This window comes from Tenrec ecaudatus, chromosome 14 (assembly GCF_050624435.1).
Source record: "Tenrec ecaudatus isolate mTenEca1 chromosome 14, mTenEca1.hap1, whole genome shotgun sequence".
NCBI lineage: Eukaryota > Metazoa > Chordata > Mammalia > Afrosoricida > Tenrecidae > Tenrec > Tenrec ecaudatus.
This window is the reverse complement of record NC_134543.1, coordinates 103,418,931-103,489,839: the sequence shown is the minus strand read 5'-3', so window position 1 is coordinate 103,489,839 and position 70,909 is coordinate 103,418,931. Positions and strand designations below refer to the sequence as shown.

The 70,909-nt window shown below is 50.5% G+C and overlaps 1 protein-coding gene and 1 pseudogene across 1 annotated transcript; one reads left to right on the top strand and one right to left on the bottom strand.

Annotated features, from left to right (window-relative positions):
* Nucleotides 1–11,467: 11,467 nt before the first annotated feature.
* On the bottom strand, nucleotides 11,468–13,067 carry LOC142425869 (copine-1 pseudogene; annotated as a pseudogene).
* A 7,723-nt stretch (nucleotides 13,068–20,790) lies between these two features.
* On the top strand, nucleotides 20,791–68,727 carry PLA2G4E (phospholipase A2 group IVE). Its single transcript, XM_075532293.1, has 20 exons — nucleotides 20,791–20,886; nucleotides 28,043–28,115; nucleotides 40,930–41,066; nucleotides 43,224–43,355; nucleotides 45,514–45,554; nucleotides 47,181–47,223; nucleotides 48,869–48,932; nucleotides 49,846–50,006; nucleotides 50,081–50,167; nucleotides 50,596–50,633; nucleotides 54,986–55,121; nucleotides 56,148–56,284; nucleotides 58,998–59,220; nucleotides 60,899–61,013; nucleotides 61,547–61,684; nucleotides 64,560–64,667; nucleotides 65,219–65,422; nucleotides 66,107–66,273; nucleotides 67,435–67,618; nucleotides 68,486–68,727. Exons 1-20 carry the CDS (start codon nucleotides 20,791–20,793, stop codon nucleotides 68,725–68,727), a joined length of 2,526 nt encoding a protein of 841 aa, XP_075388408.1.
* Nucleotides 68,728–70,909: the final 2,182 nt, after the last annotated feature.

Here is a 70,909-nt window from a genome sequence, read left to right as displayed (position 1 = left end):
ATGCCAATTCAGGTCATTTTTACCAGTGCTGGTTACACCCATCATATGGCTGTTATTTTTTTCCCAATCATTTTATTGGGGGCTCGTACAACTCATCACAATCTATATATGCTTCCATGTATCAAGCACATTTGTACATTTGTTGCCATTATCATTCTCAAAACATTTGCTCTCCACCCAAGCCCCTGGTATCAGGTCCTCATTTTGCCCCTCCTTCCCCACTCCCTGCTCCCTCATGAACCCTTGATAATTTATAAATTATCATTTTGTTATATCTTGCTCTCTACCACGTCTCCCTTCACCCACTTTTCTGTTGTCTGTCCCCCAGGGAGGAGGTCACATGTATATCCTTGAAATAGGTTCCCCTTTCCAATGCACCCTCCCTATTCCCTCCCAGTATCGCCACTCACACCACTGATCCTGAGGGGATCATCCGCCCTGGTTTCCCTATGTTTCCAGTTCCCATCTGTACCAGTGTACATCAGCTGGTCTAGTCAGACTTGCAAGGTAGGATTCAGATCATGACAGTGGGAGGGGGGCGAGGAAGCATTTAGGAACTAGAGGAAAGGTGTATTTTTCATTGTTGCTACATCGCACCCTGACTGTCTCATTTCCTCCCCAAGACCCTTCTGTAAGGAGATGTCCAATGGCCTACAAATGGGCTATGGGTCTCCACTCTGCACTCCCCTGCTCATTCACTATGGTAAGATTTTTTGTTCTTTGATGCCTGATTACATCTCTTTAGCACCTCATGGTCACACAGGCTGGTGTGCTTCTTCCACAAGGGCATTATTGCTTCTGAGCCAGATGGTTGCTTGTTTACCTTCAAGCCTTTAAGACCCCAGACGCTATATCTTTTGATAGCCGGGCACCATCAGCTTTCATTTGATATACTCGTGGCTGAGTGAGGGCTCAGTGTTCCAACCACATGCAAGGTGTCACGGTCTAACTATTGGCAGGTGAGTGGTAGCTACGCATACACGAGGTCTATGAGTTCCCCCTTCTCCCTCCAAGTTTTCATCATCAATTTTCATTGCTATTGTATATGAGATCTCATTTTCCCTTGTGGCTATTACTTCCATAGAAATTTTTCAGACTTTTGCTTATTCATTGTGGTAATCAGCTTGTCCTTCTTACATTGTAGGCTCATATACACATTTGGGTCTGTTTGGGCACATTTATTCTGTTCTGCTGGTCGGCCTGATAATTTTTCATCATATAGTTAGCAAAAGGATTTTTCCAAGTTGATGCATTTCTCTCTCCACTCACTGCTCTCAGGTCGAGTCTGATTCAGACCGAGGCTGCCACGCTGTTTGGTTGCATGAAGTCGTAGATTTCTCCTGCAGAGCGGCAGGTGGCTTTGGACTGCTGACTTGGCAGTTAGCAAGGGTAGCAGCCTCACTCATCACCCAGTATGCTACATTCTTTTTATAGTTTTCTTTTTCAAAGACTGGATAGAATTTAGTCCCATGGTCGGGTCGACTCCTAGCTTACTTGGATGAAACAGAAGGTCGCAAATGAATTTAGGTTGATCAGGTGGCAACAGGGAAACAGGCATAAAAACAAGCTGCTCAGAGAACACAGTCATCCAGGGGTGGGAAAGTCAGGAAGGGATGTGTGCTTGAGGTAGGTGGTCGCTATTATGCACTGTTGAGTCAATGCAGACTCATAGCCACATAAGAGGACAAGGTGGAACTTCGTCTTGTTGGGTTTCAAGGCTGTAAGTCTTTGTGTTTTTGCTTTTTAAAATCATGTTATTGGGGCTCTTACAGCTCTTATCACAATCCATCCAGCCATCCATGGTGTCAAGCACATTTGTACATATGTTGCTGTCATCATTTTCAAAACATTTTCTTTCTACTTGAGTCCTTGGTATCAGCTTATCCTTCCTGTCCCCTACCCCCTGCCCACCATCCTCCCTCACTCATGAACCCTTGATAATTTTTAAAATCATTTTATTGGGGGCTCATACAACTATTATCACAATCCATACACACATACACTGTATAAAGCACTTTTGTACATTCATTACCATCATCATTCTCAAAACATTTGGTCTCCATATAAGCCCCTTGCATCAGCTCCTCATTTCCCCCCTCCCTTCCTGCTCCCCCTACTTCATGAGCCCTTGATAATTTATAAATCATTATTTTGTCATATCTTACACTGTCCAACGTCTTTCCTCACCCACTTTTCTGTTGTAGCATCTGGGGTCTTAAAGGCTTGAAGGTAAACAAGTGGCCATCTAGCTCAGAAGCATCAAAGCCCACATGGAAGAAGTACACCAGCCTGTGTGATCACAACGTGTTGAAGGGATGAGGTATCAGGCATCAAAAAACAAAAATTCATACCATTGTGAATGAGGGGGCATGCAGGGTGGGGAACCAAAGCCCATCTGTAGGCAACTGGACATCCCCTTATGGAAGAGTCTGGGGTGGGGGTGGGGGAGACGAGCCAGTCAGGGTGCAGTGTATCAACAATGAAATATACAACTTTCCTCCAGTTCCTAAATGCCTCCTCCCTATCCACTATTATGATCCCAATTCTACCTTATAAATCTGGCTAGACCAGAGGATTTACACTAGTACAGATAGGAACTGGAAACACAGGGAATCCAGGACAGATGATTCCTTTGGGATCAGTGGTGAGAGTGGCGATACCGGGAAGGTGGAGGGAGGGTGGGGTAGAGAGGGGAAACTGATTGTAAGGACAACAGAACCCTTGATAATTTATACTTGTGTGTGTGTGTGTGTGTGTGTGTGTGACTTACACAGACCAGTGTCTCCCTTCACCCACTTTCCTGTTGTTCGTCCCCCTGGGAGGGGGTTATATGTCAATCATTGTGATCATTTTTCCCTTTCCTTCCCCACCTTCCTCTTCCCCTGCTGGTATGGCTACTCTCATTATTGGTCCTGAGGGGGGCTGTCAATTTTGATGAAAACAGACTGCCACAGCTTTCTCCCACAGAAGAGCTGGTACATTCGAACCATGACTGTTTGGATCGCAGATGAATGCTTTACCCATTGTATCACCAGGGCTCCTTTGTGGCAAGTGAAGTGACTCAATCATGAGCAAAGGAGATTCTAGAAGGTCATGCATCATGACCCTTCTTTTGTTGGTAGTGGTGACGTGTGAAAGGTTTCTGAGCAGTGTGGGTATAAGAAAGAGAAGAAGTCTTACCAGTAGGGCAGGTCTATAGTTTCAGTGAGCTAGGAGCAGGTGTGTCTCCTTGGTCAAGCCACCCTACCCCACCCACGGACCACTGTGACACTGGCAATGTCCCTTATCAGGGCCACTTCTTTGGGCAAATCATGGTCTGTAGAGGTCAACCTAAATGCACTACCATCTAGTGGGTTCACCGTGACCCTATTCAGGGTTTCTGAGCCTATGAATTGTTACAGAAACAGCGAGCCTCATCTTTCTCCACGGGGGCAGCTGGTGGCTTGGCAGTTAGCAATGGTTAGTAGCCCCACTTGTAACCCATCATGCAAATTCTCTTTCTAGTTTTCCTTTTAATGAATGCATAAAATTTCGCCCACAGGACCATGCCAAAAGTGATTCATATTTCTACCAAGATCGAGCACTTAGTTGAACTGCCAACACTTACTTGACAGCGCCATCAGGGATTCAGAAGGCCCCCGGGAAAGGCCCTTCCTTTCTCAGCTCAGAGGCATGGCCCATGCGTGTGGCTAGTCCTCTCTGGCACACAGTCTCTCTGGGTACCAAGGCCTTTGCTCACACTCTCGAGCTCTCACTTTGGGGTCTGCAGTCTGTGATCTGTGGGGCTGGAGTGTGGCAGAGGAATCTGGAGTAGGGAGGGCCTGGGTCAGAGAGAGAGGGTGGGAGGCCAGAGTCTCAGGCTTCATTCACTTCTTCCCTTTGTCTCCCGCCAGCTCAGACCAGTCTGATTTATCTGTGTGTAGGTTAGACTGGGCAGGGTTTCCTACTGTTGTACATTGAATCCAGAGGAGCTGGAACCAACTTGGTGCCACTTAACCACACGCCACCAACATAGCCTTTCGGTTCATTGTGGAAGGGCCTCTGGCTTGATCAAGGTGGGGTTTGCGAGAGGCTGGGCCAGGCAGAAGGTACCTGGCCACAAACCCCCCACAGCACCAGGTGCCAGTTGCAGAGGGCCTTGCTAAATGACATCTGCCGACAGAAACATGCCTGGAGAACCTTTGCTAAGCACTCCCTGTGGGCCGGCGCCAGGCTCTGATGTCATCAGGGATTTGCTGTCACATGACAGGACTCTTCAGTTAGCACACACTTGCCATGGGGTGACAAAAAGGATGAAACATGAACACGTTGGCCTGGGCAGTTTGGGGGTTCTGTGCTTGCATTTCCTCCTGCAATCCCTCTGGGCCTTGCGTCCCTCACATGAGCCCTGGGCCTCTCTCCTGTTCCACGGGAGTTAGCCATCTTTCAAACACAAAGAGTTGGTACAATTGATGTATGGATTGTTATAAGAGCTGTAAGAGCCCCCAATAAAATGACTTATAAAAAATCATAAAATGTACAGAGAAGCCGAAGTTAATCTTGCCTTCTGAGCCCCTCTGGACCCCATTGTTGCTGTACACGATGAATTGGGAAATGCATGAGACTAGCCAGAACACTCACACTCCCCTCTCCATCTCACGACAGGAGGCGGATGCTGCCTCACACAGGTGCACACAGAGAGGGAGGATTGCTGGGCAGGTTCACAGGAGCATGCCAGGCCAAGGTTGTCCTGGAACACACCTGGACCTCTCCTGGGCGGCCTGGAGGCGTGATGAAGGCAAGGGAACAGTGGGCTGCAGGGATGCTGCCTGGGTGAGCAGCAGAAATGGCTGTCCTGCTGGAGATGCTGCAGGGAAGGTTCCCACCCCGGAGCACCGGGCAAAGGACATTACTGACAACCCCGCTCGAATGATTGTGCTCTGGGCACACTGATCATTTGGCAAACAGATCTTTTTTCAACTTGTAAAATAAGTTTCATTGATAAATAATTTAAGACAGTGCAATGCACCCATTTGATGCGTCGTGGAAAATCTATACAACTGTGTAACCACCACCCCAAACAGACATAGATATTTTTATCATCTCAAAAATTTCCTCAGTCAATCCCCCTCAGTCCTTGGCCCCTGGTAACCACCAATGGATGGGCTTCCTGCTGCTATAGACTAGCTGTGCTTTTCTCTAGAACCCTACAAGATTGATCTTCTCTGTGTGGCTTCTTTCACTTAGCCCAAGGTTTTTGAGATTCATCCATGTCGTTCCTTATATCACTGGAGAGGTTATGAAGAGGTTGCTTTTGGAGAGGCCATTGTTTGTCATTGCTTTGTAGCGTTCCATAGCACAAGTACTATATAACACGTTGCTGCTTTTCCTGTTGACGGACACTTTGTTGTATCCAGGTCAGGGCCAGGCAAAATGGACACATGTTTTCATTTCTCTTGGGCTGATGCCCAGGTGTGGGAGGATTCGTCTCATGGGTCGGTGAGGAAGTGACCCAGCGCCAGATGTGTTGCCATCTTGGGGCTCATCTAGCAAGCCTAGCCCCTGTCCTGGCCACTTCCCCACTCTGCCTCTTCTCTCGCATTCCCTTTCTTCCTCTCTCCTCATCCTCCTTGTTCTGCCTACCCTACCCCACAGACAACTTCTGCCAAGCTTGAGGGAACCCTACGTGAAAATGGGGGTGGGGTGCAGCTTCCTGGGTTCCCCCACAAGCCCTCGTGTCTACCTGGTAAGAACCTCTTACCAAGCATGATGACCCGCCACCCAACTCCAGCTCGTGGCCAGGGTGCGGGCGGAAAGCTCCCAGTCACCCAGAGAGAGGGTTGAGGGGTCCCTAGAAAGTACAACTCTGATTTGGCAAGGCTGGGTCCATCTTGGCTTCTGTGTTTTAGGAATGATGTCTAGATGGTTCTAATCTGCCCCGTTCACTGGTGCTTTTACCTGAATTTTATTCTGATCATGGTTTTAGCAGAAATACGTAATTCCCCACTGGTTCCATTTGGTCCAGACCCCTGAGCCTGGGCCCGGAGGTTACTTCCTGACAATCTCTCCCTACTATCTTACAGGGTTGGGGACATAGGACAGGGTGACAGCAGGCTTTGGAAGGTCTAGCACAGGGGATGTTGTTGGTTCAACAGAGACCAGTAGAGCCAAGGAATGTCTTGGCTTCCTATAGATTTTAAGGTCAACAATCCATTCATGTTCCAAAGCAGTGTGGCTGGGTGGGCAGAGCACTGACCTGGGAGTCAGGGGTTGGGGGCTGCAGTGTCGGCTCTGCTTTGTGGTATAAAACAAATAACCTCTTTCCCTGGGCCTCACTTCCTTCTGTAAAGTGAGAAGCTGAACTAGGTCAGTCAGGGTTCCGGGAGCAGGTCTTGGCATCTGGATCTTCAGGTGCGTCGCAGACACAGTCCTAGTAGAGAGTACGGAACTAGGTGGTCTCAGAGTTCCTTCCTGCGGCTGACTCCCTGCGGTCTGGCCTGCCCCTGTTGCCGGTGAGGGCTCTCCTCAAGATAGGCATAAGCAGGGCCTTCTGAGTAAGAAACGGCAGACACCTCACCTTAGATCAAGGTCCAAGGGACCCCAAGAGGAATGAGATGGATGCAAAGGTGTTGGATTTTGAGCCCTTCCTGCCCGGGCCGCAGACCGTGGCCAGGAACAAGGGCCGGAACACCCATGACAATTACAGGGAAAGCCTTGGGGTGTTTGACCAGGAAGGGACAGCAGTGTCACAGGGGCTGAAATCCAGTATGTCCTTGTCACATTGAGCGAGACGATGTCAGGAGGAGAAGTAGAGATGCAGGTGGTGGGGCATGAAAACAGCAACAGCGTCATCAACTACGACAAGCTCGTCCAGATGGTAGCGAATGGCAGAGGGCAGCCCTTCCCATGTGCTCAGAGCCCCGTGCCTTTTCCCGAGTGAGACTGTCCACGGCCCCACGGTCACAGCCTCTTCCCCTCTGGTCTCTCTTGGGTGCTGCTTGCCAGCAACAGTCACCAAATCTAATGTGCTCTTGGTCTCCCGCACTCTCTCCCCTCCCCCTCACTACATTAGAGTGGGATGATATTCTCGGGAAAGGGAGACCTCATGAAGAAATATTTGGGGATGGCAAGAGAAGAACATATCGCCTGTCCTCTGCAGCGTTCAGAACTGGTGGACACTCCGGGTGTCCCCCGCCCGCCCCGAGCCACACTCTCACACAAAGTGGACGTGTGAGCAAGTGTACGAGTCACCGTATGCAGGTGTGTGAGCCTGTGTGTGAGGGAGCGTCTGTGTGAGTGTGACAGTGCCTGTGTTGGTTTGTGTGTGCACGCACGTGTGTCCATGTGTCTTTGTGAGTCTATGTAAGGGTGTGTCTATGAGTTTGCGTGAGTGTTAATGTCTATTTGTTCGTGTGTGTGTCGGTGGGTGTACTTATAAGGGTGGAGCGGGAGTTGGTGTGTGTATTTGTGATTACGTGTACATGTGTGAGAGTGTGTATGTGAGTGAGCGTGTGTGTGTGTTTCTGTGTGAGCATGAATGTGTACAGGTGAGAGGCTGCCGTGTGCTCTTTACTGTGGGGTGGAGCTGCGGGGTGGGGTGGGGGGTGGGATAAGAACCCTGGACTCTCACTAGAGACTACACTGCTGCTTCAAACTGGATGAGACTCACCAGTCTTGGGGGGAGGGAGGGCTGCTGAAGGTGACCCTACGGACCCATTTCTGTCTCCGCAAGTCCCTGCCCACTTGCCAGCTGGACTCCGGGTGCATGCAAGCCTTGTGCTTGGCTCAGGCAGGATGCTCTGAGAACATTTTGGAGTGATGTTTCATTGGCTTTAGGGGGATGACCAGGCTTTGGGGGCAGACCTCTGGAATGAGGAAAGGGAGCAGTCACTGGGTGGGCAAGGAGCACAAAACTTTGTCTTCTGGGAGGAAACTGTCCCAATTTGCCCTCCTTCCACCGCCCAGCCAGCCCCCTAGGCGGCTGGGGGTCTCCGGGCCAGGCAGCAGTTGGAACCTGAGCCACCCAGGCCTGGGGACTGAGCTGGCAGGGAGGATGCTCTGGGGCAAAAGGCATCCTGGGCGGAGTGGGCGGGGCCGGCCCTGCTGACTGCCCTGCTGGTTGCTGCTGACTGCAGTGCTGGTTGCTGCCGTCTGGGCGGGGCTGCGTGAAACTGGAGCGGCTGTGAGCCAATCACAATGCGCCTCAGGGGGCGGGGCTGCGGTCCGAGGGAGTCCAGGGAGGAAGCAACACACAACCATTAACCCTCCTGATGTCTCACTTTTCCTGAAAGTAGATTTTTGGATTCCCTGTGCCTCCAGAGAATCCAGGGTAGATGATGCCTTCAGGACCAGGGGTGTGAGGGGTGATACTGGGAGAGTAGAGGGAAAGGGGAAACCGATTACAAGGATCTACCTGTGACCTCCTCCCTGGGGGATGGACAACAGAAAAGGGGGTGAAGGGAGATGCTGGATAGGGCAAGATATGACAAAATAATAATTTATAAATTATCAAGGGCTAATGAGGGAGGGGGAGCGGGGAGGGAGGGGAAAAAAGAGGACCTGATGCAAAGGGCTTAAGTGGAGAGCAGCAAATGCTTTGAAAATGATTAGGGCAAAGAATGTACAGATGTGCTTTATACAATTGATGTATGGATTGTGATAAGAGTTGTATGAGCCCCTAATAAAATGTTAAAGAGAGCAATAAAAAAATTTAAAAAGAAAAAGTAAATTTTTGGAAGCAGAGAGCCATTTGGTGCGTCGGCCCTGTAATTATGTGAGGCAGAATGCTGTGAGGGCTTCCTGGGCTTTATTTCTGTGTGACCAGGAAAGGCCTCTGCCAGATGATTCCAAGTATTTAGGCGTGCTGGCGCTAAGGGGTGCTTGAGGCTATTTCCAGACCTCCCAGAGACTCCTTCCTCGGGAAATAGCTTTTTCCTCCAGTGTCTTATGGGGCTGTCCTCCAGGGGAGGCTTTTCTCTGCTACTAAGAAAGCCCTGATCCACCTGGCCCATCACCCCACCTGGCCAACCCATCCGCATTCCTGCCCTCTTAGACACAGAGACTGCTTCCCGACAGAGACTTCTGCTTTTCTTCTTCTTCCTCGTTCTCCTCTTTCTTCCTCTTTTCCTTCTCCTCCTACGCCTCCTCCTGCTGTTGCTGCTGCTCTCTATGGGAGAGTGGGGGTGGAGAGGAGAGGATTCCTCCTTGCTCTGGAGCATCGGTTCTCAACCTGTGGGTCGAGACCCCTTTGGGGGTCGAACGACCCTTTCACAGGGGCCACCTGATTCATTACAGTAGCAAAACGACAGTGATGAAACAGCAACAAAAGTAACGAACTGTATGAAAGGGTCCGCGTTAGGAAGGTTGCGAAGCACCGCTCTAGATGGAAGAGCTGGGTTGTTGTCAGTTACCACGGGGGAGAACCTCCGCTTCAGAAAGGAAGTCAACTTGGGGGGACTGATGGCCCAAAGAGGAGACGTCCTGAGGATGCGGTCTGGCCAGCCGCATCCCGCTCAGATCCTGCTGGCTGTCCACATAGCCCCTAGCACTTCCCCATCCCAGAAGGTGATGGAGAAGCTTTATATGTTTCTGAGCGGATCTGAGTTGTGTGCTTGTTATCTTGTCACTTGTGGCTGAAGGAGTTTCACCCAATACTGACTACCTGACTACCACATCTGTGACTAAGCCCCCTCTGGCAAGGGGAGGGTGTGACGGGAAGTGGTGCCCGATCCTGTCCCCCTGGACTGAGCCTCTCCAGGGCACATCTAGAAAGAGAGGTACATGCCTCTCCTGGGGTCCTCAGGAGGCCTCTTTGGGAGGAGCTAGGGCCAAGGGAGCTCTCCCAAGTCCTTTCTCTCCCAAGCCCCAAGCCCTCCTTTTGTTTCAAAGATTTGCTCAGACCTCTCCTTTGTCCTTGACTCTGGAAGTTCACACAAATACATGCCCTGTCAATACACATAACGTATTGCGACTTCCCCAGAATGGATAAGCCATCTCCCAGGCATGGGAGGACTAGCCAGCCCTTGAGTCAGTCCATTTCAACACCTGGTAAACTGGGTGGAGAAAACATTGACTACCATATCTCTGCCTGAAACTTAGAGAGAGGAAGTAGACACCTGCCTGCCTGCGTGGGGATAGTCAGCCTTCCTCCCCCGGTGAGGAACGACTGATGAGCAGAACAGAATGAATCTGCCCAGCGGAGGGAGGGAAATGAAGACAGGATGGGACAAGCCTAGAAGCAGGTGACAAAACTGACCTCAAGGAATGGGAATCATGTCTTGCGCAAGTGCAGAAAAAGAAACAAGATCTACGCTCCAGTGTTGTAACCCAAAGGTAACCAGCTTGTAACCCAAAGGTAACCCCAAAGTGCTTGTAACCCAAAGGTAACCAGCACAGCACCTCATGGAAGGGCGGTGGTGTGGGATAAGCTTGGGGAGCAAAGAGATTGCTTTTTTTGTCTAAAGAGATAAAGCAGCCTTCCAGAAAAGCCCATCATCCCTGGTTCCAGGCTGGATGGCTCCTTTTACACAAGCAGTAAGCAATGCATGTGACCTGGTGCTGGAGAAGACTGCTGAAAGTGCCATGGAGTGCTACAAGGGCAAAGCACTCTGTGCTGGAAGAAGCAAGGCCAGGGTGCTCCTTAGAGGCAAGGATGGCGAGACTTCGCCTTACCTACTTTGTTCTCAGGAGAGAACAGTGCCCTGGAGAAGGTCTTCATACTTGGTAAAGTGAACCCTCAATGAGAGGGATTGACAAAGCGGCTGCATCAATGGGCTCACGCACAGGAACGATTGTGAGGATGGCACAGGACCATGCAGTGTGTAAGGTCCCTATGGGTCGGAGTGTACTGCTGTGTGTAAGGTCCCTATGGGTCGGAGCTGTCTCAGTGGCACCTAACAACAACAAAGGATATGGAGGATAATGTGAATAACCACAAATCCACCCTCCCCCTTAAAACGTTAGACCCCAGTAACAGAGCTGGTGCCCCTTGTGTACCTCTTACCCAATCAGATCCCCTTCTCATCTTCTCTGGGGACCCAGCACCACCACCTCCACTTGCCGCCTGTGGCCTCTGACTCGTGGTGACTCCATAGGTGTCGGAACAGAGCGGCGCTCCATAGAGCTTCCAATAACTTATTTTTCAGAGCAGATCAACCAGACCTTTCTTCTGAGGGGTCTCTGAGTCGACTAGACCCTCCAACCTTTCAGGGAGCAGAAGAGCACCTTGACCAACTATTGCACCTTCCGGGGAGGTCGCCCAGGGAGTAACGACCTCCAAACCTTCCTAATATTCCCTTACATTCTTTTTTGGCTCTTCAATGATCATTATTAAGGAAAGACACCATTACAGGGACAAAAAGTTGGGATCAACAGCAGCAATAGCTGAAACAAGTATAAAATATACATAATGTATACAGGCATGGATTAGGATCCAGAGGGCCTTTGGGGGATGCAAGATGAGGATTGTCCACTATTTACCCTCCAGAAATTAGGCTGTGGAGGCCTGTGCAGGGTTCTTAGCTGGGGCTGGAGGCGGCTTGAATGGAGCCCAGCCTTGGGCCTTAAAGTAGGAGACCAGTTGCACAGGCACTTCTGCAAGGACTGTCTGTGCCAATGCCTCTCAGGGGGCATTCTGGAAGCAGCAGTAGGGCACAAACAGCACTATGTCACAGACAGCTGCATCCCCAGAGCGTGTACGCAAGGACTCACCATCAGCATCCAGCTGCTCCATGGCCTCAAAGTCAGCACCGCCCACACCGACCATGATCACTGACATGGGCAGGCTGGAGGCAGGCTCCACAGCTGCGCGTGTGGCTTCCACATCAGTCACAACACCATCAGTCAGCAGCAACAGCACGAAGTATTGCGAGGCAGTCCTTTGATGTGCAGCCTGGGCTGCAAACCTGGCCACGTGATTGATACTGTTATCACAAAGTTGGTAGGGCCTTAGAGGCGAACCTGGGGTAGGGCTTGGCGGTAGGCATCCACAATGCCCTGAATGTCTGCACAATAGAGGTTACTGGGGTTGAAGTTCAAAGCAAATTCATGGGAGACCTGCCAGTCAGGGGGTACCTGGGCCCCAGATCCAAATGCTGGGAATAGCTTGTTGGAGTCAGAGTCCTGAACCACACTGCCCACCCTCCACAGTGCTGTAAGGTACTCCTTGACACCCAATGGGCTCAGGGAGTGCAGGGAGTCTGGGGAGGAGGGGTCTGCATTTGAGCCAATGAAATCCACACCTACCGTAGAGTTGACAGCCTCCCAATCACATAATCCAAGAAGGAATACTCTGCTTCTACCAGACAAATCTTAACACAGACAGTTCCAGAGTTCTTGTAGCTTTTCTTTTTCTGTTGCTTCTCAGGGTGGATGCATTCAAAGTTGGCCAGAGCTGACTGGGATTGGGCCAGGCTAGTCTGGAAAGTGCCAATGAGGTCATGTGAGCAATCACTGCCATAGTGCGAGCATCACACCTGGATGGGCGTCCTAGGGTCTCGCCCACAGAAGTGCTGCAGGGAAACTGAGAAACGCTTCCAAGTAGGGTTCAGGTTGTTCTTGATTACCTCAGATCTGCATGTCAGGTGCCATTTCCGTCACCTTGGCTGAGGAATTCCAGGAATGGATCTGATTTTCCTAGGAAGTCCTTCTTATCTAAGTTTCTTGCCTCCACTTCCAAGGTTACTACATGATTGTCCTTCAACGGGTGAGCTGAGACCGTGATGGTCCCCTGCCCAGCAGATTTTCCAGTCTTCAGCATCAAGGGTAGAGTCAGCATCTGACTGGATACAATCTGACCCAAGGAACTCTCAGCTCCCCTAGAAAGCCATCATCGCCCAGGTCAGGTGTCTTGTTGTCTATGTCATAGATGCCCAAACGAGCTTTTGGACCGTTTCAAAGTGGGACGCAAGCTGCAGTCTTAGAGAACAATTCCGGACTGGCTTGGTCTGGTCAAGCTCAGCCCAGCTGCCCCCTCCCACATCCTGTAGGAGGACGCAGAGTGGGTCTGACTTGGAGCCGATGTCTTTGTCAATGCGGTGGTCACAGGAAATGGACAGCTGGAGCAAGGTCACACAGTGAGCCATTACGGTTATCTCCTCGCTTGGGGCAGAGAGGGGTACTTAGCGCCTCTTCCACATTAGGGCCACTGAAAATGGTGCCCGCTTCGGGATACAGGTGTTCTCAAGGCAGTTCGTCAGTTCGCAGGCTGCTGGACCTCCCAGCGCGGGCTTCCTCCCCCCGCCCCCTGCCACAGTCCCACTTCGGGATGCCTCCGTGCCATCCTGACTCCTGCGAGTTCCTTTCAGCCTTCAGGTCTCAAAGGTGTGAGGTGCATCACCCACGCCCCAGATCCCAGCCCAGACCGTCTGTGTGGGGCTCTCACTGAGGCAGGCCAGAGGCCTCCGAAGGTTCCCCCCCCCCCCCCCACTCCCAGGCCGCCAAGGGCCGGATCGAGCCCCGCACAGCCCCGCCCGTTCTGGGGCTGTGGGAGTCTTACCCGGGAGAGCTGCGCAGTGCGGAACCGCGTTACGCCACGCGCTAGTGCCTGCGCCCTGCGGCCGACAGCCTCAGCCCGGTTTCCCGGAGCTCACCGCAGTGACCACCGCCTTCTCCGCTCCACATTCTTTATTCTTTTACGACACGCTATGCATTCCTAAATTGCATTTGGTATTATTGTGCATATTTTAAAAAACCTACATAATTGATATCATGTAAATGGTATGTATACTCCATTTAAAATTTGCCTTTCACTCGACATCCCTTACAGATGTGTCGTGGGGAGGAGACGAGCCAGTCAGGGTGCGATGAAGCAACGATGAAACATGTAACTTTCCTCTAATTCCTAAATGCTAACCCCTTCACCCCCGACTATCATGATCCCAATTCTACTTTACAAATCTGGCTAGACCAGAGGATGTATGCACACCGGTACACACAGGAACTGGTAACACAGGGAATCCAGGAGGATGGTCCCTTCAGGACCAGTGGTGAGAATGGCAATACCGGGAGGGTAGAGGGAGGGTGGGGTGGAAAGGGGTAACTGATTATAGGGATCTACATATAACCTCCTCCCTGGGGGATGGACAACAGAAAAGTGGGTGGAGACGTCAGACAGTGTAAGATATGACAAAATAATAATAATTTATAAATTTTCAAGGGTTCATGTGGGAGGGGGCAGAGGGGAGGGAGGGGAAAGATGAGGAGCTGATGCCAAGGGCTTAAATGGAGAGCAAATGTTTTGAGAATGATGAGGGCAACAAATGCACAAATGTGCTTTATACAATTGATGTATGTATGGATTGTGATAAGAGTTGTATGAGCCCCCTATAAAATGATTTTTAAAATTTTGCCCTTCCTCTCAATATTATGCTACTGAGCGTCCTTTGGATTAGCAAGCATGGTGTTGGTGACCCCTTCCAGAAGGTCCTCATCCATCCTTAGGTAATGCCACAGTGACATGCTTTGCACATTCACCAATTACTTTCTTTCACCAATTCTAAGATGGGCAATGTCCAGATTTAAAAAGCTGTGACATCAAAAATGGCTTTTTTATTTTAAAAAAGGGATGAGGCATAATATTATAATTAACAGGGTTTTTTCTTAGCCAATGACGTCCTGTAGATTCAATAAAGAATGGAGCCAACGATGGTCCTGGGCCTTCCTTGCACACCTCATTTCTCTATATATCTGGAAGTACAAAGTGCTGAGCTCTGACAAGATATTAACCAATTGTTTACTCAAAATAATGTTTAGCAACTTACAATCCCACCCACATGGACGCTATACCCTTCGGGATATATCTGACTTCCAATTGGACAAGTATCGAATGGCATCGAGTGGTAGATTTCAGGTAGATTTTCTCTGGTGAATTTGCCATCTTTCCCAAAACCTCGACAGCCTCTAACTCATATCCTTGAACGTCTTCATCGGCACCTCCACTCAACATGAAACCCAATTACCATAAATAATATCGGAAGTATTTTAAATATGTATCTGTCCACATGCATCAGATGGGTACATTGTACTGTCTTAAATTATTTATCAATGAAATTTATTTTACAAGTTGAAAAAAGATCCATTCGCCAAATGATCAGTGTGCCCAGAGCACAATCATTCGAGCGGGGTTGTCAGTAATGTCCTTTGTCCGGCGCTCCGGGGTGGGAACCTTCCCTGCAGCATCTCCAGCAGGACAGCCATTTCTGCTGCTCACCCAGGCAGCATCCCTGCAGCCCACTGTTCCCTTGCCTTCATCACGCCTCCAGGCCGCCCAGGAGAGGTCCAGGTGTGTTCCAGGACAACCTTGGCCTGGCATGCTCCTGTGAACCTGCCCAGCAATCCTCCCTCTCTGTGTGCACCTGTGTGAGGCAGCATCCGCCTCCTGTCGTGAGATGGAGAGGGGAGTGTTCTGGCTAGTCTCATGCATTTCCCAATTCATCGTGTACAGCAACAATGGGGTCTAGAGGGGCTCAGAAGGCAAGATTAACTTCGGCTTCTCTGTGTTTGAAAGATGGCTTCCTCCCGTGGAACAGGAGAGAGGCCCAGGGCTCATGTGAGGGAAGCAAGGCCCAGAGGGATTGCAGGAGGAAATGCAAGCACAGAACCCCCAAACTGCCCAGGCCAATGTGTTCACGTTTCATCCTTTTTGTCACTCCTAGGCCAACATGTGCTTTGATGGATCAGGAGGGCCTTCAAAGCAGCCAGACAAAGACACAGAGAGGCAGTGACTGTAGTGCGTAGACTTGCTGTTGGGTGCCCTCCAGTGGGTTCCAATTCACAGTCACCCTAAGCAGAGCAGAACACAGCAGCACCCGATCCTGGGCCATCCTCAGGCCCTGGTTATGTTTGAGCCCGTTGTTGCTGCCGTTGTGCCAACCGAGCTCCTTGGCAGTCTTGCTGATCTTCTTCATGACCCAGGGTGAGGTCCTTTCCCAGGGACTGCCCTCTCTGATCACGTGCCCAAAGTACTTGAGACGAAGCTTCTCCATTTTTGCTTTTAAGGAGCATTCTGTCTGTCCTTCTGGCAAGACAGATGTGTTTGCTCTTCTGGCAGGCTGTCGTACTCTCCCTGTTCTCCAGCAGCACCATCAGTGAAAGGCTTTGCTTCGCTTTTCAGTCTTGGCAACTGGGTTTTCCAGCTTTTGCATGCATATGAACTGGCCGACAAAGCCACAGATTACGTCAGGCACACGTTCTTCCTCAAGGTGACATCTTAGCTTTTGAAGAGTTTAAAGAGGTCTTGTACCGTGACTGAAGCACAGAACGATACATGATATGTATTAAATCCCAACCAGTAAAAAAATAATAATTAAAAAATAAACTAAGACGGTCTTGTGTAGCAGATTTGTCAACAGCATATGTTGTCTGGTTTCTTGACTAATGCGTCTGTGAATGGATCCGAGTTATTGACAACTTTCATTTTTCATCTGTTTATCATGATATTGTGTATGGGTTTGGTTGTGAGGATTTTGGCTGTCTTTACGTGAACTTGGAATCTTTGATGAGTTGTAATCATAATACTAACATTTGCAGCGTATGATCTTCATCAGTAGGGCTTTCAAGGCCCCCTCATAGACAGTAACTAACGTTGTGTTATCCGCATATTGAAGGTTGCTAATACACCTTCTTCCAGGTCTGGTGCCACATTCCTCTTTATGTAGTCCAGTCTCTCAGATGATTTGCTCAGCACACAGATTACGTAAGTACGGCAAAATGATACAACCCCAACACATACCTTTCCTAATTCGAATCCACGTAATACTTTGTTTGGTTTGAACCACGGTCTCTGACCTTGTACAGGTTCTCCATGAGCACAATGAAGTGCTCTGGAATTCTTCTCAGTGTTATCCATGTGTGTTGTGATCCACACAGTTGACTGCTTTTGCTGAGTCAATAAAATACAAATAAACATCTTTCAGGTGTTCTCTGCTTTCAGCTGAGGTCCATCTGACATCAGCAATGACAACCCTTTGGCCATGTCCTCTTCTGAGTGAAGTTGGAGTTTCTGGCAGCTCCCTGTGGCTGTCCTACTGCAGCTGTTGTTGAATTAGCTGTAGCTCAATTTTACTTGCATGTGATATTAATGATATTGTTGGATAATTCTTGCATTCTGTTGGGGAATGGACACAAATATGGTTCTCTTCTAGTTAGTTGGTTGACCAAGTGGCTGTCTCCCATATTTCTTGGCATAGACAAATGAGTACACCCAGGGCTTCACCAGATTGCTGAAACATTTCGATAACTATTTCAACAATTCCTGGGGCCTTGTTTTTCATTAATGCATTCAGAGCATCATGGAATCCTTCTTTCAGTATCAATAGTTCTTGATCACATGCCATCTCTTGAAATGCTTGAATATCAATCAGTTCTTTTTTGATACAATGACTCTTTGTATCCCTTCTGGGGACTTCTGCTGCTTCTTGCATCATTCAATACTTGGCCCATAGAATCTCTCAATCCTGTGTCTCGAGGCTTGAATTTTTTCTTTAGTTCTTTCAGCTTGAGATAAACTGAGTGTGTTCTTCCTGAGTCCCATCACAATAGGGCCCAGTGCCCAGAAAGGACTAGGCCCGATCTGTCGTTCCTCTGAACTTGGAAAGAAAAGACCTTTTAAGGCACCTACTGCAGGCCATGGCTCACTCAAAGGAGTAGCCTTGATAAAGAACATCTCCAGAGTCACAGTGGTCCGTGGGGTGATCCAGGAGGCACACCTGTCCCCAGGGCACTCAAATCACAAGTCGACTGTCCTTCTAGGGAGAGGCGGCTATCTTCTCTTTCTTAAACACTCACAGCTCACATGGCCAGCAAAAGAAAGATCGTGATTCGAGAGAGCCTTTGCGATTCCCATCGTTCTTGCTGTCCCTCCTGCCAACAATGTCCTTTGTTTGGTTCGCTGGTACTCCATTGTCGGGTCTTAACTTTGCTTCAAAGGAGCCCTGGTGACACAGTGGTGAAGGCATTCCGCGGCCACCAAAATGTCGAGGTCCAAATCCACCAGTGGTTCTGTGGGAGAAAGTGGTGACAGTCTGCTTCTGTAAAGATTTCCAGCTTTGGAAACTCTGGCGGGGAGGTGGGTTTCTGCTTGGATCCATTGGGCTGCTAAAAGGAAGACTGGACTCAGGGGCAGTGGGTTTCAGGTTACCTTTTCTTCAAGACGCCCTGGTTCAATGGCCAAGTGCACTTGGCTGCTAACCAAGAGGTCAGTGGTTGAACACATCAGTCACTCTGAAGGAGAAAAGAGGCCACTCTGCTCTGGGAACAAGTCTACAAGAGGAAACCTTATGGAACAAGTTCTACCTAATCCCCATGTTGCTCTCAGTCTGCACTGACTCAACAACACACCTTCTTTCAAAGGCCATCTGTTCGGACTTCCTTACCTCTGGGTCATGATGTTCTGGGAGCAGCTGGTTTCTGTACTGATTTCCTCACAGGAGTTATCTAAAACCATTTGTGTGCCCTTCCTGTGTCACCCAAGTAGGTTGTGAGTCTTCGGGCAGGAATTGTGTGTTTGTGTCCCTTGTGCTGTGGTCCCGTGGCTCACATGTCTTATAGTGAGTGGGTCTACAATGAACAAGGTTAAGGGCATGACTCCTAGAAAACAGGCTGGTGAATGGGACCCACTCAGACGTGTGTAGGCAGACGGACCTGGTGATTTTCTTCTGCGAGGTCACAGTCTTGAAAATCCTAGGGAGCAGTTCTACACTGAGGCCAGGGGATTGCCCCGAGGTGGAACTCTGTTGATGGGCCTTCACCATGACAACCCAATTGGCCACCCTTCACCCGGCCCTGTACCAAACGCTTTATCCCATTGAGTCTTCACAGCCCCTCTCGGTGATGGGCACGATTACGCATCCCGTGTAACAGATGGAGAAACTCCTCTGTAGAGAGGCTCACTTGCCCGACTGCTTGCAGCTAGTGGTGTAATCGAGCCAGGGTTTGAATCAGGTCATTCACCTGGCCCTGCACCTCTTGTTATCAGGAAGAACTCCTGATCAGGAAGTGGGTTGAATGTGAGGAGGTAGACCAAGGAGAACTTCCTGAGCGACATGAAGCTACAGAGAAGGGTTTGTGTCATCGAGCTTGTTTGCGGGACAGCACACTTGTTCTTCGCCAGAGGCATGTGCAGGGAGGCAAAAGTGGAAGCAGGGAGAGCAGTCGGGTTAACGGGGGTGGGGGGGTGGGGGGGGAGTAACATAAGATGATGGTTTGGACGGGAGCGGCACCTGTGAAATGGAGGCAAAGCTGGCGGGAGAACTCCCACCTCAGGGATAGAGGGTTGAATTCATCATCGTTACAGGTCATCACACGCCTCTTTCTACCACTGTCTCTCCTTCTACCCACTCACCACGTGGACACCAGACCCTGCCCTTGCTCGGGCTGTTCCTGCTTCCTAGGTTGCCTTTCCCGCCCATCATTCGCTGTTGAAATCCTGCCCATCCTCCAGTGCCACCTCCTCCAGGAAGCCTTCTCAGATCTACCGTCCCCTCTCCTACAGTAACCCATGTCCCAGTTCTGTGCTCCCTGGACACTTGTTAGCTGTGTGGCAGAGCCCTAGAAACCATGTACAAACAGGAAGGTTTTTGTTTGCTTTTTTTTTTTTTTTACCTTGATCCTTCCAGGACACCCCATTACAACTAGAAGACTGAGCTCTGAGTCCCTGAGGGGATGGATGTATTTTTCTCCCCAACTTGACTGCCAATAGCTTCAAGTTCGGGATCTCCTCTCTCAGGAGCATGTATACAGTCGGCACGCTCTAACTTGTGGGTGAACTAACGCGAATTGCGTGGGGTCCACTCAGGGGTGGGGATGCTGCATTTAGCAATGACGTTGATGGAAGAGGCCAAGAAGGTGTTGCCTGGGAGGTTGCCAGCCAGTTCACTCTCAGGAAGATGGGCAGGCCAAGAAGAGGCTGGGGCTGTCCTCTCCCTGGTGTGTGACAAGCTTCCCCAGCTTCTGCTGATTGGGTTCCAGCCCTACATTCAGAGCTCACCCTAAATTTCATAAAATCATTTCTATCTGTGGGCCAGAAAAGCCGGTTGTGAAGCCCTGGGCAATTGCTCAGGCAGGAAACTCCCAGCGTATCCCGACAGGCAGCTGGGTGGGCGTGGGGCCACCCCGTCAGGCCCCTGCTAGAGCCAGCCACAGGCCAGCGATAGGGATCAGCTGGGAGGGGCAGCACATCCTCCAAGTTGCCCAGGGACCAGGCAGGGGCTGGGCACACCCTCTTGGCTGATTCCCTGGTTCCCAGAACAGAGGGCGGGGGGTGGGGGGAGGATTGTTCTTGATCCTCTCCTCATTAAGGATTCAAACAGTTATTTTCTTTCCTTCCCCTTTAGCTCTGGGGGCCTCTGCCCTGCTCCTGGCCTCCCATGTAGCCCCTGGGGCGCTGAGCCTGGGGTGGAGTTAGGCAGGAGGGCACCAGGCCCTCGGAGGGGCAATTAGGAGTCCTGGCCTCTATGAGCTGAAGATCCAGGGTCTTCCCAAATCACCTGGGGAGATTCCTCAGGCCACCAGGGTCCTGCATCCTCTCTTTTCTACCTGCTGTCCTTCTGAGGACCAGGGCCTGGTCCTGATGCGCTAAGGGTTTAGACCATCATGACCAAGGCCAGAGCCCCTGGGGACCCCTCCCTTTTTCAGAGACCAAGACCCAAATGCTTGAGGTCCCCTTGATCCTGAGAGGCCAAGAGGGCACGGGCACCCTATCTTAACCACTCTCCTTGGGCAATCCCAGTCACTGCCAGGAGGCAGCCAGGAGGGCGGGGTTCTGAGTCAGAGTATAAATCCCTAATCTTGCCACCCGGCTGCAGAGGCGCCAAGATGCTCCAGAGGCAGATGCCCGCTTGGGTCTCCCATGACCCGCCAGACCCACATCGAGCCAAAAATGGCGGACCCTTGGCCACCTGTGTCTCAGAGGTGAGAAAGCAGTGTGGGGTGGCTGGGTCCAGAAGCTGAGGGCCAGAGAGGGCTGGCCAGGAGGTGAGGGGCTGGCGCTGGGAGCCACAGCCAGAGGCACACCTCGGGAGTGCAAAGGCATCAAGCATCTCGGCTCAGGTCATCCCGGCCTAGCACCTGAGAAGGGAAGTGGGACCAGTGATTGGCCTAACTGATGGACCCTGCAGGCCTGACCAGGTGCTGCCCAATAGCTTGGGGCACCCTGGAGCCAGGCCAGCACCAGGGCAGATATGGCATGGGCAATCCACATTGGGTACAGCTTACTGGCATGCGGGGATGTACCCTTTGGCTATCGAAAGCCTCCGGCTGTGTGGGGAGAATCAGGGTATGGCCAGCCTGTTAGCAGCAGCAACTGAGCAGCTGCCCTTGCATTTGTGGTCATGCCCCCTGGGTCTATCTGATTCCTTAGAGCCCCCTGGGAAGAGCCCTGGCTTTGAAGGCCAGGTGGCCAGTCTAGACCACCCCTGCCTCACTTTCCCCATTCGGCAGGAAGGGGTGGCCACAGTTCCCCTATGTGCCATGGCATGGGGGCTCACAGGGAGGGTAGTTAGCTAGCTCCTCAAGGGAAGCAGCTTCTTTCCTTCTCCGGCGCCCCTCCTTCAGCCCACACTAAATCACTAAGTGAGCTGGGGGGTGCCCTAACAGCAGAGTGTCCAGGACACACCTCTGTCTTCTCTGACGAGCCTCACGTGCCCGGTGCCCCCGGTACCCTGCCTTCTGGGGTGCCGAGTCTCCCTACAGAGCTCAGGGGGGTTGGAGTGCTGCTGGTAGAAGCTGCTCTTGCCTCTCCAGTCTCAGGAATCTGGGATAGGAGGGAGATTTCACAGAGAAGGCACACAGCTCCCCTGGCAGGGGGCGTCAAGGACTGATAGCCGGCACCCAGGCTGGGGGATCCAGAGCCCCTCCATACTCTAGCTATACCTAATCCTTGGCTCCTAGAGGGTCCACGTGACTCCAGGCTGAGCCTTCCCGCCTGGCCACACACTCGGCCTCACACAGGTGTTGCAAGGATCTCGTGGCTACACCCAGCTCTCTGGAGATGAAGAGGCCCTACCAGCCAGGCTTGCTGAGAAGCCCTGCACAGGGAGAATTCCCACCGCCCTCTCGGAGCCGTCTTGGCCTCTCCAGGAGGCCCAGCCCCTGTGGGATGGTTTGCTCTGGTCTGAGACTGGGCATCACACCCAGTTCTCCTGAAACGAGGTTGTCAGACACCCCTCCCCACCTCCACTTCTTGTTTTGTTTTGTATTTGCCTTTCCAATTCAACCACTTTTGATTGAGCAATTTTATGATCTTAACATGCATAATGTGCCAGCCGGAGGCCTATCAAGTTTTGAACCTCAACTGTGCCCTTCGGGAGCACACTCTTTAAATCAGAAAGAGAGGGGCGCATAGGAAGACTTTTCATAGACGACATACATTCATCAGTAGAGTCCTGCAATTCGGGAAAATAAAGTAGAAGGACAAGGGAATTCTTTATAGGTCCTACATCCTTAGCCCTCACCTCCACTGGTTGACGGCTAGTCAGCAAACAGGTATTCATTGACATACCACGTGTTGACACTCGGCCCTGGAGGTAGAGAGAGCCCTGACTGGGGAGCCAGGGTCGGGTCGGGGGTGTTCTGTCTGCCTTTGCCCTGAGCAAGGCCAGCCCACAGGCAGCTTTGTTCGGTCATGTGGACTAGGCCTCCACGTGGCTTCGGGGGTCTCTCGGCCTGCACCTGAGCCCTTCCTGGGTCTCCCTCTGCGTTGTGTCAACCGTGAGATGCATTCTCTCCAAACTCGGCGTCTCCGCTGCAAATCAGGCATAAGGATGCTGCATAGAGCACTGCTCTTTGGTGCCGCGTGTGGGTCGCCCTGAATTGACCTGATGGCAACTTGCTGCTCGATGCATCCCGAGTAGAGTCGGGGTGGCCTCAGAACTGGAGGGGGCTACCTGTGGTTTCCCAGCCATATTCCACAGAGGTCCTGCACACAAAGTTGGGGGCCGCGCATCTCCCACATGAGCTGGTAAGGGCCCCTTTCCTGAGTGGTCTTGAGGGGAGCGTGGAGTCCTGACTTGGAAGGGAAGCTAGAAACTGCAGGGCATCCCTCGTGGGGACACAGGGAGTCTCAGGAGGTTCTCCTGGAAAGATGGACCAGGAAGAGTTCCAGAGACCGGGGAGGCGCGCCGGGGCCGGGCATGTCTGCACTCTGAGCAACAGGTCTCCCCAAACCTGTCACCCAGCTTGCTCTCCCCAGGACAGCTGTCCTAGTCATGGAAACAATGAAATCGACTTCTGTGCTGCTTGGCACTCAGCTCCGGCCCTGAGTCCGGACCTGGAGTGCTCCCCGGAACCTTCCTAATGTACCCACAGCATAGTCGCTGAAGGATTCTTTTTGAAAAAAAATCATTTTATTGGGGCCTTGTACAGCTCTTATCACAATCCATGAATACATCCATTGCGTCAAGCACATTTGTACATATGTTGCCATCATTATTTTCCAAATATTTTCTTTCTACTTGAGCGCTTGGTATCAGCTCTTCATTTTCTCCCCTTCCCCACCCTCCCTCCCTCATGAACCCTTGATAATTTATTTTTTAAAAATCTCCCCAAGTCTTACACTGATCATTGTCTCCCTTCACCCACTTTTCTGTTGTCCATCCCCCTAGGAAGCAGTTATATGTAGAACATTGTGATTGGTTCCCCTTTCTCCCCGCATCTTCACCTCCCCCTTCCCCTTCTGGTATCTCTATTTTCATTATTGGTCCTGAGAGATTTATCTGTCCTGGATTCCCCATGTTGGGAGCTCTTATCTGTAGCAGTATACATGCTCTGGTCTAGCCATATTTGTAAGGTAGAATTGAGGTCGTGATAATGGGGTGGGGGGAGGAAGCATTTAGGAACTAGAGGAAAGTTGCATGTTTCATTGGTGCTACACTGCACCCTGACTGGCTCGTCTCTTCCTGTGACCCTTCTGTAAGAGGATGTCCAATTGTCTACAGATGGACTTTGGTCTCCACTTCATGCTCTCCCTCATTCACAATGAAATGATTTTTTTTCCGTCTGATCACAGAGGCTGGTGTGCTTCTTCAATGTGGACTTTGTTGCTTCTGAGCTGGATGGCTGCTTGTTTACCTTCAAGCCTTTAAGACCCCAGACGCTATATCTTTTGATAGCCAGGCACCATCAGCTTTCTTTACCACATTTGCTTTTGCACTCATTTTGTCTTCAGCAATCATGTCAGGGAAGGTGAGCATCACAGAATGTCTGATTATTAGAACAAAGTGTTCTTGCATTAAGGGAGTACTTGAATCAAGGCCCAATGCCCATCTGCTACCGTAATACTTAATACATAAATATATGTATGTAGATCTATTTGCCTATCATTATGTAAAAACATATTTACATATATACCTGCCTGTATTTAGACCTTTATAAATGTCCTTTGCCTCCTACTTCTTTCCTCTATTTCCTTTTACTTTCCTTTTGTCCCACTATGTTCAGCCTTCATTCAGTAATTCATCTCAGGTTTCAGTAATTCATCTCAGCTACACTGCCCTTGATCAAGCCCCACCAGGCATCCTATACCCTCCTTGTCTTCGATTTTAGATCACTTATTGCTCCTTTGTCCCTGGATTGGTTGACACCCCCTAGCTGAAGGATTCTTGCCTGGTCCTGGCCCCAGTCACAGTCCAGCTGGCCATATATACTGTTCAATTGTTTGACTTTTACTCTGGTACCCAGCCCGAGCCAGGGCATCCTCTCTTAGGGATGGCTATGCCCAGCTCCCTCATGTTCCGCCCCACTGTACAACACAAGCTATCCTAAGCAGTCTAGTTCCAGAACCTCCTTGGTGAGGTCCAAGGTTCCCAAACCACTGGTGAGGTCCAAGATCCTGTGCTTTGCTCTCTGATCTTTTTCTACTCGATTGACGGTACCTCTGGGGCCATCATCTCTACCACCACGCCAGTGGAGCTAATGGTACTAGGAGCAAACCCTGTACATTCATTTGAGTCCAAGAAGAGGCCATTTTTCCTGGGCCTGGTTCCTGGCATGAACCTGAGCCCCATTCTTAAGTCCCGAGTTCTTGCCGTCTTTCCGCCCCTCCCCCACTCCTTGGGCCCCTACAGGCCCCACCTTCCTTGTGGCAAAATATAGGAGCACTCTATGGATTATTTGGGGATTGGAGCTGTGCCAGTACTGGCTGAGCTGTAGGGCATGCTCCGAGGCTCAAGGTCAACCAGGAAGGAGGCCCCTTCATGTGGTTACCAGGAAGCAGGGTTCCAAGGGCCCTGCCAGTCTGGCATACTGTGAAGCTCTAGGGGTGTGACTGTTTGAAAAATGATAATCATAAAGTGATCATGGAGCGTGTCAGTAAAAATGTAGCCGCTGAGTAAGTAGCACTGCTGGAGTGTGGGAGCCGCTTCTGTGTTCCGGGGGAAATTCGGGGTGTAAAGAGGAGGAATCTGTCAGGAAAACGTGTTCTAGGAAAAGAAATCCAAGCAAGGGTGAGGGCCTACCATGCCCGTCATCACGGTGGCCAGGGATTCTGCTGAAGTCAGGTGAGGTCCCCAGCATGGGCCCAGCCATGGGTTTAAGATTATAAAACAGAATGGGTTTGAGTGAGGCATCTTCTGATTCTAGTTGAATGACAGGACTGTTCCTGTCACAGGACTCTTCCTCAGATGCCCCACCAGATCCTCCAGAGCAACGAAAGGCTCATAGTAACGGCTTCGTGCTTGGTAAGGATTGAGCAAGACACTCTATAGAGCCCGTGGCCGTCGTGCCTTGCACGTGGCAAATGTCCAAGGCTCTTCTTTTTGAGTGGGAAGAAGCGGCCAGCATCCCTGGAAGCCCTCAGAAGTAGGTGGCAGGGAGAGAGCAGGAAGGTCTTCAGTGGTCCTAGCAAGAGTTGTGTCTGAAGACCTTCCATAGCAGAACTAAGTGAACTGGGCTGGGGGCCAAGAGCAGGACCGTCCTCCTCTAAGAGGTCCATGGGCCCTGGTTCAGAACCTTGGTTGCTAGCTTCCATCCAGTTGGCCCCTGACTCCTGGTGGTCTTGTGCAGAGCACAACAGAAGGACACCCCCCCAACCCGCCCCCCATAGCCCGTGGCCCAGTCCTGTGTTACCCTCATGATCCTCGGCTGGTCGAATCATTGTGCGCCATAGAATTTTCACCGACTGATTTTGGGAAGTCAATCAACAGGCCTTTCTGTTTAGTCCATCTTAGTGTGGAAGCTCCCCTGGAACCCGTTTACCATAATAGCAACCTGGCAGACCAGGGGGGTGGAGACACACAGGTCCCTTGTGTGGAAAGAACCCAGGTTTTCTGATGAAGGGCGAGAATTCCACCATGGAAACCCTAAATACCCTCCTCCCCGTATTCGAATCCAGTACCACGGATTTGAAGCCAACTCATAGTGACACTATAAGCCCTAAAACTCCAGGAAGCACCTCTGTGGTGCCGACACCCTGCTCAGGCAGAGGCCCCCAGGCGTTCCCCACTCTGAGAACAAGAATGAGTCAAGACCACAACACCTGCTGGGTCCGGGATGAGGGAAGGGGTCAGAAATGAATAGTCCATAATGTGCAGAAGCAGGTCTGGCCACGGCCACCACTAGAGGTCTAGAATCGAGTTGAGAGGCAGAAAAAGTATGCTATTTTGGGCCCACATTACAAATAGCAAAACAAAATGCTGAGATAGGCCAGCAAATACTTGATTTTTCTCAGAGTTAATCTTACACGAGAATTCTAAGACCGACACAAAGTCAGACTTCAGTTGAGGCTTCTGCCTTGATTTCAAAGGGCAAGAAGAGACCCTAAGATTTACTTACATGTCTCAGAGCAGGACCCCTTTAACCTTCCTGGCAACATTCTGTTGCGGCTGCTTAGAAGTAGACCCCCAGAAAATCTGTAGAAACTACATCACAATTAGTGTTTTCTCAGATTGGTAGGATTATGAGCTACTCCCCCTGATCCCCCCCCCCACCCACTTCCATGTTTTTCCCCAAGAGCCTCAGTATTATTGTAGATAGCAAAGAAATCCATCCTCTTACAGGGTATAATGTTGTGTGATAGCATGTGTAGCAACATGCTAGCGACATGGGAGGTGGTGTGAAAAGAATTCTAGTTTAAAAGCCCATTATAAGTATAGATGTTTGGTGAGGGGGGCGGAGTCTGAGGGTCATGCTGTGACCCCAGGAGAAATGGGCAAGAACAAAGGCTCAGTAAAACCTGAGCCCAACCCTCATGGAATAGGCTTCAGGCCCTGCCATTCAGACAGGAAACGGTTGCAGGGGAGCGCAGGCTACAGTGATGTGTGGGAAAGGACCCTCACCCCGTCTGCCTCGGGTTCCTGGGGACCAAGAGAATCCTCCAGAACTCTATAATGACCATGGATTGGTTCTGTGAGGCCTCTTGAGCAGAGAGGCCCATGGCAGGGCAGTGGGAGCCTATGGGCATCTTGAGCTGCTGGCCTCTGTCAAGGTCACTTGGAATCATTGCCTGCACCCTCTCTGTCTCTCTTCCCTCACACACTCACCCCAGCTCTCAGAATCTAGCATCGGGTCTGGCACATTGCCGGCACCCAAAAATATTCTCTGGCGGGCAACAAGGGAGCTATTGAATGTCCTGGGCTGGACGAAGCCACTCAGCAGTGGGTAAAGGGGGACTCCAGTGACTAGATCTCCTGGCTTGACCAATGTTTGTCCTCTCTCTGAGGCACACTTTGCCTGCCTGCCAAGCAGGTCATCGGCTTGGGTGGTGAGGGAAATTTCCCTGTGTGGGGGTGGGTCGGTGGAAGGGACTGACAGTAAGCATCATTCAGTAAACACAGAAGGGAAATGGAAGTCGCTCTGGACTGCAGAGTGCTTATTGTGCATGCGGGCCTGGAACTCGCCTGGTTCCCGATTGGCGCTTTCTCTGGGTCAGCATGCTACAGTCAGGGCCTCAGCCCCCCAGGATCCTCCAAGACCTTCCAGGCTCCAGACAGACAGATGCTCGAGAAGCACAGACCAGCATGAGGGTTGCTCTCCTGCAGGTGGTTGTTTGGGAAGATGGTGGGGAGGTCTTTCCAAGGGCATTGGTTCTGGGGTGATACCGAAAGAGTAAGTCTGCTGTTCTCTCAACCCACAGGAGGGCTTGTTTCCGTGCCACCTGCTGACAGTGAGGATCATCCGGATGAAAAATGTCCGCCAGGCAGATGTGTGTGAGTAGCTTCTTTCCTTACCTTCCTTCTGCCTGTGGGACTGGGATGGAGAGGGACCATAGCTGAGCCATGGTCAGACAGGTGTGTGTGTGTGTGTGTGTGTGTGTGTGTGTGTGTTTTCAACACCGAGGTTGCAATTTTTTCTTCATTGATTTAGGGTTTATGTACCTCTTTCCAGGCTTGCACCCTTGTGGGGTACTAGCCCCCACAATCGAACGGGTCCAAGGGGTGGTTGTATAATTGAGGGGCAAAATTAATGAGATATCAGACAAGATAAAGCATGTGAATGCTCACTCTGGGATGGCCATGATCTCAGCAGCCAGGTCCGTGCAGAGAGCAAATATATTTCCAATCAAGGCTTACATACAGTTAGGAGTGTGTAAGCCTCTCTAATTGCATTGTAACAGGACGGGGTTATACAGTAGGCATGCATAAAACAAGAGGAGGGTGAGCTAGGGTGTACACACAATAGGAAGAGGAGGAACTAGGGGCATGCAGGTGACAAGATGGGCAGACACAGGAGTCGAGATGGCAGCTTAACATTGGTCCTCCTTAAGTTGGCTTGACCTTATCTTTGGGCTCTCCTTCAGGGGAACAATCCATTATCCTCATCAGAATGGAGTGGGTCCTACTTAGGATGGGACAGACTATAGGGTCTGATTGTTCTCGATGGCTAATAACCCTCGGGGAGATAACCTTTAAGCATTGACCTCCAAATGTATAGTCCTTGACCATGTGTTAGCAAGCAGCACCTTAGGCTTGGCATATAATTTGGGGGACAATCTGGAGAATAACCTGTTTCCCACATACCCTACACCCACTCTAGCTATAACCATGGTCCTCTACCACCCATTCTGTGTCAGAGAGCACTGCCCATCTGGCTTCCTTGCCACCCACCCATCCTCCGCATCTATGGCCAGGGGCACCAGTTTCTCCCTCACTATGAGTCCCTTGCTTCTATGTGGGTTTAGAGCAGTGGTTTTCAACCTTCCTAATGTCGTGACCCTTTAATACAGCTTCTCATGTTGTGGTAACCCCCAACTATAACATTATTTTCATTGCTATTTCATAATTACAATTTTTCTACTGTTATGAATCGGGCAACCCCTGTGAAAGGGTTGCCCCAAAGGGGTCATGACCCACAGGTTGAGGACTGCCGGTTTGGAGGCTATTAAAGTGAAGGGGAAGGAGATACCCATAGGCCTCACGGAGCCAGCAGACAGACTATCACAGTGCCCCTCTCAGGAAAGTGGTCCCAAGTTGATTTCTGGGTTCCCTACCAGAAGCTCATAGCACCTGGCTCCCCTGTGCAGCCTCATGGACTTACCACAGCTGTTCATGGTGTTTTCTTGTAACCCCAACTTCCCCTGCTGCATTCTCAGGGGACCAGGAATCAATGAAAGCCCCTGGGTAGGAGCAGTGTGGTCCTCACCTGTGTTTGGGGTGGAGTGGCCTTTCAAGAGGTCAGGAGAACCAAACACTGCAGAACAGTTGATGCTGATTTTATACAAACTATCCCAGAATATAGAAGCATATAACACACAACCAAATTCATAGCCCTGATCCCCAAACCAGGCAAAGACATCACCATCATAGAAAACTATAGAACAAGATCCCTTGTGGACATAGATGCAAATATTTTCAAAAAATCCTAGCCAGTAGAATTAAAAAAAATGTTTTTAAAATAACACAACAGGATTGAATGAGAATTTTGCCAGGTATGCAAGCATATTCCCGTATTAGAGAAAATAATGTAATCTACCATACAAACAAACAAATAACCAGCTGATGATTTTATCAATGGATGCAGAAACGGCACCTGGCAAAATCCAATACTCGTGTTTTACAAACACTCAATAAAATAGCAATATAAAGGAAATTACTCAAAATCATAAAAGCCAAAGATGCCAAACTAATGGCCAGCATTTCACTCGTTTCAATGGAGAGAAACTGAAAGGATTGTCCCCCTGTGGGGACACCAGACAGGGATGCCCTTTCTATTACTGTCACTTGCTGTGGCCCTGGATGTCTTACTCAGAGCTACTGGACATCACAGGGGAACCCAAAGCATCCAGATTGGCAAAGAAGTAAAACTCCCCCTGTTTGCAGATGATATGGTTCTATATATTAAAAACACCAAAGCTCAATAAGGAAATTGCTGGAACTAATGGAAATATTTGACAACATGGCAGGCCCCATGGTTAACACAGAACAATCAGTAGGGTTCCTGTACGTTAAAGAAGAGAACTCTGAACAGAAAATTTATAAGCAACATCATTTATAATAACCACCCAAAAGATGATATACTCAGGAATCAACCTGACCAGAGAAACAAAAGATTTGTACCAGAAAAACTATGAAACTCTCTACAGAAACCAAAAGAGACCAACACGTATGGAAGAATGATTCATGTTCAAGAATAGGAAGGCTCTATGTGTAAAAACGTCACTATTATCTAAAGCAATCTATACATATATTGCAATTCCGATCCAAATCCCAGGACTATTTTCAACAAAATGGGAAAAAACCTAATTGCTAATTTATATAGAAAGGAAAGAAACCCAGTATCTGCAAAACACTACTTAAAAAAAAAAGGAGACCTTTGTCTCCCTGATTACAAAACATGTTACCTAGTCACAGTCGTCAAAACAGCATAATAGTCAAAACACATAGATATGTGAATGAATTTTGAGTTTACACTTAATTGTAGCCCTGCTCTAAGAACAGTTGGTGCAATTAGATTATGAATATCAGAAAGAACGGTGTCTGGGGTTTTAAAATCCAAAAAACAAACAAACTCACTGCTATGGAGTCAATCTGACTCCTTCCCCCTTCGTATCCTTTAAATCAGGGTAGAACTTCCCCTGTGGGCTTCCAAGGCTGTCACTCCTTAAGGGAGTAGGAAACGACATCTTTTCCCCAAGGAGCAGCTGCTGGTTTTAAACTGCAGACTTTGCAGTTATCAGCCCAATCTATAACCACTAAGCTATTACGGTTTTAAAGGCTTTATCTTTACAACAAGCAGCCGTCTTAGTGAGGTGTCAGCTAAGTCCACATGGAAGAGACACACTAGCCTGTGTGAGCCAAAGACTGTAAAAAATTAAATCCAAGACCTGAGGAGGGAACTATATTAGAACCTTAAATTCGGAGCACCCTGTTTGTAGAAGGCTACAGATGAAAATGGAAGCGCAAGATTCGTTTTCAGGGTCCCCATGTGGATTAACCCTCGGGAGAATCCTATCTGACCAATGGCCAGCAGCGCGAATCGCCCTGCTATCAGACAGAGCGCATCGGGAAGTGGATTGATGCAGGTATGATTAGGTTAAAATTTAATACCTATATACTTGTGTATAAGCCGAGTTTTTCAGCACATTTGTAATGCAGTCTTTGTGGCAAAATTAGGTGCCTCGGCTTATACTCGAGTATATATGGTAACTTATCATTTGTTCGCCCTTTGGATCCGTTTAAAAATTGTTCTGATGTTTCTTATTTTTTGGTCTCTTTTTGCTTGAGGTCTTTTCTATTTTATTGTTGTTGGGATTCTAATTTATTGTTGTTGTTCTGTTTTTCTTTATATGAAATCCAGCACAGGTAAATCTTAGAGCCTGGAACTGGATTAATCATTTCTTAGGTTTATGGAGGGAGAGTTTGTGGGGAAAGGAAGGGTTACCGTACACTCAAGTATAAGCCAACCCACATATCAGCCAAGGCACCTGATTTTACCACAAAAACTGCATTAAAAAGTGCTGAAGCACTTGGCTTACACATGAGTATAAGCTCCTTTTACTGTCTCTAAACCATTGAATTGTACGTGTGGAGTATATGTCAATACAGCTGTTAATTAAAAAAAAAGCTTAGTATTGGTACAACAATTGATATGTAGACCAATGGCTTAGAATAGAGAACCCAGAAATAAAACTAAGCATCTACAGACACATATATTTTTTTAGAATGAGCTAAAACACATTCTCACAAATGGTGCTGGCAAAATTAGATCTCCATTTGCCAACAAATGAAACAGGACCCATACCTCATACCATATACAAACATGAACTCTAGATGGACTAAAGACCCAAATATAGACTCTAAAACTAGAAAGATCATCAAAGAAAAAATCGGGGTCCAGCTATCAAAAGATATAGCATCTGGAGTTTTAAAGGCTTGAAGATAAACAAGCGGCCATCCAGCTGAGAAGCATCAAAACCCACATGGAAGAAGCACACCAGCCTGTCTGAACACAAGGTGCAGAAGGGACCAGTTATCAGACATCAAAGAACTAAAAATCATATCAATGGGTGCCCACCTCCCTGATACGATCAATGAAGACAAACGTGTGCATAGCAAATGTGGTGAAGAAAGCTGATGGTGCCCGGCTATCAAAAGATATAGTGTCTGGGGTCTTAAAGGCTCAAAGATAAACAAGTGGCCATCTAGTTCAGAAACAACAAAGCCCACATGGAAGAAACACACCAGCCTGTGTGACCACAAGCTGTCGAAGGGATCAGTTATCAAGCATCAAGGAACAAAAAAGCATATCATTGAAAATGTGGATGAATACAGAGTGGAAACTCAAAGCCCATTGGTAGCCAATGGGACACCCCTTTCTGAAAGGTTGTGGGAGGAGATGAGCCAGGCAGGGTGCAGGGTAACAACCATGAAACATATAACTTTCCTCTAGTTCTAAAATGCTTCCTCCCACCCCCACCCCCAACTATCATGATCCCAATTCTACCTTACAAATCTGGCTAGGCCAGAGGATGTACATAGGTACAGAGCAGCAACTGGAAACACAGGGAATCCAGGACAGATGACTCCTTCAGGACCAGTGGTAGGAGAGTGGCGATGCCTGGAAGGTGGAGGGAGTGTGGGGTAGAAAGGGGGAACTGATTACAAGAATCTATGTATAGCCTCTCCGTGGGGGATGAACAGCAGAGAAGAAGGCGGGGGGAGACGTCGGACAGTGTAATATATGACAAAATAATAATTATTTATGAATGATGAAGGGTTCATGAGGTAGGGGGGAGTGGGGAGGGAGTGGGAAAATGAGCAGCAGATATTAAGGGCTCAAGTAGAAGGCAAATGTTTTGAGAATGATGATGGCAACAAATACGTTCTTGACACAATGGATGTATGTATGGATTGTGATAAGAATTGTATGAGCCCCCAATAAAATGATTAAAAAAAAGGAAAAAATCGGGGCAAACTTCAGGTGTCTAATACAAGGTATAAACATACTACAAAACATAATTCAAAATGCCTGTACTACAGAAAACACAATGCAGGAGTGGGATCTTAAAAAATACATTACGCACATGAAAAGACTTCATCAAAAGAGTAAAAGGAGAACACACAGATTGGGAAACATCTGTAGCAATGATATATTGAATGAAGAGTTAGTCTCTAAAATTTATAGAGAAACTACAACTCTGTAAGTAAACATAAGTGATCCAATACAAATGGGCAGAAGACATAAATAGACAATTCATCAAAGACAACACAGGCGGCTAATGATCATATGAAGAAATTCCCGAGCCCACTACATATAAGAGAAATGAAAATTAAAACAACAATGAGATACCACTTCACACTGGCTCCAATAGCAACATTTAAAAAAAACCCAAAACAAACCAGAAAATGATACGTGCTGGAGATGATGTGGAAAGATTGGAACATTGCTGGTAGAATTGCAAACTTGTACAACCTCTACAGAAAGCCAGGATGGTGCTTCCTTAAAGAAACGCGAAATACATACCATATGCCCGTATGCTGCCTACTCAGTACACCCCAACGGAATAAGAAAAAACACAAAGAGCTGTGTGCCCACCCCTGTTTACAGCAGCACTATCCGCAATAGCAAAAGAATGGAAACGAGCAAATTCCCTGTCTGTGGAGGAATGGATAAATGAGCTTTGGTGCTTTCATCCGATGGAGTATTATGCCTCCTCAAAGATCACGATGAGACTGTGAAACACCTCAGGAGATGGGTGGATTTGAAAGACATGCTCAGCAAAATCAGTTAACCCCATAAAGATAACTACTAGATGAGACCAGCACTATTAAGGAAAAACCAAGACAGATGGTTTTCACACCAAAAGAGGTAGACTTTGATAATTATAGGGAGGCTAGCTTACAGGGAGAGTGGGGATGAATACTGAGAGAGGTGAAGGAAGAAAAAGACACACACACACACACACACACAAAGTATACAAACCCACATACTTGCGTGGTTGGAAAAAGATACATAGTAACACATAAACAAATATATTGGTAAATAGATAATAACATGGTATACACTCAAAAGATAAACACATAGTAAATAAACAAACAAAACAGTGGTTTCCAAGGGGATCTGGTGGTCTTGTTAAATTCAAGTCAGAGAGGTCAGCTCAGATTACAATGACTTGTTTTGCTGGTTCCCCATGATATATTTTTCTGAAAGGACACAGGATATTCGCAGGGACGTATGAGGAGTTATTAGGAGAAAGTTAAAAACAAAAACACAAAACTCCTCCCCATGCTGCACCCACTTTCTTGACCCCTAAGCAGGAAGCAGTCCTGTGGTTCTTGCTCTCTTTGGAATCCATGTCCGGAAGCTGTGTGGCTGTCCTCACTCTGTGGCTGCATAGGCATGAGCCAACACCCACCAGCATCCCCCAAAGCTCCTCTATATTTCCACTGCCCTCACCACGGAATTAAAAAGCCTCCACGTGGCCCAGAAGGTATGTGCTCAACTGTTCACCTAAAGGTCGGTGGTTTGAGCACACCCAGGGTTGCCGTGGAGAAAAGGGCTGGAGATGGGCTGCTATAGAGACTGAAATTCTGTTGCCGTTGAGGCAGTTAATTCGGACTCCTCCAGATCCTACAGGACAGAGCGGAACCACCCCACAGGGCTTCCAAGGATGTCCACCTTTAGGGAAGTGAACTGTCCCATCTTGCTCCTGAGGAGCCATTGGTGCATGCAAACCACTGACCCTTCCGCTAAAGCTGGCCACGTGATCATGGCACCGCCAAGGCTCCTCTGTAAAGATGACGACCAAGAAAACCCTACGGAGCAGCTCTGTGGTACGACACACAGGGTCTCCCAGAGACTCCAAGCTTGATTCAGCCACACTGGGGAGAGCCTAAGAAAGCCACAATCCTAGTGCCCACTACTCAGGAGGAGACCTCTGTGTCCCAAGACGGAATAAAGCACAGACGATGTCATACTAATCTGGTCACAGCAGAGTCCGTGGGGAGGAAGCTGGGGTGTGACCAAGGCAGCTTTATGGAGGACTGGAGTCTGAGAGGTAAGAAGGTGAGCCTACTCTTGGGGAGGGGGTCCCCTGAGGGAGAGAGCTTCCATGCCTCCTGTGTCCTCACACCTGCTGTGGGTCAGCCTGGGGCCCAAACACCATCAGCTCTTCCCACCAGCCTGAGGGCTGACACTCTGAGGTCCCGCTGGTGGTGAAGGAGCCAGGGGTTGTCTAAGGAACGAAGTCATGGTTGGTCCCAGGTCTGGTGAGTTGGGTAGAGAGGAGATGCGCTAGTAGGAGGCTGGGCAGCAGTGAGAGACAGGTGCCAGGCTGAGGAAGGACCAGAGGGATGCCTTCTCAGTGATGGGATGAAAGGGTTCTCTTGATATCCTGAGGGTACAGGTGCAAATTGTGCACCTGCAGAGGTGGAGAGAGGCTGAGAAAGCTGCTTAGGAGGCTGTTGCTGCCATCGGGGCAGATTACCTAATAAGCAAGGCAAGCATGGGCTTCCCGGTGCTTTCTTTCTGGTGTGCAATGAACAGTTCCGCATGTTTTATTTACAGATTGGTTTAAAGAAAGAAAGGAAAAAAGCAGAAGTAAGCCTGTGCTGACCTTACTGACTGGTTAATCTTTCACTGCCTGCAACTCAGGAATGAGTGTGCAGGGTTGAAGGAGCCCTGGAGCATCAGCCAAAGCAAAGGAATCGGTTGGGATTCACACCCGGCCAGACCTGCCAGGTCCAGTCTGGCAGGAGACGTTCCAGCAAGTTCCAAGTTGTGTCTGCCAAGGGGCCAACCAAAGGGTCAGGGACTTCTCGTGGGACCTCTCAGGATGTACCCAGCCCACCAGTGCACAGAAGGACGTGGGGTGATTTGAGGAGGCTGTGGGCCAGGGCCCAGGGTCAGCCCACATGCGTCACCCTCTCTTGGGGATGAGAACATCCACCTGCAGCAAGACCTGTCCTCCAGAAGGGGAGCAGGAAGTCCAAGAAATGGGCTTGGTTTGGCTCTGTCACCCTCTCCCTTCCCATCCCTGCCTACTCCACTGACAACCCCCCAAGGTTGCCTTTGAGAAGTACCCGGTCCCCTTCAGGAATGTCCTTGTGGTTCATGTGTTTCACTCAGCCCTGCCCTACCCTCAACTCCAGTCAAGTTGTGTCTGACCTCCACGATCCTCTTAGGCTGGGCGGATACTGCATTCCCTGGGGTCACTAGTAAGAAGATTCTGATGATCTCAGGTCCTAGGTTACCCTCACCCCAACTTGTTCTTTTCTAACATGAACCCCTCTCTGGTTTAGTCCTCCACGCTGGACTAGCATCTCCCATGATTTTGATGACAGAGCCCAATCTTGATGACTCCCAAGGCGAGAGCTAAGGAGGCGGACTTAGCCCAGCCCAGGGCGAGGACAGGGAGAGAGACAGGCCCAGAAACCCAGAAACCTCTCAGCCACTGAGAGTTGATATTCCTCTAGGAGGGAACAAATGACAACCCAAACCATTCTCTCACAGTCAGCAGGTGGCTCCAGAGGTATTAGGGAGACAATGTTCTCAACATCTATAGAGATAACTGAGTCATCCCTGCCACGCACATTCCAGGAAAGGAGCTGTGTCATTCAGATGACCAAGTCCCCTGTCACTTCGTGAACAACACGGATTAGAAGTCATCTGTGCTGAGGACATAATCTTTTAGTGTATGAAGTGCTTGAAATTGGGTCTTGGCTGCTTAACCACTTTTCATTGTCAACCAAGGTGCTCAGATAAGGACACCTGCCTTAGCCTGTCCCCTAGAACCCATTGGCCCTCTTCCAGCATCTGCCCTCCCTTTGGGGTGCACTCTCCTTCTTCCCAACCTTTGACAGACAAACAACGCTAAACAAAACAAGCAAGCACAAGCCCATCTCTGCAAAGGAGCTGAAAACAAACCCATGTTTGAAGGAATCAAGCCTGTCTCTTACAGGACTGCTTTTATTTTAACCAGATATGTAAGCCATCGGCCTAAAGTGGAAGATTTTACTTCATGGGTATCTAGAGGAAAGCTATTTCCAAGGGAAAGGAGACGTCGTGGGGTCTACCGGGTCGTGTTAAGCAGGTGCAGCAGTGGGTGTAGAGTTGGAGGGTGAGGGTCACTGCCCACAGGCTGTGACTATGCAGGAGATGTACCCGAGGAGATCCCGGCTGACTCCGGCTCAGGGGGAGGAGAAGGCTAGGGTGGGGTCCACGAGGCCCGAGCATATTCCTGTGAGACTCTTTGTCACGACAGGAACTAGACAGGCCCTCCTGCTTACCTCCACCTGCACTGACTCAGCCCAGAGTTTCTGGGAATACCGATACAGACTCCAACAGGAAGTTCGGACTTGCCAGTCATTCATTTGGTAAGCGCTACTATGTCCCACGCACAGAGTGAGCCCTCCGTGCAGTGTGGCATGTGCTCAGCTCAGGCCTCCCAGGGGACGTTCCTTCTGAGGCCTGAAGGAGCTACTCAGAAGAAGGGGAGGGTGTGAAGAGGAGAGAAGGGCCCTTCAGAAAGAAGAGATGGCGTGTGTAAAGGTGGGAGGGCAAGATGGCACGGCACCTTCAAAGAACTACAAAGTGATTCGAGTTGGACTAGGATCTAGCATGTGGGTGTGGGTGTACACTGAGGAGGATGGAGCGATGAGGCTGAAACTGGAAAGTGCACAGGGGCAGCCCGGATGGAGTGGTTGAGATTCCTTCCAGAGGGCAGCGAGGAGCCACATTAAGGATGGATGTTAACGAACCCTGGTGGTGTCGTGGTGATGTGTTAGGCCGCTAACTGCAAGGCCAGCAGTTTGAAACCACCAGCCACTCACTCCTCAGGAGGAAGATGGGGATTTCTACTGCAGTGAAGAGTCACAATGTCAGTCGCTCGCAGGGGTTGCTATGAGCCAACATAAGGTGGTGAGTTTGGGTTTTTAAAGGATGTTAAACCGGGCAGTCCAATGATCTTAACAATCATATGGTACACATGCTTACGTGCCTGGCTAGCAGTCAAAAGGTTGGCAGTACAAACCCCCCCAGAGACTCGTTGGCCTGGTGATCTGTTTGGAAAGGTCGCAGACTTAAAAATCCTATGGAACAGCTCTGTATACATAGACGGTGTCACCATGAGTTAGAATTGGCTCAGTGGCCACAAACAACAACACAGTTTTGAAAAGATCACTTGGCGTCTCTGGAGAGAAAAGCTTAGAGTAGGGCAAGTCAGCAGGCAGAAGTCCATCTGGGCAGCAGTGACCCTGGTAGAAGATGGTGATGGTCACACCAAGGCAGTGGTAGTGCTGGTGAGAGCAGGCAGGCTGGAGACGCAGAGCATGCGAGGCTGACACAGGGTGAGGGTCAAGGACAAGGCTTGCTTTCTGGCTTGGACCCCTGGGGTGCTGGTGAGGAAGAGCCAGTTGGACATCAAGGGAATGAAGTCATCACATTCTTTTATGTTAATACTATTATAGTAAAATATGCATAACACAACATTGCACACTCAGTGGAATTGCTAGGTGAGAGGTGATTTGATGTGTAATTTTCCTGAGAAATAACCAAATTATTTTTCAATTTTCCACAACTGCCGCACCATTTTAAAACTCCACCCACAATGTACCAGGATTCCAATTTCTCCACATCCTAGCCAACATTCATTATTATTATTAATTATTATTAATGAGAGCAATTTGGGGGGTGACGTGATGTCTCCTTGTGGCTTTGGTTCACACTTCTGTGATGACTCGAGGCCTTGACCGTTCTTTCATTGGCTCCTCGGCCATTTGTGTATTTTCTCTGGAGCAAGATCTACTCAAGCCCTTTGCCTGGCTCTAAATCACACGGTTTGCCTTTTTGATGTTGGATGGTAGTGTTTCTTTATAGATTCTGGATATTAAACCCTTATTGAAGATATGAATGCCAACTATTTCTCCCGTTCTGTGGCTTATCTCTTCACTTTCTTGATGTACAGAAGTTCTTAATTGATGAAGTCCAATCTAGCTACTTGGTCTTTTGTTGCTCATGATTTTAGTGTCATATTGATCATCCCTTGTCCAAAACTAGGTCCTAAAGCATCACTCCTTTGTTTTCTTCTAAGAGTTGTATCGTTTTCATTCCTACACTTAGATCCTTGACCCATTTTAAGTTGATTTTTATATCTGGTGTGAGATATAAGTCCATATGAGGTCATCATTATTTTTCTTCTGTTTTCTGGCTTTTGGTCATTCTTTTTATCTGGATTAAATGATTATTATGACATCCAAAGAGTGACGTCTTTTAACCTTTATTCAATGGGAGGAGGACCAGGAATTCCAACTTTCTGAATGGCGACTCCCTCAAAGAGCAACCAGACATTGCGATGAAATCAGAAGTGGGGACATTTTTGCTGCAAACCACAGTTACCAACTCCGATGAAGGCAGCTTCGGTGCACTGACAACGTCAAACTAAGCCATTCCCAGAGCCCAGCCCTGTGCCCCCTCTGTTACTGTTGTCCTTGGGTGCCACCAAGTCAGTTCCAACTCACAGTGACCCTGTGGCACAACAGAACGAAGCCCTGCCCGGTCCTGTGCCATCCTCACAACTGTGGCTAAGTTTGAGCCCTTGTTACAGCCACATGTCAAGCCATCTCGTGGAAGGTCTTGAGTTTTCGCCGCCGCTCTGCTTCACCAGCAACATGTTTGGGTTCTTAGAATTTTTTTTAAGTACTTGGCCATAGAGATGAGGGGCTTGGACCCCCAAAGTTAATGCTAGAGAACCAGGAGAGGTATATAGGGTCTGGCCAGTGGATTTCAGCCATTACGTCATCTGCTGAAGGTGGTCCCCCCTTCTAGATCTTGCTTAATACCTTGCCCCCCCACCCACAAGCTCTCTTCTCCTGGGACCTTTCGGAGTCAACTCACAGAGGATTGAATCCCCTTCCTAATCCCTTTTCTCCTTGGCCCAAAGGAAAAGCTCTGCCCTGCTTTGGCTTTCCTGGCCCCCTTAGCTCGTCCTCTGGGATCTTCACGTGGCAGGAGAGAAACTGTGTGGCCAGGCCTTGTCCACAACCAGCAGATGTTTGTCCAGAGGGCCAGGATGCTCTGAGTTGGGAGAGGATCTGGAGATGAACTAGGACAGTGGTTCTCAACCTGTGTGTCGTGACCCTTTCACGGGGGTGGCCCAATTCATAACAGTAACAGAATTACAGTTATGAAGTAGCAACAAAAATAATTGTATGGGCAGCCTCAGACATTGAGAGGACTACAGACATGTCTGTGCTCTGCCTTCTGGACAATGTAGTTCCAAAAGGCTTTAGCGCTCAGGTGAATCTCACTCCAAGGGGCTGTGTCCTTTAGGAATTGCAGGTAGGAACACACCGAGTGGACGTGATTTTTCGCAGGCTTCAGTAAAGAGATAAACCATTAAAAATAATTTTATGGTTGGGGGTTCACCACAACATGAGGAACTGTGTTAAAGAGTCACAGCATTAGGAAGGTTGAGAACCACTGAACTAGGACATTCATCTGAAGTTCCCTTCTGACTCCAAAGTCTCTCCTCCCTGCTCCTGGGTTGGTTCCTCACCTTTCCCTTCCCCCATCATGTTCCTTGAACAGTGAGCCAGCCGGACTGCTTTGTGAGCCTCTGGCTGCCCACCGCCTCTCACGAGAAACTGAGGACGAAGACCATCTCCAACTGCCCAAACCCAGAGTGGAACGAAGCCTTCAACTTTCAGATCCAAAGCCAAGTGAAGGTAAGACACAAAAGTGTGAAAAATCTGCATGGAGACCCCTATCCAACCGTCCCTGGCTTCGCTGGCACAAGGCAGGGGCCGGCCATGCCTGCACCTTTCACCCTTCTTGAGCGCCTCCCAACGGTTCCTGCCGCAGCACGCCACTCCGTGCTGGGTTCCATAACAGGCTGCAGTGGCTAAACAGGACACACAGACAAAACTCACAGTCACAAAGGTTTATTAGGGATGCAAACAGGCCACCACAAGTCAAGACAAGTAAACAGTAAGAAGAAGTCATTGTACGCAGCATGCCCTGAGATGTACCCAGCAACATCAGCTACACGGTCCTGTGGCCTCTGCCTCCGTGGCCAGGAAGCCCACCCCCTGCCCTGCTCCACAATCCCACTGTTTTCACGCTGCTCCTCTGGTCTATCTCGTGGTTTCCCTGCCTTGTCCTCTAGTCTCAGTCGGACTTCTCTGCGCTGTCCCATAGTAGTCTCCGTGCCACCGCCTTTGGGGTCTCTGGCCTCAGCCTCCAGATAGAGATTGTGAAGGTGCTCTTCTGGAGCACTTGAGATTTCACTCCCCTCCCAAGACAGGCGCATGCTTACAGCCAGGGCCTTGGCAACTAAAACTGGCCACCCCCCTATTTGCAGAGCCCCACCCCATCATTTGGTGAGAGTTGGAGTCATCGATGTCGTTGTTTGCCATTAAGTTGGTGCTGGCTCTTAGCAATCCCATGTGCAACAGAAGGAGACGCTGCCCAGTTGTGCACCACATGCTCCCGCTCCTGAAAACATGTCCAAAGTACAACATCCACCGACCCTTGCCCCGAAGAAGCATGCTGGCTATACTTCTTCCAAGACAGATTTGTTGGTTCGTCTGGCACGTTGTGGCAGTCCTGATAGTCCTTGCCCACATCATTATTCAAATGCATGGATTCTTCCTGGGTCCATGGCCAACTTTCACATGCGTATGAAGCAATCCTTGAAGAGCTGCAGTAAGAGATGACACCCCGCCCAGGAAGCCTGCGCTGTCCATCCCACCTGCATTTCTATGCCCCTCCTTGCCTAGTTGCCCTGCTCTATGCTGTCATCCTGCCTACCTATTTCTGATGCTCCTACCAACCTGCCCATCCTCCCACTCTGCCAATGTATTATGTCTGTCTCTTATCTGTCTCTTTGCTTATCATATGCCTTCCTGCCTGCCTGTCTGGCTCTTTCACCTAAATTGTTGCTAGATGTGGGTGCCTCTCTATCAAGATAGAGCCTGGGACCTTGTGTCAAGGCATTCCAAGTGGTTCCACCTGGGGTCTACTGGCACAGGCTGACCTATAGTACAGCCTCTAACCAAACCAGGCTGCCCTAACCCCTGCTAATAGAACGGTTTACCTTTATGCCAAGAAGGTTGATCCTGCACCAGAATCTGAATGTGATGTGTGCCCAGGCCAACTTCCAGGGGTCATGCTCTGAGACCTGAAGTTCCTGTGAGGTGGTCTACAACTAAAAAATCAGAGAAAAAAAAAAGTGTGTCAGCTGGGCCCTTAAGGGGTTCTGGGACACGCTTGATTTTCTAGTCATTCCACAAGGTCGATATATCTCATTCATTTGAGAAGTCCAGGACCATTTCATATCTCCTAGAGAGGGGTCTCTAGGGCAAGCTTTGCCCTACCCACATCTCCCAGCATCTAAGAACGAGGAGCCTTAGAGCTAGTTCCTAGCCACTCAGACCATTGCCCCCATCCGCTCTTGACATTCTGCTTTTAGGGGGGAGTGCAAACGCTTTACCCCATGCTTTCCACGTATAACAGCAGAACCCTTCCCATCTCTGATACATCAAGGCCCTAGAGGGTTACGGCTTAGCTTTTCCTGATCTGGGGTCTCCAGTACCAGAGGGTTATGCTTCCTCCTCTCCAGACTCTGACCTGCCAAATCCATCCTTTCCATCCTTCCCACAGGCTCCGGCCAAGCCCGCCTAAGGACAAAATGATCTAGTCAGAGGGGCAGAAGCCTTCAAACCGTTGATAAATATGCCCCACCCCTAAGTAGGGCCCTCTGTCCTGTTTCCTAACCCTCAGACCTGCCACTCAGCACTCGGTGTGTCTTGGAAATGGGCCAGTGCCGCCAGGATAACCAAACATAAGAATCTCCACCTCCCTCACACCCCTCCCCCCCCCAGAACGTTTTGGAGCTGAGTGTTTGCGATGAAGACACCGCGACGGCAGACGACCATCTCTTGACCGTTCTCTATGACCTCACCAAGCTCTGCTTCCGAAAGAAAACCCGAGTGAAGTTCCCGCTCAACCCAGAGGTGGGTATGGGTGCCTGGGCCCCCTGTAGGGCATGGGGGGCAGCTGATTACTCCTCCCATGCCACTCAGCCTGCTCCTCCCTGCAGCCCGCAAAGTCAGGAACAGGCATCAGGGCTTGGTTCGAACCCCCCCCCCCAGGGGGGGGCACACTGGTTACTAAGCCGTGTGGCTTTGTAGACCCCTTGACGTCTGGGTCTTTGTTTCTCCCCTGCACCTGCAGATGAGACGCTGACCACACAGGAAGGTCGTTGGCATGCGCGGGCAGCATGATCCAGCCACCTCACGCCAGCCATTCGGGGTTACCAAAAGGGCTGTTGGTTCCCTTTCTGCCCTTCTTCCCTATTACGTTTGCTGCCAAGATAAGCCTAGGCCAGGCCAGAGAAAAAGGAGAAGTTGATTCTGTACTTCCCTGGAGAGAGTCAAGGACTGCAGCAGGGAGGCAGTGAAGTCGGTCTTGTTGTCCAGGAGGGAAGAGCAGAGCAAGGGAGAGGGGGAGGGGGAGGGGGAGGGGGAGGGGAGGGGGAGGGGAGGGGGAGGGGGAGGGAGAGGGAGAGGGAGAGGGAGAGGGAGAGGGAGAGGGAGGGGGAGCCCTGATCTCTGAGAAGTCCTATGGTCCAGAGCCAGTTTTCAGCTGGTTGGGAGAGGAGGGTATACAATAAAGGGAGGGGTTAGAAACCGCAGGTGGGCAAACGAGGAGGGAAGGGAAGGGGTTGCAGCTGGGGGTGGGGTGGGGAGGGGCTCTAAGCGGCCTCCATCCATAAAAATCCCAAGATTGGGTGGTGCCTTGATCATTCTGCCTGATGCCCAGCAGATGGCTCTTTGAAGTTAGCCCGCTTGGTCTGACAGGGGCAGGCAGGCTTTTACTAATGTCCACTGACGTACCTGACCCAACATTCCCCTCAGGGTCCCGCTGCTGGTGTGGCCCCAGGGCACAGGGGTGGGTGAGGGTAAAGGAGGAGAAATCTTCAGACCAGAGAGTGATCTCGTTATGGACATAGTCTGTCAGCGGCTCTTTGAGGGTCTACAAGGAGCTGGAGTCCGCAGTGGTCCAAGTCCATTCTGAGCCACCTCAGGAGAAAGACCTGGGGATCTGTTAGGTTTCTTGGGTTAGAAATACCTCCATCCTTGGCTTTGTGGGAGAAAGAATTTATTCGGAAGCCTGGTTTGTGACCCAAGTGAGTTTTTACAAAGGACAGAAGTGTCAGGTTTTACACAGGCCCCTCAGGGCACGTCCCATCCTCATGTGGAGACCTGAGGACAGAGAAAAACCACAGATCACCCAAGGAGCAGCTGGAAAGGAGGCCGGTGGACTTCAGATCCTGGCTTTTTAGGGTCCTCCTCTGGGAGGCATGGTCGATAGTGCTGGTTGACCCCATTGGCTGAGTTAAACTCACCTGGCCTAGATGGGGTCCCACCCAGGTGGACTGGCTTCCTGTCTCAAAGACCTGAATGTGAGCAGGCCTCTACCCTTAAGCAGCTACCAACTTCCTGTAAGGGGGAGGGAGGCTTTGGCGTGTGGAGGACACCCCCTAGTTCTGCCTCTAGCTCCCTAACAGAGCCACCTCCAGAGACTATCAGTCATAAAACCCCTCTGGAGCACAGGTCAACCCTGGCACACCCCTGGTCTCCAGGAGTCAGCCACCTTGCCAGCAACTGCGTGTTTGGTTTGTTTTTAAGAGGGGACACCTCCTCGAGAACAGACACCCTTGCCCTCCTGTAGCTTGCCTTTCAGTGGGGAAATCGAGGTCTGGGGAGGTCCTGGCTGGCCTGAAACTATGAAGCAAGTGGTATGGAGAAAAGAGATAAGAGAAGGAGGCACTGGATTGGAATTGAGCTTTCTAGAGCCTCATCTCTTCTTGACCCCAGACTCCAGAGCCCCACGGAGAGGTAGGAGAGCCACAGAAGCTGGAGGCTGTGTGTGGGCCTTGGGGCTTGGCTCTGCCCCAGGACACTCCCCTCGGTTGTCAGGGATGGATCCAAGGGAGCAGAGGGAGCAACCAGAGCCTGGGGCAGCACCCCCGCCCCATGCCCACACACAGTACCACCCCCACTGCAAACCAGTAGCGAGATGATTTGGGAAGGGCAGGTGTCGGTCCACATGGTCCTGCACAGATGTGCACACCCAGCTCATAGCTGTCTCCCCTTCCCACCCCTGCAGGGCATGGAGGAGCTAGAGGTGGAATTCCTGCTGGAGGAGAGGTGAGTTGGCTCCAGCCCCGCAGGTCTCTGCTCACAACCTTGCTGCTGTCCTTCCTCCTCCACTTTTAAATACAACGCGGTGGGCACTCAGCCACACCCCCAGCCATTCAGGTTTACTGACATCAGCATGGCTTGGCAAGTTTCCCCAGGTGGTGACAATGAACCTGCCGAGGAGGCTGCCGGCAATCCCCGCCACCATGGTGATGGGGCCTTGTGGAGACTCAGAGGTGTTCACCTGGGCCCCAAGCTGTGAGAGCAAACAATGTCAAACCTGGGGCTGAGGCAGAGGCTGTGTCTGTGGGCAGCTGCCTCTGGGCCAAGTCAGGTCCAGATGTATTAATTAAAAAAAAAAATCAGGGTCCTAGAGGAATGACCGTGCTGGGGGCTGGAGAATCAGGTCACAGAACCAGAGGATGGGAAGGAGAGAGGAGGAGGATGGGAAGGGGGCGGTGCCCCACACACTGCCCCAGCACACAGTGTGCCTTGTGATTGGGCCACTGGAGACGCCTCCTTTCCCATCCACCACTGATTGACAAACTCAGCAAGTTTGTTTCGGGGCTGGGTGGCACAGTGGGGGCAGTGTTGGGCTATTCGCTTCCAGGAAGATTTGTCATCTCACACAAGCTTTGGGACTTGCTACTGGTGAGGGCGCCAATAGCCTCCCTAGGACTAACTGTCATGCCCTAGCACAAGGCCAGTGAACCTCCAATGCTGGCAGGCCCCTCGCTGGCTGCCGCCGCACTCCGGCTGGCGGAAAGCAGGTTGTCAGAGGCATACAGGCTGAGGGCAGTGTAAGGGGTGGTCTCCAACCATTTCTTGAAGCCTTTTAGCTCTAGGACATAAAGAACCATTATCCAAAATAAAGAGAGAGCAAGAAGGAGAAAGAAAGAGAGATACTTCTGCCCCTTCTACCTTCGTGTTCTTTCCTAAATAGTGTTGTTGTTAGGGGCCGCCTAGTCCGTTTCTGATTCACAGGGATCCAAGGTACAACCGAACAAAACACTGCCCTGTCCTGCTCAGCCTTGAAATGTGTGGGAACCCCTTGGCAGCCACTGTGTGACTCATCTTGCCCGGTCAGGGCTCTCTCCCTTTGGTGGTCCCTCCACTTCACCAAGCACGGTGCCCTCCTCCAGGGTCTGATCTCTCACCTGATAGCGTGTCCAAGGTGCATGACCCCCAAGTCTTGCCATTCTGACCTCTAAGGATCACCCTGGCAGTACTTCTCCCAAGGGAGCTCTGGTGGCATAGTGGTGATGTGTTGGGCTGCTTACCCCAAGGTCGTCAGTTTGAAACTACCATTCCCTCCTCAGGAAAAGAGATGAGCTTTTTATTCCTGTAAAGAGTTGGCAGTGCTACCCTGTCCTATTGGGTCACGATGAGGCAGCATTGGACTTGGTGTCAGTTCATTTTGTTTTGTTTCTGTTTCTCCTGGGCAGTCTATCTCAAATGTGTTCCGGTTTTCTCCTTGACAGCCCACAAGTCCATAAGTCAATCTTTGTCCTGAGGAACAAGAAAGCTAGAGGCACTGCCAGTGTCCCACAGGCCCTATTCACATTCGGCCTTTGATGGATGAGAAGTCAGTGGAGGCTAGGATCACTGATTGGGAATTTGCATTTTCTTTTTCAGTTTCTCTGCGCGTGAGAGCCTCATCACCAATGGCGTTCTGGTGGTAACTGTCCTTCTGGGTCCCCATAGATGAGGCCACATCTGGCTGCTGTTTCTCAGGGGTGACAGCTTGGACCTCTGTCTTCCCCCCGTCAGGCTCACTGAAATCAGGGATGGAGGCAGCAGCCTGGGCTCTTGCACCCGGGGAGGAGGCAGCTGGGCAGTCACCTTGACCTGGATTCCCATGCCCCCATCAAGATGAATCCTCTTCTTGGGATCAAAAACCCAAACTCACTGCCATCGAGTTGATGCTGACTCGTATGCTAAGGGGCAGGCTAGAACTGCCCCCTGAGTTTCCCAGACTGTAACTCCTAACAGGGGTAGAAAGCCCCATCTTTCTCTCGAGGAGGCACTGGTGGTTTTGAACTGCTGACCTTATGGAGTTCAGCCCAACAAGTAACCGCTACACTACCACATCTCCTGATTCTTCTTGGGAACCTCCCAGTAAAAGCGCCCATGAAAGGGCACTTCCTCCCAGATGCAGCCCTGCCACCAACAACCCCTAAACACTTTGTGTATAAAAAGATGTTTGCAATTCAGCTGTGAGTGCAGATTTCAGTTAAGTACCACCCCCCATGCCTTTCCCAGAGCCCCTTCTTCCCAAATTCAGAGCCTCTGGGAGTTTGTGGGGCTGGGACAGGGTATGCCTCTGCTTCTTTAGAATCGGTCTCATGGGAAGTGCCCACTTCCAAAGCCCAGAGCCCAGCATACCTCCTTCTTGCTTGAGACCAAACTGCTGTGGTTCAGGGTTAAATCCCCGACCTGCAGCTGAAAGTTGGACCCCTGCAGATGGCGAGGAGCCCTGGTGCCCTAGTGGGGTGCTCATTGGACTGCGGTGTGAAGCGACCAGCTGCCCAGAGGGAGGAAGCTGAGAGTTATTCCCACAAAGATTTACAGTCTGGAATCCCGAGGGGGCCGTTCTCCCCTGTCCTCTAGAGTTGCTGTGAGTCCCAGTAGTCTCGAGGGCAGGAGGGTGATTGGGAATTTTTGAGCAAGTGGCGGGTGGTCCTGGGTGGTGCCAAGGTCTCACCAAGGTTCCACCCAGCCTCCAAAGAAAGACCTGGCGATCGCCTTCTGAAACTCAGCCACTGGAAACCCTACGGAGCACAGTTCTCCTCTGACACCGACAGAGACACCGAGGAGCCAGACTGGGGCTCAAATGCAAAAAGCTGGCAAACGGTGACTGTCGATCCTTCATTTCACAGGACCAGCTTCATGTCCAGACACTCGATCTCCAAGTGAGATGGCCACGGGAGCCCTGGTGGCAGAGTTGGTTATCTGTTGAACTGCCAACCGAAAGGTCTGCTGTTTGAAACCACCAGCTGCTCCGTGGACGAAAGAGGAAGCTTTCTATTCCTATAGAAAGTTACCATCTCAGAAACCCATGGGAGCAGTTAGTTCTACCCTGTCCTATAGGGTCGCTATGAGGCAGAATCGACTCGATGGCAGGGAGCTTTGGAGAATAAGGGGAGATGGCATGCCTTATTTGGGTTCTGAAAATGTGGTCACCGCCCAGTGTCTCCTGGAGTCATCCCAAAGTCAGACTGTTGCTGGCGGTGTCCCCTGATGCTTCGTCGTCTCTTTGTAGGCTGGAAGAACTAGGGGCCACCTGCTCTCAGTCTCCGAGCCTCTCCCTCTCTCTGTTACAGGCCCGGCAAGTCTCCTGCTTGGAGGTGCACGCAGAAGCCAGGCGTCGGAGGAAGGGTGGGAGAAGTGAGTGGGGTTCCCTTCCGCCTGTCAGGGACCTCCAAACCTTGCCAACAGAACCAGCAGCTGGCCCACCCAGGCCCTCTCTAGTTCAGGATTTCTCAGCATCGCCTCACCCTCAGGGCTCATCAAGTCCCGTCCCCTCCGGGAGCTAGAACCCTAGCGCTCCCCAGGCCTGGCAAGTGCCCTGGGCCGGGGTCAGTGACCCAGCACAGTTTAGCCACTCGGGATCTGTGCCTCATCCCCAGCCAGGCCTGCGAGTCCAGTGCAGTGGCCAGCACCTGGGGTGGGTGGGCACTGACAATGCTCAGGACCCTTCTAACCATGTCCTCTCCTCTAGCCTGTTCATAGACCCCATAGCATTTCCTACCTGGAAGGGACTTGAGAGACGGTCGCTCACTACGCCCTCGGCCTTGTAAGGGTGCTAGCCTGGTCCCAAGAGAAGAGCAGAGGACACCTCCGTGTCGCAGGGGTTTTCTAGGGACTTCATTTGTCAGTGTCACATGCAGACTCCTGAGCTGGGTCCCGACCGAGTCAAGGAGAGTCTCTAGGGCAGTGGTTCTCAAGCTTCCTAATGCTGTGATCCTTTGATACAGTTCTTCGTGTTGTAATGACCCCCCCCCAAATATAAAATTATTTTTGCTGCTACTTCCATCACTGTAATTTTGCTACTGTTTTGAATAGGGCGATCCCCATGAAAGGGTCGTTCGACCCCCAAAGGGGTTACGACCCACAGGTTGAGAACCTCTGCTGTAGGGGTGAAGGCTGGTTGTCAGTGTTTTAACCAGGACCCGGGTGGCTCGAAGCCTCTCTCCTGGGCACCTCCAGCTAGACTCTTTGCTGGGTCAAGCTGGGGCTGGGGGTAGTGGCTACCTGGTGCCTGGCCCCTAGGTCCTCAGCCTCCTGTCCTCTCTTCCAGAGAAAGACCTCTTGGTGACAGTGAACGAGTCTTTTGAACACACCCAGCGCATCGCCCCCTGCCTGGAGGCCTGCTGCCCGGACCCTGCCTGCTTCCACTACCCCACATTCTTCCGGTCCCAGCTGCAAGCAGAGCAGCCCAAGAGGCCTGGGGGCTGTGGGGTATGAGCCACAGCATGGGGTGTGTGGGGGGCCATGGCAGGCAGGACCCCTCTCACAGCCGCCCATCCTTCCAGCTCTGCTGCTGCTCGCCCCGGAGGACCGGCCCCTTCTGCCAGCCCCTGGATGGCCTTCCCAGCGGCCAGCCTCTGACCCTGCCTGTGGTGAGGGCTCCGCTCTGCCAAGGGACCTCTGAGCAGTTTGGTCTGGAGCTCCTAGTCAGGGGTGTGGGGACATCCTGAGGGGCACGTGGGGAAGAGGGTTCATGGGGGTCTCTCTTGGGCAGGAAAAGGGAGTAGTCTTGGGTGGTATGGGGGTGGGCGCTGAGAGCTGCAGTGTGGAGCTGAGTGAGGGAGAGGGTGCTGCACTGAGGAGGGTGGGCTGGGTGATGCACAGGGGAGGGAAGTGTGTGCACACACGCATGTCTACGTGCACGTACATGTATATACACGTATACATGTATCATGGGAGCACACGTGCGGGCAGAGTGCAATCAGAAGGTGGGCGAGTGGGTGAGTCTCCAGGTGTTTAGTGGGGATCTTTCAGCTCTGAATTCCCACCTCTGACCAACCTTTTATCTCTCGGTCTCCAGGGTGAGGACTGTGAATTACATATGAAGTCTACAGACTGGTAAAGTACCCTCTAGCCTAACCTACCTGTAACTCCCCCCACTCTACCTCCCTACCTGGCTGCCTGAAACCACCTACCCAATAGCTGGACCACTAGGCCCTCCCCTCTCAGCAGGGGTGAGGAGAGAAAGGAAGAGAACCCCTAGTGAACTTTCTCACCCCACCTCAAGCTTGTGTCCTTCTGTAGGGCCCTGGCTCCTGGGCTGAGCCCACAGAGGGTCATGTGACAGAGCCCCGGGAGAAGGGGCATAAAGCAGTTGGGCAACAGAAGCCTTAGCTAGCACTCCTGTCCCCGGTCAACTCTGGCCCTCCATCCTCCCCTGCATCCTTCCTCCCTCCCGCCCTCTGCCTGGATACCTCCCCTTGGCCCACAATCAGTGGCTCCTGCTAGTGCTACTTCTACTGCCAGAGCAAGCCAAGGGACAAGGTTTCTGGTGACGAAGCGGCATTAAGCAATAGGGTTATAGTTATATGGTTACTGTTGTCCTCTATGTCTCTGAGCCTCCTCCTCCTTAGGCATCTTTGTAGTTCTTCCTCCAAGCCAGGCATGGAGTCTTAGAAACTACCAGTACAGACTCTGGTGTCCGGCCTGGGTTTGAGGGCTGCCACTTATAATTGTCTTAAATAATATTTTATGGAGATATAGTTCACATAGCATAAAATTTACCCCTCCCCCAGAGTGTACTACTTAGTGGTTTTTAGGTTAGTGACAAATTGGTGCAACTCTCGCCACTACCAGATTTGAGAATATTGTCATCACTGCCCCAAGAAACCCCAGGCCTATGAGTTGGTCCCCATGATCCCCTTACTCCCCCAGTCCTAGACAACCACGCATCCCTCTTCGGTCTCTGTGGGTCAGTCTGTTCCGGACATTTCATATATGTGGAACTGTACAGTCGATGGTCTTTCTCACTGACTCCGGTCCCTGGATGGTGCAGATCATTTGTGTTCACCAACTCACCTAAAGGTTCACAGGTTGAATCTACCCATGGCACTGTGGAAGAAATGCCTGGCAACCTGCCTCCATTAAAATTATAGCCAAGAAAACCCTGTGGGGCAGTCCTACTCTGTATATCTGGGGCCATGGTGAATCAGAATCAACTCAACAGTCACGAGTTTGTTTGTTTCCTTTCTTGAGCAGACTGTTGTTTCACCCACATTAGAGCATGCACACACCTCATTCTTTTTGATGGATGAATAATAGTCCACTGTATAGACAGTCCAAAGATAGACCTTTGTTTCTCTCTTCATCATTGACACACACCTGAGTGAGTTGTTTCTACATTTTGACTATCACTAATGCTGCTGGGGACATTTGAGTACAGGTTTTATACAGGCATGCTTTCCATTTTCTTGGGTCTTAAGTGGAACTGCTAGGTCATGTGGTAGCTCCCTGTTTAACTTTTTGAGCAACTTCCAGACTGTGTTCAAAAGCGTTCCCACCAGCAATGCACAGGGCACCAATCTCTGCATCTTCTCACCCAAACTTGTTATTGTCTGCTTTGATTGTTTAGTATAGCCATCCCAGTGAGTATAAAATTGTATCTCACTGTAAGCTTCATTTGCATTTCTCCAGTGCTTTAGGTGATGCTGTTGGGTAAGTGTTGAACTGCTGACTGCAAGGTTGATGGTTCAAATCCACCAGCTTCTCTGTAGGAGAAAGACGAGGCTATCTGCTCTTGTAAAGAGTTACAGCCTCAAAACCCTGTATAGGCTTACTATGAATCAGAAGCAACTTTATGGCAGTGAGCTTGGATTTGGCTTTGGGGAATGGCTATAGGAGACCTGGTGGTTTAATGGTTACACATTGGGTTGCTAAATGCAAGATCAGCAGTTCGAAGCCACTAGGTGCTTCCTGAAAGAAAGACAGCGCTTTCTACTCCCATAAATAGTTACAGTCTCAGAAGACCCAGTCTCACAAGGGCAGTTCTACCTTGTCCTATAGGGTCACTATGAGTTGGCATCAACTCCACAGCACTGAGTTTTCAGACATGTGCCCTGGTGGTGTAATGGGTTAAGTGTTGTACTGCTAACCCTAAGGTTGGAGGTTCAAACCCACCAGCCACTCCATGGGAGAAAGATGAAGCTGTGTGCTCTCACAGAAATTTTCATTCTTGGAAATCCTAGGGACCCATCTACTCCATCCTGTAGGGTCTTTGAGTCAGAATCAAGTGATAGCAGTGAGTTTCATGGCTAATAATTTTTAGCATATTTTATGTGCTTATTAGCCATTAGTATATATTCTTTGGAGAAGTATCTGTCAAAATGCTTCACTCATTATTTAATTGGATTATCTGTCTATTATTGAGATGTTAGCATTGCTATTCTGGCTGTAAATCCCTTATCAGAGATATGCTTTGCAAATCTTGCCTCCCAGTCTGTGGGCTGTGTTTTCTTGATGGTATCCTCTGCAGCATAAACATTTTTAATTTTAATGAAGTCCAATTGTCTATTTTTATTTTGTCACTTGTGTTCTAGAGTCATAGCTAAGAAGCCCTTGCTAACCCAAGATCATTTGCCCCTCTATCTTTCCTAAGAATTTTTAAGTTCTAGCTCTTCCATTTATATCCATGAATGAATTTTCATCAACAGTGTGAGTGAGGGGTCCAAATGCATGCTTTTGCATGTGGGTATTCAGTTGTGCCTGCATCATTTGTTCAAAGGATTATGTTCCTCTCGTTGAATTGCCTTGGCATCCTTGTCAAAAATCAATTGACCACACATTCATTCAATTTTGTTTGCTATTGATCCTTGGACAAGTCGTGTAACCTAAGTCTCTCAGTTTTCCTCACCTGTAAATTGGGAGCAGTCACAAGAACACTGCATGTTGCTGGGTTGCTTTGAGACTCCAGTGAGATAACCCATGGAAAGTACTCAATTATGGGTTGGCCAGTGGGATGCTCAGCGAATGTCAGCGAATGTTATGATTCTGGTTGTTTTATGCATTCCTTATTGAAGCCAAACAAACAGTGAGAGGCCTCTATTTTTGTCTGCAGTTCTATGATAGGAGGCGCTCCCAGGACCACTTTCAAGGAGATGTGACCTTTTAATGAGCCAAGGCTTGGGTCAGAAAATGTCCAGGACTCTTGCCTTGTAGCCACTGGACTTCCGAGGATGCGAGGGAAAACTCGCGGAATGTTCCAGATCTTGTTGAGGAGGCCGTCGGTCCAATGAGACCCTGATATAAATGCCTCTTTTTGTTGAATATCTACTTACAGGGTGCTGGATAAACTCTGTGGACTTTTTACAAGACATTTCATTGGGGTAAGATTGGCAGAGCAGACCGTCAGCAAATTTGTACAGTTTTCTTCGTCTCGGTCACTGCAAACCCCTCGATGTAAGATCAGGTGTCCCGCTTCATCTCTAGGCTTCCTGTCTCTGTTCCTCCTCCTTTCTTAGGTCTCTGCGTTTTGTCCCAGGCAAATGTGACTCTTTTGATCTTAAATGGTGGGTTAGTCTACGGTGTGCCTATTTCCCCAGTGTTAATGTTCTCCTTCTTGAGCTGTCTATTATGCGACTGAAAATTGAGCTCTGGGGGTAAATTTATTTCCACACCTGAATGGTGACTAAGGGCTATAGTCTTCAGGGTTCTACCAGACTCTATCCAACAGTAAGCCTGGGATCTTTAATGATTTTGAGTTTTCTTCCACATGTTTCTCCAACTCAATCCAGGATCTTGTAAGACAATCCATTTCAGAGCAGGTGGTAGTGGTAGCGGGGCACCATCTACTTCTTTTAGTCTCAGGGTCAAGTTCAGTCCATTCATCCATTGGACTAATTGTCTCCATATGTCTTTCATTTCCTATACGCTTCTTTCCTCCAGTCAGGGAGAGAACAATATTTGTACCTTAGACAGCCAATCCTGAGCTTTAAGACCCTAACCCAGGGTTCTCAACCTTCCTAAATGCCACAATCCTTTAATACAGTTCACACTGTGGTGACCCCCCAACCATAAAATTATTTTCATTGCTACTTCATAGCTGTCATTTTGCTACTGTTATGAATCTGGCGACCTCTGTGAAAGAGTTAATCAGCCCCCCAAAGGGGTCGCGACCCCAAGGTTGAGAACCTCTGCCCTAATCGCTTTTAAGACCCCCACCCCTACCCCACCCCCGTTGCCAAAGTAGAATGGAGAGCGCTGTGATTGTTGACTCTCCTTTTGCTAGCTGATTCAATACGAAAGACAATGCTGGGAATTAAGCATGGTTAGCCCTATGTTCCAGATTAGCATGCACAGGCCCCAGGTCACAGGGTGGTACATGGCAGAACCGGTCTTCAACACACCTCGCAGCCAGGCCTTTTCAGGGAGCGGGCACCCACAGGAGTGGTCCGCAGCATCTCTTCTCCCCACAGCCCCGAGGTGCTGGATGTGCGGCTGGGCTACAGTCTGTGCCAGGCTGAGCTGGAGTTCCTGGAGAAGCGGAGATTGGTGGTCGCCGAGGCGCTGAAGCAGGTGCTGCAGCTGGAGGAGGACCTACAGCCAGACGAGGTGGGCGCACAGAGCTTGTCCTGCCCACAGCCCCTCCTGCCAGCCGCCCAGCGGGGGCCTCGCCACTGCCTGTCCTGCGGAAAGTCCAGGGGGCTGGTGATTCAATTGCATCCTCCTGGTTCCTTCCCTTCTAGGGGAATCCTTTATCTCTACGTGCACACGATCGGCAAATGACTCCTTTGCTTTTCTGCTTATTGCAAGCATTTCGTTAAAAATATAGAAACTATAAAGAAAAAGGAAGATGCATCCCTTTCACTCCACTCCCAAGAGGTAGCGATTGTTAGCCTCTGGATGACTATTCTTTGACTTTTTGAATACACGTGCACATATGCACACATGCACAAATCTTTATATGCACAAGTGGACTTCAAAAATGTTGGGGAAAAATCCATTATCTCTTCATTCCATTTTCCCACAAATTTCATAGCCCCCCTCATATATATACATGATATGTGTGTGTGTGTTCTCACTGCCATTTAGCCCATGCCGACTCACAGCGACTCCATAGGAGAGGAGAGAAATGGCAGTATGGATTTCCAAGGCTGTAACCCTTTGGGAGGAGAAAGCCCTGTAAAACTCTGCCTTTCTCCCAAAGAGCGGCCGTTGGTTTAGAGCCTCACTGTGCCACCTGGGATCCGTGTGTGTGCACGCATGTGCGCACGTGTGTGTGTGTATAAAGACAGAAAGATGATAGATGGATGATAGACAGAAAGATGATAGATAGAAAGATAGATGGATGGATGGATAGATAGATGGATTGATCGATCGATAGATAGATAGAGATAGGGCACCTTGGTGGTACAGTACCTAAGTGCTCAGCTACTAACCCAAATGCTGCCCTTTGAACCACGCCTAGATGCAGCAGGAGCCCAGCAAAGCTGGAGGGAAGGTCAGTCTCAGTCTCACATGCCCATTCTCTGTGGTCACCATTCCTCCGACTGCTGCTTGTCAGTCCAAGTCTCTCCCCACCACCCACCCCAAAGCCTCAGGAAGCCTCGCCAACAGCCTGCCTCTGTGTGCCTCCAGGTCCCCCTGATAGCCATCATGGCCACGGGCGGAGGGACAAGGTCCATGACCTCCATGTACGGCCATCTGCTGGGTCTGCAGAAGCTGAACCTCCTCAACTGCTCCAGTTACATCACTGGCCTGTCAGGGGCCACCTGGTAAGGAGTCAGAAGCCGCCTTCAGGTAGAGCTCAGGGCAAGCAGCAAACGGGCAAGCTGGGGTGTCTGCTGAAACTGTGCCCCCTCCCCGACACACACACACACACACACACACACACACACACACACACACACACACACACACACTCTGAGAGTGAGTCCGCCCGAACTACCTGCCACTGATGGCCATGTAACCTTGGGTGGGCAGCTTCCTGCTCTGAGGCTCCATTCCGGCATCTGTAGAATGGAGCTGACAATAGCACTGACCTCAAAGGGGTTATTACCAGAGCTAGTCGGATACACGATACATAGTGACCATGACTATTCCCAGGACAGTGGCAGAAACCCAGGAGCGTGATAGCCTACTGAGTGGACCTGCAGCAGCCACCCACTCTTAGGGCCATGCAAAACTTCACTCAGTGGCCACTCTGGCTGCCCACATGCCAGAATCCCCCCATCCCCCCCCCAACACATCCTTTCCTGGCACTCTTCCTCTGACCTGCCGAGACCCACCGAAATCATAACGCAGCCCTGGTTGAAGGTCACGGAACCCTTGAGCCCCTCAGGGCCCCTCAGCTGTGGCTGAGAATTATCCTGTCCATGGCTAAAGGGCCTGCGAGTCCCATATCTGACCCCACCTCGTGTGTCACTCCTCCTGGGTAAGTGGATGGGAGCTCACCCTAGGGAACCCAAGGGCTCCTGATATCCCACGCCCACCTGCTAGGGGCCTGGAAGCTTCTGCCCGGGTGGCCCAGAAGGAATGGCTGATGGTTCTTAAGCATTAACGCTGAGAAGTCCTGTCCTGACTGATTTCTATGGCTGATCATTCTTCCTCGCAGCCACCCTGTAAAGAAGCCGCTGATCTTGCAGCACAGGAAACAGAGACGCAAAATAGCTTGCCCAGAGTCACTCAGCCCAGAAGTGGGAAGGTCTTTGCACTATTCAACTCCAGGCTCCCTGTGCTCAGCCTCCACAGTAAGCAGATGTCTGTGGATGGGTAATAGGTTAGGGAGTGACCTGCCTCCATCGGGGTCAGAGGGCATCTGCATCCTTCTGGCCTGTGTACTGCAGGACCAGGCAGGAGATGGGAAGAGATGTGGGGCTGGCCGGCCTGGGTGAAGGTGGAGAGCAAGGGTCCCCTGACCTGGGTAGTATTCTTGTAGAAGCAACTGTCTTTAATAGTTTAGGAAGGCTTTTTAAAGTATACAAGTAGCAAAGTGAGCCTCACCAGGGAGTTTTTCTTCACTAATCTCTTAACTATGCAACCAATACCATCACCAACCAGAAATGAGTCCTGGGAAGAAAGAGGCCACTGCTCAGACAGAATTGTGGCCACAAAGAGGAGGTTGCTGCTGCTGCCATTGTTGTTGTTAGGTGCCATCAGATCGGTTCCAACTCTCGACCCCATCCATGCACAATGGAAGGAAACACTGCCACCCTCACAAATGTTGTGATGTTTGAGCCCCTGGTGGCAGCCACTTGTGTCAGGTCACCTCGTTGAGGGCCCTCCTCTTTGTCACAGCCTCTCTATGTCACCAAGCATGGTGTCCTTCTCCAGGGCCTGGTCCCTCCTGAAAACATGGCCCAAGTACGTGAGACAAAGTCTCGCCATCCTTGCCTCTCAGGAGCATTCTGACTGTACTTCTCCCAAGTCCGATTTGTTTGTTCTTCGGCCAGCCCGGGGACCTTCCCACATTCTTCACCAGCAGCATTCATTCAAGTGCATGAAATCTTCCTAAGTCTTCCTCATTCAATGTCCAACTTTCACTTGCATAGAGGGCAACTGAAAATACCCTGGCTTGACAATTGGTGGTGGGTGGGTGGGGAGTAATTGGGCACAAGCGCTGAATGAGAAAGACCCTTTTTCTGCCCTGATATAAGGGGGGCGGCAAACACCGGCATCGGGGCAGACAGACAGAGCCAAAGGACCAGGGCTGTGGGTCCTCCATCTTTGTTTCCTGTCTTTCCTGTCAGAGACATACAAGTCAAGAAGGAAGCGAGCCCACTGCTATGGAGTCGATCCGGATTCACAATGACCTTATATAGGGTTTCTGAGACTGTAGATCCTTACAGGATAGGACAAGCCTCATCTTTTTCCCAAAGAGCGATGGTGGGTTTGAACTGCCAACCTTAGAGTTAGCATCCCAATTCTTTAAACCACAGTGTTACCAGGGCTCCTGAAGTGAAGGAAGAGGAGGAGGAGAAATAAATCTTTAGCTAGCATCCATACTTATGGGAATTAGTATGGAAAAGAACTGAGGATTTGGCACCAGGAATTATGATTTAGAATTACTTTACGTTAGCTCATTTAACCTTCACAAGAATGCTGTAAGGTAAGTATATTACTGTAATTCTCCCGCTTCCACAGATGTGTAAACTGAGGCAAAGAGAGATCAAGTGTCTTGCCTAAGATCAGATATCTAGTGAGTGGCTGAGCCTGGTTTTGAACCTGGGAAGACGTGGGTCCAGAATGCTGCCTCTTCACCAATGTGCTATGTACAGCAGGCTCTTGGGAAATTGTAGCACTTGCAGTACTGAGTGATGATGTTGACGCCTCACCCTTCAGATCTCCTCTTCAGTCCCTTTTTCTTCCCAGCTCCTCTCCTGGAAGGCTAGGCCCTCCACCAACTGCCCACCATCTCTCCCGCAAGCGCCCAGGGTTGACTTGGCCAGGGCTGGGTCAGCCCTATCAGCTGTGCCTGTCTATGTCTAGGACCATGGCAACCTTGTACCAAGACCCAGACTGGTCCTCCAAGAACCTGGAGTCGGCCATCTTCAAGGCCCGGAGGCATGTGGTCAAGGACAAGCTGCCGGCTCTGTTCCCAGATCAGCTCTTTAAACACAAGGAGGAACTCCACAAGCGCAGCCAGGAAGGCTACAAGGTCACCTTCACCGACTTTTGGGGCCTGCTGATTGAGGCCTGTCTAGGGGACAAGGTAAGGTGCTCAACTCCATCCTGAAGATTTGGAGTTGAACTTCAACAGAAGGGATTCAGGTCCCCTCTGAAGATGAATCTCCAGGCTATCGGAAGTGTGAGGTGTCCCAGTACCTGATGAAGGCAGTAGATGGGATTGTCTTCCCGTGCACCTTTTACAGCAGTGGTTCTCAACCTTCCTAATGCCATGACTTTTAATACAGTTCCTCATGTGGTGGTGACCTCTGACCATAAAATTATTGTTGTTGCTACTTCATAACTGTAATTTTGCTACTATTATGAATCATAATATTAAATAGCTGATATGCGGGATGTATTTTCATTGTTACAAATTGAACATAATGAAAGCACAGTGATGAACCACAAAACAGTATGCAATTATACATTGTGAACTATTTATTTCTAATGACAAATAAATGAAATTTTGTCTGGAAGCATGGTGTAGCCTGGGTAACAGTCTTCACGCTGGGTACTCTCAACGTAGGTGGGCGTATCTGCATGTGTGCGGACCCACCTGGAGACGATAGAGGAGCGGTGTCTCGGTTCCTAAGACCATTGGAAATATGTGTTTTCCAATGGCCTCAGGCGACCCCTGTGAAAGGGTCGTCTGACCCCCAAAGAGGTTGCGACCCATAGGTGGAGAACCACTGCTTTAGAGCAGGATGAGGGTCCTGGTGTTGGGGGTGATATAGGCCATTCTTTAAGGAGGAAACATGTCCCCTGAGAGGCAGGGGCCCAGGTGGCTTTAAACATCCTCTAGAGGAGACACCTGTGAGAAAAAGTGAGGAGACTGAGGAAGTCTGGACGCTGTCACACCAAGCGAGGTCCAAGTATGACCCCAACAGGGCTCTGCTCTTCCTCTCTGGCCTAGGCAGCTGCCTCTCTCTTGCAGGATTCCAGGCAGGGAGTGTGGACTAGCCTCTTCCTCGAGCCTGTGAGCCAGCTATTATAGGCACCCCATCTGCCCAAGAGTGGTTCAGCCCCCTCTCAGTTTACCACCCTACACGGGGCTCTTGGCTTTGTACCTGTGGGTTACTATGGGGGTCACCCAGCGAGCTGCTGTAGAGCCCCGGGGTCAGAGCTTGGGCCTCTGAGACCTCACTTTGGCCTCCTCTATGCTGGCTGCTTCATCTGGGGGTGGCCTGGGGCCCAGGCTGAGTGGCTGGGCTGCCCATTCTGCTTATACAGAGCGGACGCTCTGGGGGACCTCAGCTGCCATCTCATGCTCTGGTTCCCAGCCTTTTGTGAGCCAAAGAAAGACACTTTTCCTATGGTTCACCAGGGAGCTCAACCTGCCCACAGACATAAGTTGGGCAGATCTGGTTTGAGCGGGTGGCAGATCTTGGCATGCTGAGGGGCCGTGGGGTCCTCTCTCACTATGACCAGCCCCTTTATCTTCTGCCGCACAGACCCTCACGAACAACCCTGGGACTCTGAGGGGCAGAATCCACAGCTAGGGACCGAGGCTATGTGTCTGGGTTGGTGGCTGGCCCCACCCATTCATTCTATGGGTGCATTTTAAGTGTGAATCCAGGCAGCCAGGGTTTACCCAGCCTCAGAGTGAGTGACATGGTTGGCATGTGGGGTCTAGATTGTTTCCGGATCCTGAGTTGATTGCCTGCTGATTGCCCCATGCTGATTGCCTGCTGCTTCTCCTGAACCAGGTTCTCTCCCCACAGAGAAATGACTGCAAACTGTCAGAGCAGCGAGCTGCTCTGTGCCGGGGCCAGAACCCCATGCCCATCTACCTCACCATCAATGTCAAGGATGATGTAAGCAACCAGGATTTCAGAGGTAACACTGGAGCCTCGTGACTTTGTGTGTGTGGGGGGGGTGTCTTCTCACCAGGCAAAGCAAAGGCACACAGCACCTCCCTGTCTCCTTGCCCCTCTTTGCCTTCGCCCACCTCCACACCAGCAGCAACTGTGCCCACCCATGATGGGTTCAGCTGCCCTGCCACATGGGGCAGGGCCCATGGGCTTCCGGGGTGGACGCTCCCCCCCTCTCCCTCTATCCCCCTCCCCGCCATGTGTCAGGCAGGATAAACTAACCACTGTGAAGGGAAAGGGTCCTAAGTGTTTCTCAAGCTGCCCAAAGGGACAGACGACTGGAGAGAGCTGCCTGCCTCCGGCCCCTGGGCGCCCACTCACCGGGCATGGAGGAGTAGACCAGCCATGCAGATTGCAAAGCAGCGGGTGCTTCCTGGGCCCTGGGTGGGGGCTGCGCCGACCCCTCCGGGCTCTCCAAGGCAGCAGGAGGGAGGGCAGCTGTCCCCGGGGTGGCACCCAGATGGATCTGACTCCCTGACCCCCGTTCTTGGTGTGCAGAGTGGTGCGAGTTCTCCCCCTACGAGGTGGGCCTGCAGAAGTACGGCGCCTTCATCCCCACCGAGCTCTTTGGCTCCGAGTTCTTCATGGGGCGGCTTATGAGAAGGATACCCGAGTCACGGATGTGCTACATGCTAGGTGACTGCTGGCTGGGGGACTCCCGGGCACCCACCCCCACCCCCACCCTGCACAGGCACTGCCTTTGCACTAGAGAGCTAGCTAGCAGGGAGGCACACTTGTCCCTTGCTGGGTTGGACATGGCCCTTGGGCATAGACCCTGTTAGTGCATACCAGCATCAATTCATTCTGGGAGAAGGTTCCCAGTCCAGCTCCGACAGGCTTCTAAGACTGTCCCAACCTTCCTGCAGCCCTTTGGGACCAGAAGGACATCTCAGGGACCCCCAAGTCCTTAGGGACCTGGGGAGATTCTCCAGTGATGAGCCCGAGTCTAGTCAGAACTCTGGGTAACAGAAGGGGACAAATAGCAGAAATGTGGGTGAAGGGAGACAATGTACAGTGTAAGACATGCAATAACAACAGCAATATATAATTGATCAAGGATTCCCAGGGGTGGAAGGGGAGGGGAGGGGAAAAAACAAGAGCTGATACCAAGGGCTTAAGTAGAAAGAAAATATTTTAGAAAGGTTGATGGCAACATATGTGCAAGTGTGCTTAATACAATTGAATTATGGATTGTCATAAGAGTCCCCCAATAAATTGATTAAATTAAAAAAAAGAACTGGATAATAGGCTGAGATGGAAGCTTCTGCCACGCTCACTCTAAGAGCTTCTGGTGCAGGCAGAGTGTACCTACCTCCTGGTATCCATCCAGCCCCTGAGATCCAAGGGGCTGAAGAGGACCACGGGGTGAGGGAAGAACCCCTGGGGAAGCGCCTGCACCTTGCCCCACCATCCCTGATCCTCAGCTCCCCTGAGTGCAGGGCCTGACTGTGGGGCGGGAACTATGTCTCTCCAAAGGACATCCTTGAGAAAAGGAGGCTCGTCTTCAGGGCCTCCACCATAGCTGTGCCTTTACTTGAATTCGTTGCTCTCCAACTCCATGCCTCTGTCTTAGGAGCCCTGGTGGCACAATGATGGAGCGCTTCCCCATGAACTGTGAGGTCAGCAGTGGGCACAATGGGAGAACAGGCCTGGCGATCTGCTCCACAAAGCTTAGAGGGCACTTCTGTCCTGTTCTGTCGGCTCGCTCGGAGTCAGCACCAAGATGGCAACACACAGCAGCAGCAACCCTCCCTGGACCCCCTTCCACCCACAGGAAGCCCCTAGCTCACACCTCTCCCTCCACTCACCGAGCATGTGGTTCAGAGAGCTCTAGCTCAGGCACTGGATCTTGATTGATTAGCTGTGTCAGGTTGGCTTAACCTCAGCCTAATCTCACAGAGCCTCAGTTGTCTCATCTGTAAATTGAATTCAAGAGCAAATTTCATTTTCTAGAAGATCCAATGGGTCAATATATGTGAAGGCTCTCATATGAGTGTTATTACCCCTAAAGTGTCACATCTTACAGTCATGAAAGGAGAGACTGCTGACTGGTGGAATGTTTGTCATGTGCTTGTGCAAACGGTGGAGTCTGCCCTTGCACTTGAAGTTCACATGACATCCCTGCTGGGGCTGTGCCCTCCACAGCGTCGAAGGCTCTCCCAGCACTGAGAAGTGTGGAGGGCCAGGGTCGGCAGTCACCTGTGCCGAGCTGATGCCAACCTGCTCCTTGGGGAGAGGGAAGTGGGGTTCTCTGCGATCTCTCTGAGCTAGCTGCTCCCCTTGAAGGGGAATATAAAAATGGCGTGGCGGATGCATCTGACTGTCCCTAATTCCATGAGGGGGGGGAGGGGCGATGTCACACAGGGCTCTCTACTTCCCAGCTGGCTTGGATAATTCATTGTAAAAGGTACACAGACGTCAGAACACACTCACAAAGATGGGGTTTATTGGGGAAGTAACAGGTTACAACTCAGGGTCTGGAATGAAACTGGATACAGTTTCTCAGTCGGGACAGCCTCTTCTCAGCTGTGCCCATGAGCATGGCTCTCTCTGGCCTCTGAAGCACCTCAACCACTCAGCCTGGCCTTTGCCCTGCTTGGGAATTGTTAGAAAGCTCTTCCCGCAGGTGCCCAGAGGTGCCACACCCTGGGTCAGGAAGCTTCCTCCCTGCAGGTTCTCAGCTCGCTCTTGTTCAATGTGTCCACACCTGGCTTCACCAAGTGCCTGGAAGCCCCTGCTCCCTCCACCAGCTCTCTCACCCTGTGGACAGGGCAGGGGGTGGGGTGCCTACCATGACATCTCCTGCCAGTCTCCTGGTTCTGCTGCCACTGTTTCTCTGCTCTTCACCACTTCTCTCTCTCTCTCTCTCTCTCTCTCTCTCTCTCTCTCTCTCCCTCCCTCCCTCCCTCCCTCCCTCCCTCCTTCCCTGGGCTAGGAGGTTTTCAGCATAGGGATCCCAGATCCAAAGACACACTCCACTTGCTTCTGTCTTGGTAGTAGTCAGTTTCCTCCTCTCACTTTCTTCTCCTTCAGTCCTTGTAAGAGAAAAGGTGTGATGAGAAGTAGCAAGGATGGTGAGTGGGGTGAAGGCAAGCTTGAGGCATGCCTCTGGAATCCTGCTTCATTTACACAACAAGCATCACCTAACCCTGATTAGCATAAAGTCATCCTGCCTCATTAACCCAAAGGAAGTCAGGTTTTATATAACATACATGATGAAGGATAACTACATCACATCACTAAATGGAGAACAATAACGTAATACTACGAATTATTATAGCCCGGAAAAGTTGACTTCTACCCCCAACCATCACAAGAGTCCAGACCCCTTATTTACCTGAGCCCACTCAGACATTGTGGGAGGGTCACAAAGACTGGCTAGAAGGGCCATGTTAAGCAATTCGTGGCACCACAAGACATCAAGACCAAGGCAGAATCTGTGGGAGAGCGGGGCTTGGGGCTTTTAGACAAGCCCAGTCTCTGCGCTGCTCACCCTGAACATGCTTCCTAGGTTTGTGGAGCAGCATCTTCTCCTTGAACCTGCTGGATGCCTGGAATCTGTCCCATACCTCAGAGGAGTTCTTCCACAGGTGGACGAGGGACAGAGTGCATGATATCGGTGGGTGACCGACCCACTGGCTGCCCTTCATGGTTGGGTGGCAGGGGAGAGGGGGGATCATGAGCTGAACCCAGTCCAACCTACCATGTGTTTCATCCTAGACCTTGTGACCCACAGAGGTGGAAAGACAAGTCGAGTTAGATGTCTGACTTGCTTGGACGGGAGTGGCTATAGATGAAGGGGCCAGGGCTAAGCAGCAAGCTGGTGGGGCTGGCTCTTGTCTAATGGGGGAAGTGTGGAGCCCATGTGAGTTAGAAGTGACAGTGCTGGCAGGGAACCTGGGAGAGTTAAAGAGGTGGGACTCAATGAGCAGGGGAAGGTGTCTGTCTAGATGCCCGTCTTCCCTGGGACCTGTCCTTAACTATGGCCACCCCTCTCTGCCACCCTGGCCCCATCCTCTGTGAGTCTCTTGGGTTCTCCTGAGTCATGGCCCTGGTCTGGAGAGGAGTGCGCTCTGCTCACAACAGAGCCATCACCCTGCCCCTCCCCCAGGCCAGCCAACCAAAGCTTTGCCTTGTGACCAGCTCTTCATCCCTTTTTTCCCCTTGCAGAAGATGAGCCCCTGCTGCCTGAGATCCCCAAATGTGATGCCAACATGCTGGAGACCACGGTGGTGGTCCCAGGGTCGTGGCTGTCCAAAACTTTCCGGGAAGTCCTCACCTACCGCTCCTTTGTGTCGGAATTCCACAACTTCCTGCGGGGCCTGCAGCTGCACACTGACTACCTCCAAAACGGCCAGTTCTCCAAGTGGAAGGGTAACCTGGCCGGGGCTGCTCCTGCAGGGAGGGGGCTATGGAGGTTGAGGACGCCGCAGCGGCAGGACGAAATCTCCCCCACGTCCTTGCTTGGGTCAGGTATTCCAAGCTTGGCGGCACTTGAAGTGGACGTGGGCCTGGCATCAGGGATTGGTGTGGATATTTAATTCCCAGGCTGCATGCTATACTTGAGCAGAAATGACCTGGGCTCAAGGCCCTTCGAGCGCTAAGTAGCAGAGCCAGGCCTTCGACTGGTCTCACCACTGCCACTCTGCCTGCTCCCTGCCTCCCGAAGGCTCTCAAGCCAACTTTCCACCTGTGGTGAGATTTGATTGACCAGAGCTTGCAAATGGCTACTTGAGCCTAGCATGGTGATCTTGTCCTTGCCTTCTGGGGCAGCCATGTGGACCCCAGGTTTGCATTAATCTGTAGGCTGCTCACTGACCCTAAAAACTCTGTGGCTGGCCAGGGTGGGTTGTCTATGCATATTCCAGCCAAGACTCACTCACACTCGGGGCTCTGGGCCTCTCTCCCTGAGGCATCCTAGCTAAGAGGGAAAGGCACAGAGGCCCCACTGAGGCAAAGGGGCACCAAGCAGGGCGCTCCACCCACTCTCAGCGAGTCCTGCTCTGGGGCGTGCAGTAGGCCTGCCGCATGTTGGTCACCAGAACGCTTGACTTGCAGACACGGTGCTCGATGGCTTCCCAAACCAGCTGACAGAGTCCGTGAACCACTTGTGCCTGCTGGACACTGCGTTCTTTGTCAACTCCAGCTACCCGCCCCTCCTGCGGCCAGAGAGGAAGGCCGATCTCATCATCCACCTCAATTACTGCGCAGGCTCGCAGACCAAGGCGAGTGCGGCAAAGCCAGAGCCCAGGGAGACCCGGGCTTGGGAGACAGGAGCACGTGCGTGTTCGTGCGTGTGTAGGCACGGATTCCACGGCTGCACCCCAGAACCTGGCATGAGATCATACCAGTCAGATTTCACAGGGGTGGCCAGCTTGGGGTTTCCACAAACCCAATCAGCAAATTCCAATTTTATTCTCAGACTTGAGCTTTTGCTATGTTTAACAATTCTCCCCCCACCCCAAAAACAAACAAACAAAAAACTGGGAAAGAGGGGCTGGGGGTGGGAGGGTAGAGTGCGGTAGGGAGGTTTAAAATAACTTTGATAAATCCCGTCATTTCGCAAGCTTTCTACCACTCCCCGAGCGTGCACTGCCCTATTGTTAAGGTGATCATGCCCATATGCCCAGGGAACGCCCGCCTCATTGGCGTTAAATGAACGAACCAGTACCAGGGCTTTTAATTTATTTGTATTTTAGAAGTCCTATTCCTTTATGGGGTAGGGGGGACGCGGGCACAGGGGAGGACTATACTTGGGTCCAGCTTGGAATAGTTCTTTCCTGAAGCCCAGGAGAGGGGAGGGTATCATCAAAGGACCAGGATAATGGCCTGACCCTGTCTGTGGCAATAACCTGGCACCCTCCCCACCGTTTGACCCTTCCATCTGTCCTGAAGCCGGCACAGGGAAGGGAAGTGGCTGGCGGCAGGTACGACAGGCAGAGCAGTGGAATCGGGACAGAATGAAGGGACTTCTGACCCTCTCCGCCCAGTGCAACCTATAAAGATGCTCCTTCCATGTCCTTTTCGAGCCTTGTGACCCCGCCCACCCATGTCCCGCGGGGAGAGCCAGCCAGAGCTGTACCCGGCCCAGCCCTGGCCACTCTCCCAGCCTGCTGTCCATATCACCCAAGTTTGTGTTTCGGTGAAACAGTATGGAGATGGACTTGTGTCCCTTTCTTTGGGGAAAACGCTTGCCGTCAGTCTTGTGCCAATCTACTACCCCGGGCCCTTTGTCCTGAGCTGGCTTTCTTCTAAAAATATCCCAGGTGACCCAAACTGGCTGGCTATTGAGTTGTTACCTGGGGGAATCAGGAAGATGGTTCTAAGAACTCTGTTTCTTGCCTCCCCACCTGACACCCACATAACGTCCTCTTGTGATCCTGCAGCCCATGAAGCAGACCTGCGAGTACTGCAGTGTGCAGAACATCCCCTTCCCGAGATACACCCTGCAGGGCGAAGAAGACAACCTGAAGGAGTGCTACCTGATGGAGAACGCTGAGGAAACCGAGGCCCCCATCGTGATTTTCTTCCCGCTCATCAGCGACACCTTCCAGAAGTACAAGGCCCCAGGTAAGCCACCTCCCCTTGGGGACCCAGCACCCACTGGCCTTGGAATGAGAGTGCTGGTCTTTAGACGAGAGAAGTCTTCCATGAACCTGTCTCCTGCTAGCCTGTATTCGCTTTAATAATTGCCGTAGTTCTAATTGGAGTCCTGCTGGCCAAATGGGGTACATCGTGGGTTGCTTGCTAACTGTAAGGTCAGGAGTTCAAAGCCACCAGTTGCCGCTGGGGGAGAGGGGGAGGAAGAAAGAGGAAATTTGTCATCTGTCCTATAAGGTCACTGTGAGTTGGAATCTACTCAATGGCAGTGAGTTGTTGGTCTTTTTGTTGTTATGTTTTCGTTGCAGTCTTAACTAGCCTTGGATTTAGCAAGCAAGTCAAGACTGCCCTCATGTGGTGGCAATCATACCCTACCCGTTTATTCATTCAGCGCTTACTGGCATGCAGCCCCGAGGGCATAGTGGTTAAACATTGGGCTGCTAACTGCATGGCCAGCTGTTCGAAACCACCAGCTGCTCCTCAGGGAAAAAGACGAGGCTTTCTGCTACTGTAATTAGTTAGTCTCAGAAACCCACCTAGGAAGTTCTACCCCATCCTATGGGATCGCTGTGGGTTGGAAACCACTCGATGGCAGTGTGTTTGGTTTGGGGAGCTAACTATGTAGCAGACACTGGGTTTGGTTTGGGGTCATCCTAAAAGGGCTAAGATACACCCCTGACCTGAGGATCTTGGAGACTTGCACACATGTGTGCGTGTGTGTATGCATTTACATCCAGGTGTGTGTCTGTATGGGCAGGGCGCACCACTGGGAGCGATTCAGGTCATTATAACCTGACATAGTCAGAATTCATAACAAGTCCCTCTGCTTCCTCCCAGGTGTGGAACGAAGCCCCGAAGAGCTGGAGCATGGCCAGGTGGATATTTATGGTCCCAAGACCCCCTATGCCACCAAGGAATTGACCTACACGGAAGCTGCCTTCGACAAGCTGGTAAAGCTCTCCGAGTACAACATCCTGAACAACAAGGACAAGCTCATTCAGGCTCTGCGCCTGGCAGTAGAGAAGAAACGCCTGAAGAGCCAATGTTCCTCTAGCCCCGAGGGACCTCCGCGAGCCTGACACAGTCCACTGTTCATCAGCCCTCTGGCAAAGGGTGCAGACAGGCTGACCTGGGATTTCAAACCCAAAATTTTACATTTAAAAAAAAGTGTTGAGGGAGACAGAGAGAGAAAGGAAGGGGAAATAAATAATAATAATAACTAACAAGGGACTGCATTGGGTTTCATACTCACAGGATTATTTCATAAAATCTTCCAGGCAGGGAATTGGGTCTGATAGCTACAGGCTATCACAAATATCTAAAGTGTAGAGAGTTCAATCCCAACCTGAGAAGGAGGCAGGTGGCCTAGAAATTTTGAACTCAGAGCTGGAAACAAGAGGTCCCTGTACCTTCTCTCTGCCTCATTGGATGGAGGGATGACTAGAGGCTCTGATGAGAAGCCTTCTGGATTTCTCGGGGGAGGGGGGGTGCAGGGGGAACACAACAATAACTTTTTTAATTCAAGGAGATTGTATTCTTGTGATTTTTATAGGTGATTTTATTTTTGTTTGTTTTTTAAATGAATCAGAGTATTACTAGGAAACATGATGCTAGAAAATCTTGTTATCCCAATCTCTTCAACAGCAAAGCCAAACAGGTGACTGGGTCGCAGTAGCTGATCCCAAACCAGGCCAGATGCCAGTTCTAAGCACCCAGCTTCAGTTTGCAGCTCAGGCTTTACTGAAAGGCATCTGGGATGCAGCTCACAGAGTGTTGGGTGGGTTTTGGGTAAACTGATTCAGACACCAGGATGTGGTGGCGACCTTGCCAGGGCCACCCCCTCTGAGAAGGTGATGTTCACTGATGTACCTGCTCTGGAAGCACTCCTCAGTTCTCTCACGGCCCTACCTCTCTTGTTTCTAGGTGAGATTATTTATTTAAATGTGATTCCCCTTATTTATCATGTAGCCATGGTGGCCAGTACGGCCTAACCCTTGGAGAGTCACCCAGAGAGAATGATCAACCAAGGAAGGGCTAGATTAGCCCTTTGGGAAGGAAGCCTATCTTTGGAGAGGATTTCCAAATGAATGGCAAGGAAAGAGCTAGCATGGGGGCTTCACATTGATTCGAACATGACTGATGAAGCAAGACCAGAACAGATCCTAAACTTTTAAAATTCAGACGAAGCAGAACAATACGGCGAAGATCACATGTGGAAGCCCTTGATTGGGAGACTCAGAAAAGGCAGAGCAAGCCCTTTCAGGAGCCTAATGTGGAAGATAGGACGGTGGAGAGTAACACACATTGATAGCAGTGGATCTGGACCTGCCAAACTAGCCTTCACCCAGATAATTCTCACCTGAGACTCCGCCATGGTGGCCTCGTGCCTCCACATTGACATCTTTTCTTTCCAACAGCAACATATGGATCTCTTTAGATGACCAGAGCATGTACCATGCCACAAGATCTGTTCATTGTAAGGTGTAGGCAGCCATGTCTTTGGCCTCATCAACGTCTGTAGCATGAGATAACATCACGTATCATTATATGCACACACAATAAAATGGCTGGCCATGTGGTTAAATACTTTGGACTCATCTTCCTTCGAAAACATGCAAAACACCTTGATCCCATCCTTCACACCTCCTTAGGCTTCCTACTCCCTCCACTGCCGGAGGGTTACTTCTCAAGGATCATTTCATTCCATCTCCCATCTCCCCAGAACTCTTCATTTTTTACTTCAGGAGTCCCCACTTCCTCGTGGTAAGGTGCGCTTCTGGTTCTGTTGATTGTGGTGATGTGTAGACCACCGGCCGTTTGCCATCTCTCTCACACTAACGTGAACAATGTCGTGACACTAATTATGCAGCCATCACCACGGCCCCTTTCCAGTGTGGATCATCTTCGGTAGAAATTCAATTACTCAAGCACTAGCCCAGCCATCCCTTGTAACCACTAATAAGTTTTTAACTCTTTGTATCGCTTATTCTGAATATTTCACATAAATGAAAACTCTTTGTATCGCTTATTCTGAATATTTCACATACCATTTTTGTCTCAGTGTCCGATTTAGTTTTTTCAGGGTTTTTTTCAGGTTTTATTACAAAATAGAGCTTCATTTATTTCTCTCTTTAAACGAGTAAAATTCATATACATATATTTATGCCACTTTTTATTTATCCTTTTATCTGTTGATGAGCACACTGGATTGTTTCCACCTTTTAGCCATTGTGAATGGTGCTGCAGTGAATATTGATGAAC

Bases quoted from the DNA above. Each gene is read 5' to 3' on its own strand.
- PLA2G4E (XM_075532293.1), top strand. From the start codon at position 20,791: ATGCTCCAGAGGCAGATGCCCGCTTGGGTCTCCCATGACCCGCCAGAC. The intron at 50,007-50,080 runs GTATGAGCCACA...CCATCCTTCCAG, and splicing joins AGAGGCCTGGGGGCTGTGGG to CTCTGCTGCTGCTCGCCCCG. The intron at 55,122-56,147 runs GTGGGCGCACAG...GTGTGCCTCCAG, and splicing joins AGGACCTACAGCCAGACGAG to GTCCCCCTGATAGCCATCAT.